The 70,240-nt window shown below is 45.5% G+C and overlaps 5 protein-coding genes across 5 annotated transcripts; all 5 read left to right on the forward strand.

Moving 5' to 3' along the window:
- Positions 1 to 22,544: 22,544 nt before the first annotated feature.
- On the forward strand, positions 22,545 to 27,527 carry LOC138358861 (adhesive plaque matrix protein-like). The gene is made up of 4 exons (XM_069317209.1): positions 22,545 to 22,880; positions 24,169 to 24,782; positions 25,076 to 25,582; positions 27,158 to 27,527. Exons 1-4 carry the CDS (start codon positions 22,545 to 22,547, stop codon positions 27,525 to 27,527), a joined length of 1,827 nt encoding a protein of 608 aa, XP_069173310.1.
- A 44-nt stretch (positions 27,528 to 27,571) lies between these two features.
- Positions 27,572 to 28,120, forward strand: LOC138358862 (110 kDa antigen-like). Its single transcript, XM_069317210.1, has one exon. It carries the CDS (start codon positions 27,572 to 27,574, stop codon positions 28,118 to 28,120), a length of 549 nt encoding a protein of 182 aa, XP_069173311.1.
- A 251-nt stretch (positions 28,121 to 28,371) lies between these two features.
- On the forward strand, positions 28,372 to 30,212 carry LOC138358863 (adhesive plaque matrix protein-like). The gene is made up of 2 exons (XM_069317211.1): positions 28,372 to 29,216; positions 29,510 to 30,212. Exons 1-2 carry the CDS (start codon positions 28,372 to 28,374, stop codon positions 30,210 to 30,212), a joined length of 1,548 nt encoding a protein of 515 aa, XP_069173312.1.
- A 543-nt stretch (positions 30,213 to 30,755) lies between these two features.
- Positions 30,756 to 32,817, forward strand: LOC138358864 (adhesive plaque matrix protein-like). The gene is made up of 2 exons (XM_069317213.1): positions 30,756 to 31,408; positions 31,743 to 32,817. Exons 1-2 carry the CDS (start codon positions 30,756 to 30,758, stop codon positions 32,815 to 32,817), a joined length of 1,728 nt encoding a protein of 575 aa, XP_069173314.1.
- Positions 32,818 to 33,360: 543 nt separating this feature from the next.
- On the forward strand, positions 33,361 to 38,414 carry LOC138358865 (adhesive plaque matrix protein-like). Its single transcript, XM_069317214.1, has 4 exons — positions 33,361 to 34,013; positions 34,356 to 34,884; positions 36,288 to 37,039; positions 37,916 to 38,414. The coding sequence occupies exons 1-4, from the start codon at positions 33,361 to 33,363 to the stop codon at positions 38,412 to 38,414; spliced, it is 2,433 nt and encodes an 810-aa protein (XP_069173315.1).
- The last annotated feature ends 31,826 nt before the right edge of the window (positions 38,415 to 70,240 follow it).

Here is a 70,240-nt window from a genome sequence, read left to right on the forward strand (position 1 = left end):
CCCGAGTGTCCCGCTTTCTCTTCCTGATCTGAAACACCTACTGGACTCCTTGCCGGAGCCTGAGCTCCTGCTGGGTGATTTCAATTGTCATCATTCCCTTTGGGGTGATGTTCTGACAAACACCCGAGGTCGCCATCTTGAGCCGTTTATCCTCTCTTCTTCCCTATCTCTCCTGAAGTCTGGTGAGCCCACGCATTTGGACTCTCTGTATTAAATGTGAGGGACTCAGAGGCTCTCTCTGTGAGAAATCATCTGATACGTAAGTTAATGGGCGATTGTTGACTCGTGCCTCAATTTTCACGACGAGTTTTGGAGATCAGAGTAACTAATTTTCTGTCGATGCAAGGTCTTCCTTAAAACATTTCTTGACAGTCCCTATCATACGTTCGTAGAGCCCACCTTGCCAGGGGGCTCTGGGAGCAATAAATTTCCAGTGGCATTGTCGTCTCTGCAGGACAGACTGCACTTCTGGATGATTCCATATCTCTCGTAGGCAGACTTCTCCTGCCACAAAATTTGAACCATTATCAGATATCATTAGTTTGGGACAGGATCTGCGAGCTGCAAATCTACGAAAAGCTTGGATGAAGGCTTCGGCACTCATGTCAGAAGTCACTTCTAGATGTACGCCTCGTGTGGTAGCACACGTGAAGAGGCAAATATAAGCTTTCACTGGTATCTTATCTGGATTGCCAGTGAGAAGCAAGGCTCCTGTGTAATCGACTCCAGTGGCCTCTAAGGGACGAAGATGAACTACTCTCTCCTTAGGGAGTGGTGGAGGTCCTGGGTAAGGACACACTCGAGCGTCGTATCTTTTGCAGATTACACAGAACTTAATGATTGATTTGACAGTTCGACGACCTTGAGGAAGCCAATATTTCTGTCTGAGGTCGGTGAGAGTGTCTAACACTACGCCATGCAAAGTACCGTATTGATGGTGATGTAAAACTAGAAGTTTTGTAATAATGTGGTGACGTGGTAGAAGGATCGGATTCTTTGTATCCAAATCAATTTTTGCATGAAGCAAACGTCCTCCACACCTTAATATATTATGAGTGTTGGTGTCATACTAGATACCTAGAAACTTGGTTAATTTATCTGGAAGATTTTCATATTCACTTCCATATGTCTCTTGTTGTGCACGTTTGATCCAGTAGAGGATAGGATTGGGAAACTTATGTCTGATTCCTATCTTAGCAAGAAAGTCAAACACATGTGCTGTCACTCTTAATAACTTACTCAAGTTAGAATAATTGTGAGGATTAATAGTTGAGATTCGAGGAGATTCTGGTTCTTTCATGGGAGTAGTGATACTGGTCACTATGACTTGTGGCTTCTGTTTGGGCCACTGACCACTAACAAGCCATGAAGGTCCATTGAACCACATCGAAGACTTGATTAGTTGTTTTAATGTTAACCCTTGTGATAAGTAATCTGCAGGATTGTCCTTAGTGGGGACATGTCTGAATTTATATCCAGCAGATAATTCATGAATTTCCCTAACGCGATTACTAACGTAGGGAGTTTTATTGTTGTTATTTCTTACCCATTGTAAGACTGCCTCATTGTCTGACCACACTACGATTTCACCAAAGTGGATATTATTGAGTGTCTTGGTCAGGCAATGAGCCAATCTCACTCCTACCAGTAATGCAGTTAACTCCATTTGAGGTAAAGATCTCTTCCTGATTGGAGCAACTCTTGCTTTAGATGTGAGTAAAATTGATTGTGCACTATTGACTAAGTAGGCTGCAGCGCCATACGCTTTGCCAGAGGCATCACAAAAAACGTGCAAATTTGTGGGTAAGTTTTGTCCTGAAGCATTACGAGGAAATTTCAAAACACCTAACTGATTGAAATCCGTTGTGAATATCTGCCATTTATCTTGCAACTCAATTGGCAACGGATCATCCCATCCCATATGTTTCTGCCAGCATTCCTGCATGAGGAGTTTGCCCCTTATTAATATAGGACTCGGTAAGCCTAAAGGGTCAAATGGTTGACTGACATACAAGAGTAATTTTCTCATGGAAAGGGATGAATTATTGGTTTGTACTGACTTGACATTCATCTCGTCAGTACTTGTGTTCCATTCCATGCCCAGAACCTTTAATTGATTAGGCACCTGATAACCCGGAAATTCTTTCTCGATTATCTGGTTTAATGATTTATTGTTTGAGGCCCATGATTGTAGTGGCATATTGGCTCCTAATAACTCACGGTTAGCCTCATGGTAAATTTCTACCAATTTGGATTTGTCATTTGTAGTTCCCTGGAAATTATCGACATACAAGTTGTCACTGATCTCGGTTTTATAAGGGCTATTTGACTTCCTCAAATGTGTATCTAATGTGGCTTGAAGTAGAATTGGGGAGGAAGTCGCTCCGAATATCACAGAGGCAAACTGGTAGGTTATGACGTCACTGTCAGGATCCAGTGGGTCCTTAATCCAGAGAAATTTGGTGTAGTTACGATCCTCTTCTTGCAAGCCTACTCTAAGGAAAGATTTACTGATATCAGCAGTATAAGCGAAAATACCAGTGCGGAATCGTAATAGTACATCATGTAGCCTTTGTGTTGGGCTAGGTCCCGTTTGGAGACATTCATTCAAGGACACGCTGTTTGCCTTCACTTTGGCACTACAGTTGAAGACAATACGTATTGGCGTCGTCAATGAATCTTTCAACACAGCGTGATGGGGTAAATAGTGACCTATTTTTCGGTCATCATTATCAACAACTTCGATAAATTTACATCCAGTTGTTGTTGAATTAATTGATGATACATGTTCAATTTGTCTGGCTGTTTCTTCAGTCGTATTAATTGAGACTGTTATCTTGAGATGATTTCGGGGCTTTTTAGTGTCCCCGCGGCCCGGTCCTCGACCAGGCCTCCACCCCCAGGAAGCAGCCCGTGACAGCTGACTAACTCCCAGGTACCTATTTACTGCTAGGTAACAGGGGCATTCAGGGTGAAAGAAACTTTGCCCATTTGTTTCTGCCTCGTGCGGGAATCGAACCCGCGCCACAGAATTACGAGTCCTGCGCGCTATCCACCAGGCTACGAGGCCCCTGTAATTGAGAGGCTGCCATGAAATAATTAACTGGAAGTTGTGGATGATTCAACTTCCATGGTAGTCTCACCCAGTATTGTTTGTCCTTATAGACAACTGTGTCCAGATATTGCTGGTAAGTCCACATATCCTCAGGGCTTGGTTGTTCAGGGACAATACCTAAAGTGTCTAAATTCCACAGACGATGTACAGGTGGATCAGACTCATTATCTTCAGATATTTCTCTGAAATGTAGGGGTGACTGTTCCAAGCCTAGTCACGCCACTATTGTATTGTTAGATTGTTGGTTGGTTGATGCTGGGTTTTGTTGGAAAAGCACCGGTCCAGTAAGCAACTTGCCTCCAGCAGATGACAACAAATTCATTCCGTGTTGTCTGGTGCATCCCGTTATAAATTTATAATAATGGTCAGCGCCTATAAGTATACCAACATCAGTGAAGCAGTCAGAATTTATTTTGTCTGCTAGCCTCATGCGGTTTCGTTTAAGATATCTCGCAGTGTGAGCTAGTCCTGTGACCTGCAGGTCTGAAGGAAGTTTATCTACTACTACCGCTTGTATTGGACTAGTGGAAGATCCAAGTCTCACTAACACCTTGACTACTTGGTATTCACGAGGTCCACTATTAGTCAAGAACCCAGAAATATTCAGTCGCACACTTTTGGCAGGTTTTAATTTTAACTGCTGGACTAATTGTTGTGTGATGAAGGTTTTCTGTGATCCTTGATCAAGGAGACCTCTAGTGTTAACTCTAGATTTCCTGTCAATTAGTTTGAGTTGAGCTGTAGGCAGAGTGGTATTACAGCCTGACTCAGTAGCAAGTACATTTATTTCTTGATGTACCTTGCAATATTGTACTGTGGTAGAATTCATAGAATTCTCCCCAGGTGTCATAGATTGTGTAGAAGTTTTTCTACATAAGGCATAATGATGTACACCTTTGTTGCATCTACTGCATAACCGCAGTTGCACTACACATTTACTGGGATCATGAGAGCCCATGCACTTGGTGCATCTGTGTAATTCTTGTAGCCGTTTAATCCTGGTATTAAAGTTAGGATAAACAGTGCATTTGTAGGTGACATGTTCTTGTTCACAGAACAGACACTTTCTCTCTCTGGCTGAGTTTGTCCTTTTAGTGGACATATCAGTTGTAACGTCAGAGGGAGATACAGAATAAATACCTACACTACCACTCCTTTTTCCAGTGGATGGAGTAGTCTTAGGTTTGAATTTATTGGACTTATTCAAAGTCGATTTGGGTTTGACTGACTTGTCAATGTTAGGTGGTTTAGACTCAGGTTTAATCTTATCATGAGTCTTCAACCTGTTAACCGTTATTCTCAGTCCCTCGAATATTTGCTTGAGAGTGAGAAACTCGGTTTTATAGTGTGAGCAGATTTCTGCTAAGATATTTCGAGGCAATTTCCTCTGCAAATGTAACTTGATTGACCATTCTGAGGCTGGTACATCAACTTTAGTACCTAAGGCCTTCACTAGAGACTCTACTTCGAGCCTGAAGCTTTGAAGTGAGTCTGGTCTGTTACTTGGTGCATTCAGATCCAGCAACTGGTAATAAAGGTTAGCTATACTCAACTCCTTGTTGCAATAGTTCAACTTTAGCAGTTTTATAGCTTCCTCATAATTACTCTCAGTGAGAGCTAGGTTATTTATGACCTTTTTAGCCTCCCCTTTGAGAAGATTAATCAGGTATGAGAATTTAGAAATTCTGTCAAGAGAAGATTTCTTATGTATATGAACTTCAAATGTAGTCCAAAATGTGTCCCAATTTTCTTCATCCAGCCCTGCAAATGTAGGTAAGTCTAAAGTAGGTAGACAAACCTAAAGTAATTAATTACTGAATTGAGACATAGTATTATTTACATTAGATTTAGATTGTGTTACTATATTGGATAGTATGTCAAGTTTATCTTGAGTCTCATCTTCATACTGAGAAATATCTGCTATAATTTGATCTATTTCCTCAGGATCAGTTAAAGTGACATTCAGTAGGTCGAGATAAGACTGGCTTGTAGATCTGACTTGATCAAATTTTAGATCAGCCACTCTCACTGATGTTTCTAGTTGATAGTAATCAATGGGAGTTGCTTTAGACAAGGTATCAGACTTATTAATTAGTCTAGTTAAATGACCTTTAAGGCCAATATAGGTTCTCCTTAATTGTTCAGGAGTAGCCATGGTGGCTTTAAGTCCAAATTTCATAGGACTTGAATAAGTATTACTAATGAAGCTTGGGTACTTGCTCATTAGTTGACAAGTTGTATTGAGTATAGCCTAAATTAATCTGGCTAAATTACACTCTACCTCACTCGAGGTTAAATGTACCTACCTAACAATAAGTAGCTAAGGATTTTGAGCAGTGCTTGAACTTCACCATTAAATTTCTTCCGGCTAGCTCATCTTTATCACCATTAGATTTAATGGCGATCATTCAGCAGCGCTCAAAATGCATACACACAAATAATGAGTACACAAATAACTAATATGGATATACTCCAATCAGAGTTACTATAAAGTTTGAATCCCACCCTTGATAGGGTCAGCACAAGAATGAATAATGTATATACTACTGACTAGTCCAAGACTAATTGTAAGAATTTCTACCTAAGAAACTACAAATTTATTTAGTCTGCATTTGTGCCAAATTCAGCACAATCACAGCCTAAAGTCCTACCTAATAAAGGTTGGCATAGATTAATTTGTGGTGCAATAATGTGAATATACAGTTGTGCTGTGTTTTTGGGTTTTTTAGATTTTATAGTTTATATAAAGGTGCACTTGCACATACAGGTGAAAATACAATTATGTACAATTAATTTGGCTTGCCAGCCACAGCCTTTTATGGTGGTTGATCAATTTGTCAACTACATGTGACCTAGACTCACCTGACAGGTGTACACCATCTCTTGCCAGGTTTTGCCTGTATGGTCTGGCTGTAAATTGTATGTAAGTTATGAGCTGTTGCTCCTGGTGACCTGAAGATTCTTACCTCAGTATGAGGTATAGGTCTGAGTGTTGTAGGCAATTGACTGTGTCCTACTAGTGCTACTTTATACATGAGGTATAAGCATGTTACGAACCCGGATCCAGCGTCCGAGCCTGGAGCAGTGACAAACACGCCATCTGTGGGTCAGCTCCCGAAACCCCCGCCAAACGAACGACGACACCTAGTGAGGACAGCGTGTACTGGCCTCGAGGACCAGTTTCCAGTCTGGTTCAGCGCTCAACACCGCCGGTCCTGACCTCTGGTGAGGTGGTGCTCCGACGACAGCGCCATCTATGGACTGGATACGTCAGGTGTTTGCGCCCGCCACCGTAAGTGAGGAGTATTAGTGTCCCGGTTATTAATGACGTGTCTGCTTACAGAGCCGACCTGGGACCACTGTGTTGAAGGTGGAGTCAGTCTACCCGAGGCAGCCAGTCTCCATACTGTGAAGTTTGCTGCAGCTGTTGTGACGTCGCCCCCCCCGGAAGAACACTGTGGTGTGTTAAGCCTGCCAATGGAGTGGCAGTGAAAGGATTTACCCGGGACCGACGGTTGGAGACGATAATCCACTGGGGTATTGAGGACAGGAGGGTGATTGGTGATATCACACGAGACTCCTGTCTAGGGCGTACCCCTTTTATCGTTCGTGGAGTGGCCGTACCAGCCTTGGTGGCTCAGTACCTGCCAGCAGACCTGCTGGACGTGTGGTTGACGGCCTCCACGACGGTGCCCCCAGTGGACCTGTGTTGTGGCTGACCTGTGGCCAGGGTAGGCTCGGCGTTCTCAGAGGACACGTCTTGAGGCCACGAAGAAAGCACCGCGGACTCAGCACCTAGCTTCTTAATCAAGAGTCTTCAGCAGAAGACTAGATTGTGCACGATCCCCTTGTAAAGTGTTAAAACCCCTCCCCCTTGTGTACTCTTTTAAATTCTATATATAATCGGTGATGGTACTAATTATAATATTAAGTTCTTAACTTTCTTTCCCTACTCCCTTTTAAGTTACTTGCGTCACGGATCTCATCCCTTGATAGCCACTACTGGCTTGGGAACGGATACATATATTTTCCTCTAACAACATCAGAGTGAGAACCCCGTTGCGTCCCGAGAGGGCCGTAACATAATTGGCATCCCCAGCGGGATCCGTCCCCTTGTTAAGTATGTTTGACAGGGGTGGTGAAGTGGCGTAATCCCTGTAAATACAGTAATTCCCCCTGTGTGCGACGGTTGTGACGTTATACGTCCTGTGCGGTGCTCAAGAGTGACTTAAGTGCGATATTGTGCAGTGCGGTGCTCGCTGTGATTAAGCGATTAAGTGCAATATTGACTAGTGCGGTGCTCAGTGATTCAGTGCAATATTGTAGAGCGAAGTGTTCGCTTGGACTCAGTGCAATATTGGGTAGTGCGGTGCCCGGAGTGATTACGTGCAATATTGGCAAGTGCAGTGTTTGGTGCGATAAAGTGCAATATTGGCGTAGAACAGTGCTCGGTGTATTAAGTGCTAACGTGTAAGCAGTGTGTTAAGTGCTAAGTGTTCCATCTGTGACAATGGCAGACAAAGCTACCATCGATGATCTGGACGAGGTTCAGGCTTTTCTGAACAGAGAAGATTGTCTTGCCAGATTAAAATATCTGAGTAAACCAGAGCTTGTACTAGTGAGCGCCTACCTGGAGATAAAGATCCGTGCCAGTGATTCCCGTGTGGAGATCTTGTCCAAGGTACACCGGCACCTGAAGGCAGAAGAGAAACAGGAAGGCGAGACTCCTAGTACAAAGGAAAGTGCAGACATAGCTTCCACGGAAAAGGAAGATAAGGGCAGCGACGTTGACAGTGATGCCGGCAAGCTTAATATCAGCTTCCTAACAGTCAAGATGCGTGCCCTAGAGATCAATCGTGAAATTGAATGGAAGAAGTTAGAAATGGAACGAGAATTAAAAGATAAAGAAATGGAGATGAAAGAAAAAGAATTGGCGATGAGGCGTTTAGAATTAGAAAGAGAAGAGAAACGAGAGAGACAAGATAAAGAATTAGAGATGAGACGTTTAGAATTAGAAGAAAGGAAAGCAGAGAGAGAAAGAGAAGAGAAACGAGAAAGAGAAGAGCGAGAAAGAGAAGAGAGACGAGAGAGGGAAGAACGAGAAAGAGAGAGAGAAGAACGAGACAGGCAAGAACGACAAGACAAAGAGGAAAGAGAGAGACAACATGAACTAGAAGTTTTGCGATTAGGCGGTGGTCGGAGGCAAACAACGGACACCAGTAGCTTCGATCCGGTACGCAACATCAAAATGGTCCCCAAATTCCATGAGAAGGAAGTGTCAAAATTCTTTGCAGCCTTCGAGAAAGTCGCTGCCTCTTTGGAGTGGCCAAGGGAGAATTGGGCCATCATGATACAGTCAGTCTTGACTGGTGTTGGGGTTTTTCACCTCTCTATTATTCTCTACCCTTACTCTGGGGTAAGCAATAGTTATGCTCAAGGTAACTCACCGTAGCCCTGCGGGTCTTCCCTCGATCCTCACGGCGCCACTGCACGCCAGGAGAGTCTCCCAGTCAATCTTAACGGCCTCCTATTAAGAAAGAGTGAGAACACGACTCGATCACATCGACTGTCGTGTGCCCTCCCCAACAATAGGGCTCTACGGTTAATCACAAGGTCGCCAACTGGTGTTTAAGGTGGCCAGTAACACCCTCAGTGGACTGGTGTATTCAGTGGTAGCCTTGGCAAGGTCACACTCAAAGATCAGGAATCAGGCAGGTACTTATTGTTATCACTCTATGCTTACAGGTATAGTATAGCCACAAGATCAATGGAGGGGATGATAAAAACCAAAGAGAGTTTTGTATTTTACTTAAAATGTATGAAAGATGTCACAAAGCCAAACAATAATCAATAAATCAACTGATCCTGACTCGGCCGGTAATTCCCACGGATATTATGCGACCGCTAGAGGGCAACACTCTCCCCTCCTCATCAAGTGTCAAGAACAGCTGATCGCAATGGTCACTCCGCGCGAAATTTGCTTGTTTGCTAGATTCACTGTTTCGTTAAATTCTCCAATATTACTAGAAACTCGCACACTCGATATTGGCTAAATAAACCGGATTACTCAGTTACACTGTACTCAGGCTCAAACAGTCTTTTCTACAATCAATGCTATAATGATTCACTGTAATGGCTTCACATTGTTCTTCACTCAACAATATATTATGAACTATTAACACTGGAGTTTTCAGTACTTTCTCTCGTTGGCGATAACGCAATAATTCACTGTACTCACAAATGATTATTCACTGAATGAACATAGACATATATATGGTATATAAATCAATCATCAATACATGGAAAATAAATAGTTTCTGGGCACATAGCCTAACCTCCAAATACTGGCATAATCTTATATATAATTTACCACTATATGTTCATATCAAAATCTATAGAAAGATATACACAACACAGTAAATTTATCACTGGTTCCTGGTGCCTGTACACACCAATAATCAACATAAATAATACAAGTACTCTTGATAGTACTGTCTAGCACCCTGGTGCTTTACCGTGACATAGGTGAGACTTGCTCACGACATATAAAATCTTCAGGCGAGATAATATAGCCAAATAATATAGCTAACTAAAGGGGAATGGGGAGGGAACTAGAACCACCTACTTCACCCTATCCTCCGATGAGAGTCGAGATGTAGCTCCTGGTCCTCGTGTCGGGAACGCCCCCACACTACACGTCGTCGTGTCCTACCAGAGCCTCTCGTCGTCCCACCGTTTAGCGCGTCGTCTCCGTGCCTCCTCACTGCAGGTCCGTCCTCCTCCTTGACTTCTTGAAGGTTGGAGTCGGTCTCCTGGCCGTCGTCTTCTCCCAGCAACGGCTGTCGCCTACGTCTCAGCTTCAGTCGTTCGGTTTCCCCCAAATAGTCCTCTCTTCCTCAGCTACCCAGTGGCTCTGTCTGCCACTACGCTGTCACGAACTGGTGAATTGCCACAGACGTCAACATACGTCACTGCACGGCTTCACTGCTACTGGCACAGTACCTGACTGGAGCACTTGTTGCTCAAATAACCGTCAATTCCCTCTTCTGGTTCAACACATGAACTAGGGAAGACTTCTCAGAGTACTGGCGGACTTCAGGTGACGCGTAAATCCACGGTAGTGGGAAACAGCTGTCCGACAAACAGGACCACTCGTCGCACGTCCGACCTCTATGACGTGTCGTGTCTGACTGCTGGCGCCAGCCCGGCGCGCTGGCCGGACCCCCTTCCTTCGTGACGTCACTTTCGCCACGGGAGGTTTTCATTGGCTCCCGGTGCCACATTGCTGTCGGTGACCAATCCGGTGCCACTGACGTCACACGGTTTTGGCGGGAGATCAGAGAGGTAAGCGCCATCTTGGCTCCCTAAAGGGCCTAAACCACAGGCCAAAACATTACTATTTCACAAATTTCTCGGCTCTCCGAGAACACTTCACTCTCTCCCATATATCAAATTGTAGCCTGCAACGTAGAGAACGCATGGGAAAAGTAGACATGACTCTTACTGCAGGCGTGGGAGAATTATAAGGGGGGGAACTCCGTCACATACCCCTCCCCTTAAAATAAGAGTCATGTCTGGTTAGTGCATATGGGATAGGGCATCCGCCACTACGTCGTCCTTCCCCTTGATGTGCTTGACCTTGATCCTTGTCAGACTCTCAGTGCGGGTGAGACTGGTGCCGTCCGCCCTGGACCACTTACTTTCCTCCTCCGGGAGTTCTCGGTCCCTCGGTACACTCAGACCCGTCTTCCGCTGGGTTTCTCGGGTATACGTTCCGTCCTGCTTGGCGGCTCTTCCTTCTACAGTGAAGAAATGTCTCAGGCGGCCTGCGTGACACACCTGTTTCTTCCGGGGTCCAACCGGCTTCCCAATCTCGTACGACACTGGACCCAACCGTCGCAGCACTCGGTACGGTCCCTTGAACCGCGACCTGGTCACTCTACCTTTACCTGGCAGCACAACCAATACTTTGGATCCGGCCTGAACATTCCTCTGCGCAGCTCTCCTGTTGTACCACTCCGACATCTTACGTTGCGCCTTCTTCAGGAGTTTCCTAGCCAGTTTCTTCGCTCTAGTGAGACGTTCTTTGAACTTCTGGACATATTTATTCACCGTTCCCACGGTTGCTCCTGGCGTCCATCGTTCCTTCATCATGAATAGCATGGCATATATAATATAGATAAATGGAAAGTAAGCCTTCTCAGGACCCACACGTCCTCCTTCGGCCTTACTAACCAATTCGGGGAACTCCTCCTGCTGCAACTTTCCGAGACGAGTGCGGTTTACCCCTGGAGAACTTGTGAGGGTCACCTGCAACTCACCATTCGGGCTACTCTCGTCCTCCACTCGTTCTCCGGGTCCTACGCAGAGGTGATCTGTTCCCAGGCTGTCAATCGACTCCTCAGCCCCATCAGATCCACAACCTCCTGGTTCTTCGCGTTGTCTCGGTGTCTCAGTACAAACTGGGATCGCCACCGGTGCGATTCCCTTCTCGTCCCCACAGACGTTCAAATCTTCGCCTGTCTCCTCGTGTTGTTCTGGGCACTCTTCGCCTTTCACGAGATGCGGGAGGACATATCCTCCACACGCGTCATTCCCCAAGATGACCTGCGCCTCCATCTTGGGCATTGATGTACAGACTCCCACCACTAGGGTCTGGCAGCCATAATCGGAATTTAAAGTTACCTGGTGTAGGGGCATCCTCACTGGGCCTCCCACAGTGGTCACACTTGCCACCCCCACACTGGTGCTCTTGTAACCCTCGGGGAACAGGGTTTCACTTATCAGGGTAAAGTCAGCCCCGGTGTCTCTTAGCATCTTCACTGGGATGGGGTCTGCGACCCCCATCCTTACGGTTCCTCGACACATGAATGGGTGAACTTTCTTCTCCCCATTCAGCACGGGTTCATCCCGCACTCCCTCGGTCCTCTGGTCCTCGAACATCACTAAAGCAACGTGTCCCCGCTGCTTAGGGCGTCTGCACTCCCGCGCGACGTGTCCGGGTATTCCGCAGTTGTAGCAGCGGCCCCTCGGCGGAGACCATCCGCCACCGCTCGCCTTAGCACTGCCTCCAGAGACCGTCACACCCTGTGTCTTTCCCGCCTCACTTGTCGTTTCTTTCCCTGCAGTAACAGTTCCCGAGCTCTCAGCTTGGTTCTCCCCTATCGGCTCTACAACACCTTTTGTTCCTCGGGAGTTCCAACTTGAGAAATGGGACTTGGGAGAACTCGCTCCTGTCCTCCATCCATCCGTCCTTCTATAACTCCGATCGTTTCCGACGTATGCGGGTGGTCGGTTCTGTCCCTCTCGGCGTGGGCGTAGGGCTTCTTCTAGCATGTCGGCCCGGTCGGCTGCGGCCCTCAGGTCCTTTATGTCCGCCTCCTTTACCCTCATCCTGATCTCAGGAGAGAGCACGGACATAAACTTTTCCATGGCCATTAGTTCCTTGACCTCTTCGACCGACCTTGCTTCTTCAGAGTCCAGCCACTTAAGGAGCTTTCTTTCAATGTCCCTCGCCGTCTCCGCATACGATTTTCCTGGCAACCGGGTACATTCTCTAAACCTCTTTCTGTAACACTCTGGCGTGAGCTTAAAGGAACGGAGCACAGCTCGTTTTACCGCATCGTAGTTAGTGCATTCTTGGAAGTCGAGCATGGTGAAGGCTTGGCGAGCTTCCCCTGTGAGCCTTCCTTGGACCAACTCCGCCCACTCCGCCCTCGGCCACCTCTTCATAGCAGCAACTCTCTCAAAGTGATCGAAGAAACTTTCGGCTTCACTAGGCACAAAGACCGGCAGGTCTCGTTCCCTCACTCGTCGGTCTTCCTGTGGCGGGGCAGGGGCACCTAGTCCCAGTTCAGCTCGCTTCAGCTCCACCTCCTGGTTGGCTTCTATTTCCATTTGTCTCAGCCTAACTTCTTGCTCTCGTTCTTCCCGGCGTAGCTGTGCTTCTCGTTCTTGCTCTTCCCGGCGCAGCTGTGCTTCTCGCTCTTGCTCTTCCCGGCGCAGCTGTGCTTCTCGCTCCTGTTCTTCCCGGCGCAGCTGTGCTTCTCGCTCCTGTTCTTCTCGGCGCAGCTGTGCTTCTCGCTCCTGTTCTTCCCGGCGCAGCTGTGCTTCTCGCTCCTCTTTGCGCTGCTGTGCCTCTGCTTCTCGCTCTTCTTTGCGCTGCTGTGCCTCTTCTCTCCTCAGCTGCGCTTCTGCTTCTCGCTCTTCTTTGCGCTGCTGCGCTTCCCGCTCTTCTTTGCGCTGCTGTGCCTCTAGCTGCAGCTTCATTATTTCCAGCTTAATGCTGTGCCTGCTGCCGCTGGATCCCCTGCTGCTTCCACCAATACTCAGGTGTTCACCCTCACTGGCAGGTGTTTGGGGCCGTTCCTCCCCCAAAGCTTCGTCTCGAGCCTTTAGCTGAGCCATTATCTCTAGTCTTCTTTCACCAACTCGGGCAGATTTCAGCTTTATTCCAAAATGATCCGCTATAGCCTGTAACTGTGCCTTGGTGCACTCTTCCAGCACCTGTTCGTCTCTAGAGTCAATAAACCTCGCTACTTTATCATCCTCCATCTTGTGCTACGAGTGATAACCTTCACCTGATCTCTAACACCACTGCCAAGTACCACTGCAACCTTTACTCCGATCTATATCCTGGCAAGGTCGCCAATGTTGGGGTTTTTCACCTCTCTATTATTCTCTACCCTTACTCTGGGGTAAGCAATAGTTATGCTCAAGGTAACTCACCGTAGCCCTGCGGGTCTTCCCTCGATCCTCACGGCGCCACTGCACGCCAGGAGAGTCTCCCAGTCAATCTTAACGGCCTCCTATTAAGAAAGAGTGAGAACACGACTCGATCACATCGACTGTCGTGTGCCCTCCCCAACAATAGGGCTCTACGGTTAATCACAAGGTCGCCAACTGGTGTTTAAGGTGGCCAGTAACACCCTCAGTGGACTGGTGTATTCAGTGGTAGCCTTGGCAAGGTCACACTCAAAGATCAGGAATCAGGCAGGTACTTATTGTTATCACTCTATGCTTACAGGTATAGTATAGCCACAAGATCAATGGAGGGGATGATAAAAACCAAAGAGAGTTTTGTATTTTACTTAAAATGTATGAAAGATGTCACAAAGCCAAACAATAATCAATAAATCAACTGATCCTGACTCGGCCGGTAATTCCCACGGATATTATGCGACCGCTAGAGGGCAACACTCTCCCCTCCTCATCAAGTGTCAAGAACAGCTGATCGCAATGGTCACTCCGCGCGAAATTTGCTTGTTTGCTAGATTCACTGTTTCGTTAAATTCTCCAATATTACTAGAAACTCGCACACTCGATATTGGCTAAATAAACCGGATTACTCAGTTACACTGTACTCAGGCTCAAACAGTCTTTTCTACAATCAATGCTATAATGATTCACTGTAATGGCTTCACATTGTTCTTCACTCAACAATATATTATGAACTATTAACACTGGAGTTTTCAGTACTTTCTCTCGTTGGCGATAACGCAATAATTCACTGTACTCACAAATGATTATTCACTGAATGAACATAGACATATATATGGTATATAAATCAATCATCAATACATGGAAAATAAATAGTTTCTGGGCACATAGCCTAACCTCCAAATACTGGCATAATCTTATATATAATTTACCACTATATGTTCATATCAAAATCTATAGAAAGATATACACAACACAGTAAATTTATCACTGGTTCCTGGTGCCTGTACACACCAATAATCAACATAAATAATACAAGTACTCTTGATAGTACTGTCTAGCACCCTGGTGCTTTACCGTGACATAGGTGAGACTTGCTCACGACATATAAAATCTTCAGGCGAGATAATATAGCCAAATAATATAGCTAACTAAAGGGGAATGGGGAGGGAACTAGAACCACCTACTTCACCCTATCCTCCGATGAGAGTCGAGATGTAGCTCCTGGTCCTCGTGTCGGGAACGCCCCCACACTACACGTCGTCGTGTCCTACCAGAGCCTCTCGTCGTCCCACCGTTTAGCGCGTCGTCTCCGTGCCTCCTCACTGCAGGTCCGTCCTCCTCCTTGACTTCTTGAAGGTTGGAGTCGGTCTCCTGGCCGTCGTCTTCTCCCAGCAACGGCTGTCGCCTACGTCTCAGCTTCAGTCGTTCGGTTTCCCCCAAATAGTCCTCTCTTCCTCAGCTACCCAGTGGCTCTGTCTGCCACTACGCTGTCACGAACTGGTGAATTGCCACAGACGTCAACATACGTCACTGCACGGCTTCACTGCTACTGGCACAGTACCTGACTGGAGCACTTGTTGCTCAAATAACCGTCAATTCCCTCTTCTGGTTCAACACATGAACTAGGGAAGACTTCTCAGAGTACTGGCGGACTTCAGGTGACGCGTAAATCCACGGTAGTGGGAAACAGCTGTCCGACAAACAGGACCACTCGTCGCACGTCCGACCTCTATGACGTGTCGTGTCTGACTGCTGGCGCCAGCCCGGCGCGCTGGCCGGACCCCCTTCCTTCGTGACGTCACTTTCGCCACGGGAGGTTTTCATTGGCTCCCGGTGCCACATTGCTGTCGGTGACCAATCCGGTGCCACTGACGTCACACGGTTTTGGCGGGAGATCAGAGAGGTAAGCGCCATCTTGGCTCTCTAAAGGGCCTAAACCACAGGCCAAAACATTACTATTTCACAAATTTCTCGGCTCTCCGAGAACACTTCACTCTCTCCCATATATCAAATTGTAGCCTGCAACGTAGAGAACGCATGGGAAAAGTAGACATGACTCTTACTGCAGGCGTGGGAGAATTATAAGGGGGGGAACTCCGTCACACTGGGAAGGCCCAAATCGCCTACTCTACGTTATCCCTTGACGACTCCAGCGATTATGACAAGGTGAAGAAGGTTGTGCTCATGGCGTACCAATTGGTACCTGAGGCTTATAGGCAAAAGTTCAGAAACCTGAAGAAGACCTCAGAGCACACTTTCACCGAATTCGCTACAATCAAGGAGCGACTTTTCCAGGAATGGTGTGCCTCTCGGAAGGTGGAGACCAGGGAAGACCTCGAACAGCTGATTCTGCTCGAGGACTTCAAGGATTGTTTGTCTGGAGACCTCAAGACGTACTTAGAGGAACAGCAGGTGGAGACCTTGAGTGCAGCAGCCACCATGGCTGAAGAGTATATCCTGACTCATAGGCCGTCTGCTAAGTACGTCCCGAGGAATTACCAGCGCCGGTTTGACAGACCTCACGACGAAGAAGAAAGACCCGTCCCACAAAGTGCTAAGAAGACGCCCCCAGGTAGCCCTCGAAGAACAAGTCCTAGTAGTCCGAAACACCGTAGTCCGAGGAGGAACATGGTGTGCTGGACTTGTGGGCAGAAGGGACACATAGCTGCTAGGTGCCGAGGCAGAAGAGGTGGCAGTGCACGAAGGGAGGTGATGTTGATGAGCTGTGGAACATCACCAGCAGGAAGCCAGTCGACGACGACGCAGGAAGGACCAAGTTTGTTGACCCCTCACACTTCAACCGGGTATGTAACGAGTGATCATACTGGTAGATCAATAGTAGTGCTCAGAGATAGTGGAGCAGCCCAGTCCCTGATCGTGAAGAGCTCGTTACCCGAGGGAGTAAGTGTGGATGGGCGACAAAAGGTTGTTCTAGTTGGGTTTCCTAGGACGCAGTATATCGCCCCCTTAGTGCCAGTACATCTTGACTCGCCTTATTTCAGCGGCACATGTGAGTTGGCAGTAGTCGATACCCTCCCTGTGGCTGGGATTGACGTGGTACTAGCCAACGACTTGGTGACCGATTGGAGCACCAATCATCCCAAGGTTGTGGACGAGTCTACCGGAACAGCACGGTCTGAGGTAACAGGCAATAGTAATGTCCAGGTAAAGACAGACCCGGATTTGAACATATCTAATTTGTCCTCTCCCCCGCAGATCGACAGTTGTCTAGCAGTGTCTCCTGATTCTTCTCTCGACAAGGAACATGAGGTTAAGAAGGCAGAGGTACCTGAGCAAGAAGAGAGGCCTTGTGTGCGGGCACCCACGGATACCAACGAGTCTGGAGCAAAGGCGGATGTGTGCTTGCGGTATGGCAAGTTACAGCGTGTAGTGGACCAGCCAGAGATTCCCCAGACGTCAGAGGTATGTGAGGTGTGTTCTAAAGGTCTAGTGACCTCTTTGGTCCAAGCCAGGCTAGTGGATGGTGCCGGCTATGGACAGGACAAGCTCAGGAAACTTATCCCTCGACTTACCAAATGTTTCCTATCGGTATTTTGTTTTGTTCTCCTATGTGTTCTCTGTGTTCTCAGTAAGGACCGGTGGACGACCCGACAAATGATGGCTCCCATGAACATCGCGAAAAGGTCCCAGGGATTGGAGATTTGTACTGCAGGTGTTGCAGTTGAAGGAGGGACCTGGAAGGTGATGGTTGATACAGGAGGTACGACAAATGATAATATGAGTGACTGTTTCCGACAGGTTGACACCCCCGCGTGATTGCTGAGCCTCAATACAGCGTTATACGGAACGTTGGTCGACCTGACGGAGGCAGAGCGAATGCCATCTTCGGTGTGCAAGCAGCCCTGTTGGAACTAGGTGTGGGCCTAGTAGACGAGTATGTAGTAAGTACTGCCTTGCCCACTGTCGCTATCACTCTGAATTATCAGACCTCTGTATTCCAGGTTCCTGTCTCCCTGAAGGACCATCGGACCGGCACCAGAAGTGATGGCTGTCTGTGGACAGCCATCATCGGTGCCACGACATAGGGAAGTGTCGAGTTACCCCAGATCGTGTCGAAACCAATCCGTACTCGAGAGAGGTGAGATGAAGCCCCTGCTTGACATCGCAGTGGAGACGTGGAAGACGTGGAAGGTTACGCCAGGCAGGACATCGCCTTCAATCTGCAAGTTCCCATTGAGCCGGAATTGCCCAGTAGGACAATTCTGTAGACGAGACAGCCTCGAAATTCCAGATCATAAAGCATGCGTGTCCATTTGGAGTTGTGTCGTCGTACTAATTTGGTTTGTGTTTCTTTTTATAGAACCCCAAACCAAATTCTTTTTGGTGGGGAGGTGTTACGAACCCGGATCCAGCGTCCGAGCCTGGAGCAGTGACAAACACGCCATCTGTGGGTCAGCTCCCGAAACCCCCGCCAAACGAACGACGACACCTAGTGAGGACAGCGTGTACTGGCCTCGAGGACCAGTTTCCATTCTGGTTCAGCGCTCAACACCGCCGCTCCTGACCTCTGGTGAGGTGGTGCTCCGACGACAGCGCCATCTATGGACTGGATACGTCAGGTGTTTGCGCCCGCCACCGTAAGTGAGGAGTATTAGTGTCCCGGTTATTAATGACGTGTCTGCTTACAGAGCCGACCTGGGACCACTGTGTTGAAGGTGGAGTCAGTCTACCCGAGGCAGCCAGTCTCCATACTGTGAAGTTTGCTGCAGCTGTTGTGACGTCGCCCCCCCCCCCGGAAGAACACTGTGGTGTGTTAAGCCTGCCAATGGAGTGGCAGTGAAAGGATTTACCCGGGACCGACGGTTGGAGACGATAATCCACTGGGGTATTGAGGACAGGAGGGTGATTGGTGATATCACACGAGACTCCTGTCTAGGGCGTACCCCTTTTATCGTTCGTGGAGTGGCCGTACCAGCCTTGGTGGCTCAGTACCTGCCAGCAGACCTGCTGGACGTGTGGTTGACGGCCTCCACGACGGTGCCCCCAGTGGACCTGTGTTGTGGCTGACCTGTGGCCAGGGTAGGCTCGGCGTTCTCAGAGGACACGTCTTGAGGCCACGAAGAAAGCACCGCGGACTCAGCACCTAGCTTCTTAATCAAGAGTCTTCAGCAGAAGACTAGATTGTGCACGATCCCCTTGTAAAGTGTTAAAACCCCTCCCCCTTGTGTACTCTTTTAAATTCTATATATAATCGGTGATGGTACTAATTATAATATTAAGTTCTTAACTTTCTTTCCCTACTCCCTTTTAAGTTACTTGCGTCACGGATCTCATCCCTTGATAGCCACTACTGGCTTGGGAACGGATACATATATTTTCCTCTAACAACATCAGAGTGAGAACCCCGTTGCGTCCCGAGAGGGCCGTAACAAAGCAGCAAATAAATTGGTGTGAATTAGGCTAACCTATGTGGTAAACTGCCGGTAGCCACAATTAATAAAATGTGGTTAGTCTAGACTACTTCACACTGTGATTAGTTATGACTAATTAGTAATGATAATTGGTATGTATCCGGTTCGAAGGACCATAACGTTGGATTTCTGGGGCTTGATTCATATATTCAATTATTTGATTATTGTATTTAAATAAGTCGAAGGACCACCCACTTTTGAAAAAAGAGGGAAAACGAATAATAGTGATCATTAGAATGACACTAGAGAACCAGTGTCTATGGATAATAATTAAATGAATAATCACTTGAAAATAATGAATAGACTGTATTATTAATTAAAGTCAAAACCTCAAAGATCAACATTGGGGGGGTATTTCTAAAAGTTCATATATATCTAGGAACCAGTGTGGTTCATCACTAGTTCATTGTTGAGTTAGTAACATAGTAATTCTAAACTACAATAGATTCAGAGATATGATAACTCAAATTATGAATATTAATGATTATGAATTATTGAGCAACAGTAAGAGCAAACACATTAATTACTAAATCATCATTTTTGGTAATAAATTATTCACTGTAAAGATCCTATATGAATTATATGGAAATCAGTAATAATCTTAGATAAATTTGTATGAAATAAATGTCTTATCTGTAAGACGATTTCTGTAACGCCATTTCATCATTCGTCCTCGTGGTCACAGGATCCCAATAAAGAAAGAACCCGAGGTGAATATCACGAATGAAGAGAAACAACTTGTCGACTCCTCGTATACACGCTGAAATCAGAGAAATTTAAGTAGCATTTGATTAAGCTACGAGTTATTTCATATATTCATGAAAACTGAGAAAATGTGGAAAATCAACTAACGTTGTGTATTAGGTATCCATGCTGTATAACGACAGACTACCCACATATATACAATCTAGAATGATGCATCAAACAAGAATGGTATACTTAACATGAGCGTATCAAATACTAAGGTCTGCCGAAACCGCGTCAGCCAGTCCCAGACGTCCACTGCTGTGTATGCGTAATTACGGGCCGTGGCTTCAATTGTTGACGCATTATTAACTGGCAGGGCACTATAGAACACGTGAATAGGTAATCGTTGACTATTAAATGGGTATCAACGTAATTCTTGTCGTTAAAAACACCCCAGTCACTACCACGTGTCTCGCCACTCTTCTCGCCAGGGATGCCTCGTGTACAATGGCGTCTCCGCCCTCCCTCAACCCGTCTCTCGCATTCACCACAGAAATTATTAATCACGGATAATTCTTTTCTGCATAATTATTGATGTAATACATTAATGAGAACTGGGTTGCAATTATAGGGACTTAAATATTATCATATTCTCGTTTAATGGTGTTAAACGAGAAATGTCGAATATTTTTATTCTCTCTATAGCATTCGTACGTAACAGATAAAACTGCTACTTATAATAATTTCAGTTAATAACTCTTGGTTTTAGATTGTCGGGAGTCATATTATCCGTAGGTAATTATTACACTGAATATTGATAATTTTAGTGAACCACATTCAATTCTCTAACACATTGGTAATAAACATGTCTATCTAGACATTATCTGATGCAATTTTGCTACTCAATTTCATGGGAATTCTTGCACTAATACGCAGATGAAATGGTTAATTTATGTTGACACTACCGTTAGTGAAATTAATAACTACTGTAGATAGTATATAATGATGATGATTTATTATAATACAATAGTAGTTTGTTAGTGTTGGAAATTTCCGACACAAGGACACCAGACGGTACAAGTCCACCAGACGGTACAAGGCCACCAGACGGTACAAGGCCACCAGACGGTACAAGGCCACCAGACGGTACAAGACCACCAGACGGTACAAGGCCACCAGACAGTACAAGGCCACCAGACGGTACAAGACCATCAGAAGGTACAAGACCACCTGACTGTACAAGACCACCAGACGGTACAAGGCCACCAGACGGTAAAAGTACACCAGATTGTACAAAGCCACCAGACAGTACAAGGCCACCAGACGGTACAAGGCCACCAAACGGTACAAGGCCACCAGACGGTACAAGGCCACCAGACAGTACTAGGCCACCAGACGGTACAAGACCACCAGACGGTAAAAGTCCACCAGACGGTACAAGGCCACCAGACGGTACAAGGCCACCAGATGGTACAAGGCCACCAGACGGTACAAGGCCACCAGACGGTACAAGGCCACCAGACGGTACAAGGCCACCAGAAAGTACAAGCCCACAAGACGGTAAAAGCCCACCAGACCGTACAAGACCACCAGATGGCACAAGGCCACAAGAGGGTACAGGCAAACCAGACAGTACATGGCCACCAGACAGTACAAGACCACCAGATGGTACAAGGCCAAAAGACGGTACAAGGCCACCAAAAAGTACAAGCCCACCAGACGGTAAAAGTCCACCAGACCATACAAGACCACCAGATGGTACAAGGCCACAAGATGGTACAGGCCCACCAGACGGTACAAAGCCACTAGACGGTAAAAGCCCACCGGACCATAAATGACCAGAAGACGGTACTAGGCATCAGACTGTACAAGAAGCCTACCAGATGGTACAATACATTCAGACGGTACAAGGCCACCATACAGTACAAGGCCATCAGACGGTACAAGGCCACCAGACGGTACAAGGCCACCAGGCGGTACAAGACCACCAGACGGTACAATGCCACCAGACGGAACATGGCCTCCAGACAGTACAAGGCCACTAGACAGTACAAGGCCACCAGATGGTACAAGACAACCGGACAGTACAAGGCCACCAGACGGTACAAGGCCACCAGACGGTACAAGAGCACCAGACGGTACAAGCCCACCAGATGGTACAAGGCCCCCAGACGGTAAAAGCCCACCATACGGTACAAGACCACCTGATGGTACAAGGCCACCAGACGGTACAAGAAGCCCACCAGATGGTACAAGCCCACCAGACGGTACAAGGTCACAAGACGGTACAAGACCACCAGACCGTACAAAACCACCAGACGGCCTGAGGCAACTACACCATACAAGACCACCAGACCGTTCAAGACCTCCAGACAGTACAAGGCCATCAGACCATTCAAGACCACCAGGCTGTACAAGGCCACCGGACCGTACAAGACCACCAGACGGTACAAGGCCACCAGACAGTACAAGACCACCAGACGGTACAAGGCCACAAGACAGTACAAGGCCACCAGACGGTACAAGACCACCGGATGGTACAAGGCCACCAAACGGTAAAAGGCCACCAGACGGTACATGACCACAAGATGGTACTAGCCCACCTGACGGTACAAGACCACCAGACGGTACAAGGCCACCAGATGGTACAAGCCCATCATACGGTACAAGAAGCCCACCAGACGGAACAAGCCCACCAGACGGTACAAGCCCACCAGACGGTACAAGGTCACCAGAAGGTACATGACTACCAGATTCTACAAGCCTACCATACAGTACAAGGCAACCATACCATACAAGACAACCAGACCGTTCAAGACCACCAGACAGTACAAGGCCATAGGACCGTACAAGACCACCAGTCCGTACAAGACCACCAGACAGTACAAGAAGCCAACCAGACGGTACAACAAGCCCACTATATGGTAAAGGCCTTGCAGACGGTACAAGGCCACCAGACTGTAACACGGGTTAGGGTTTCTCTCTCTACTTATCTACCTTCTACTCCCCCTTTTCCCGTATTCTTACTTTTTATTCTCTACCAAGGGACTCCAAAACTTTTACCAAAGCCAACTCCACGCCACGTGGTCCTAAGAAGATTGACCGACTTAGGATTCTACACCCAGTATGACGTGACCTAGGCTTTGAGCAAAACCCTAGAGTCGCCTCTACGCTGCCACCACCAGACCAGTAACACAAGAGCAATGATCGAGGTCTGGATCGATCACGCTAATTAATCAACCTAGGGGCTTGATCCCCACTATAAACGATGACCTTGAGTGTGGAATAAATTACACGGTAATGATAATTCCGATTCGATGTTAGAATCGGCGCCCAATCCAACTTTACCTCGTGTGGACCACGTGACCAGGACAAGTTTACACATAAAACACATGGAAATAATAATATGCAAAATATTAACAAATTTAATTTATTAAAAGAAAAACTAAAACAAAATCTAAATATGTTCACTCCCTGTCACTTTAACACTCCCTACTTGACCTGAATGGCAATGAAGACTATTCTATAAATAACCATAGCAACTATACCTCAATGTTTTACCAGCTAAAGATGTTGGGCTGGTCTCGGGGAGAGGTAAGATGTTTGACCTCTTATCCCAGTTGCTCTTGTCTCCACACTGCTCTCTTCCTTGTCTGGTCTACCCCAGACAGAGTATTGTATCCTTCCGCCTAGTCAAAGTTCTACCCAGTTACTAGCAAGGTTTAAGTTATAACAATTAACCTCTGTTTGTACTGAATTGATCCAGACTGGATGAATTATTTTACTGAAATTAAATTACACAAACATCTAACGGCAGAACTGTTCCCGATCCCCCAAAAATGGTTAATTGAACTTTGAGAAATAGTAGACCTGTCAACCCTGATGACCTATGACCGCCGGTCACTCCGCCTTACAAGTTAGATCTGATTCGTGACGTCACTGATGGTGACTTAAACTCAATAATTAGAATACTCTTGATATTGTATCCAGTACTATTATACAATACAATTTTAATGCAAAATGAATAAAGGCTAATTTTCTCTAAATTACTGAATACTATAGGATGGTTCATTATACGCAGCTATGAACAAAGCGTCGGTTATTTCCACCGCGAATTCCCCTGGGGTCAGGTTCCCAGGTCACCATGCGGGCTCAGCTTCCCATTCTCTTTTGTCGATAAACCACTCTGGATAATTCTTACAACCAGCCTAGTTTGTTACAAGACGGTACAAGAAGACCACCAGACGGTACAAGACAAGCAGACGGTACAAGAAGCCAACCAGACGGTACAAGACCACCAGACGGTACAAGGCCACCATACGGTACAAGTCCGCCAGACAGTACAAGGCCACCAGACAGTACAAGGCCACCAGACAGTACAAGGCCACCAGACAGTACAAGACCACCAGACTGAAGAAGGCCACCAGACGGCACAAGTTCAACAGACGGTACAAGGCTACCAGACGGTACAAGGCCACCAGACGGTACAAGGCCACCAGACGGTACAAGACCTCCAGACGGTACAAGGCCACCATACGGTACAAGTCCACCAGACGGTACAAGACCATCAGACGGTACAAGGCCACCAGACAGTACAAGGCCACCAGACGGTACAAGACCATCAGACGGTACAAGACCACCATACAGTACAAGGCCACCAGACGGTACAAGACCATCAGACGGTACAAGACCACCATACAGTACAAGGCCACCAGACGGTACAAGATCATCAGACGGTACAAGGCCACTATACGGTTCAAGGCCCCAAGACGGTACAAGGCCACTAGACGGTACAAGACCACCAGACGGTACAAGCCCACCAGACGGTACGGTACAAGAAGCCCACCAAACGGTACAAGCCCACCAGACGGTACAAGACCACCAGACCGTACAAGACCAACAAACCGTTCAAGACCACCAGACTTTACAAGGTCACTGAACCGTACAAGACCACCAGACGGTACAAGGTCACCAGGCAGTACAAGGCCACTAGACAGTGTAAGGTCACCAGACGGTACAAGTCCACCGGACGGTACAAGGCCACCAGACGGTACAAGGCCACCAGACGGCACAAGACCACTTGATGGTACAAGCCCACCTGACGGTACAAGGCCATCAGACGCTACAAGCCCACCATACGGTACAAGACCACCAGATGGTACAAGCCCACCAGACGGTACAATTCCTTCAGACGGTACAAGCCCACCAGACGGTACAAGACCACCAGATGGTACAAGGCCACCAGACGGTACAAGGCCACCAGACGGTACAAGGCCACCAGACGGTACAAGGCCACCAGATGGTACAACTACACCAGACGGTACAAGACCACCAGACGGTACCAGGCCACCAGACAGTACAAGGCCACCAGACAGTACAAGGCCACCAGACAGTACAAGACCACCAGACGGTACAAGGCCACCAGACTGTACAAGACCACCAGACGGTACAAGGCCACCAGACGGTACAACTACACCAGATGGTACAAGACCACCAGACGGTACCAGGCCACCAGACAGTACAAGGCCACCAGACGGTACAAGGCCACCAGACGGTACAACTACACCAGACGGTACAAGGCCAGCAGACGGCACAAGGCCAACAGACGGTACAAGGCCACTAGACGGTACTAGGCCACCAAACGTTACAAGACCTCCAGACAGTACAAGGCCACCAGACGGTACAAGACCAACAGACGGTACAAAGCCACCAGACGGTACAAGGCTACCAGACGGTACAAAGTCACCAGACAGTACAAGGCCACCAGACAGTACAAAGCCACCAGACGGTACAAGACCTCCAGACGGTACAAGGCCACCAGACGGTACAAGTCCACCAGATGGTACAAGACCACCAGACGGTACAAGGCTACCAGACAGTACAAGGCCACCAGACGGTACAAGACCATCAGACGGTACAAGACCACCATACAGTACAAGGCCACCAGACGGTACAAGACCATCAGACGGTACAAGACCACCATACAGTACAAGGCCACCAGACGGTACAAGACCATCAGACGGTACAAGGCCACTATACGGTTCAAAGCCACAAGACAGTACAAGGCCACAAGACGGTACAAGACCACCAGACGGTACGGTACAAGAAGCCCACCAAACGGTACAAGCCCACCAGACGGTACAAGACCACCAGACCGTACAAGACCACTAGACGGTACAAGGCCACCAGACCATACAAGACCAACAAACCGTTCAAGACCACCTGACAGTACAAGGTCACTGAACCGTACAAGACCACCAGACGGTACAAGGTCAACAGACAGTACAAGGCCACTAGACAGTGCAAGGCCACCAGACGGTACAAGACCACTGGATTGTACAAGGCTACCAGACGGTACAAGGCCACCAGATGCTACAAGACCACCAGACGGTACAAGCCCATCTGACGGTACAAGGCCACCAGACGCTACAAGCCCACCATACGGTACAAGACCACCAGATGGTGCAAGCCCACCAGACGGTACAAGACCTCCCGACGGTACAAGGCCACCAGACGGTACAAGATCGCCACCAGACGGTACAAGGCCACCAGACGGTACATGACAAGCAGACGGTACAAGCCCACCAGACGGTACAAGAAGCCAACCAGACGGTACAAGTCCGCCACACAGTACAAAGCAACCAGACAGTACAAGGCCACCAGACAGTACAAGACCACCAGATTGAACAAGGCCACCAGACGGCACAAAGCCACCAGACGGTACAAGACCACCACACGGTACAAGGCCACTAGACGGTACTAGGCCACCAGACGTTACAAGACCACCAGACGGTACAAGGCCACCAGACAGTACAAGACCACCAGACGGTACGGTACAAGAAGCCCACCAAACGGTTCAAGCCCACCAGACGGTACGGTACAAGAAGCCCACCAAACGGTACAAGCCCACCAGACGGTACAAGACCACCAGACCGTACAAGACCAACAAACCGTTCAAGACCACCAGACTGTACAAGGTCACTGAACCGTACAAGACCACCAGACGGTACAAGGTCACCAGGCAGTACAAGGCCACTAGACAGTTTAAGGTCACCAGACGGTACAAGTCCACCGGACGGTACAAGGCCACCAGACGGTACAAGGCCACCAGACGGCACAAGACCACTAGATGGTACAAGCCCACCTGACGGTACAAGGCCACCAGACGCTACAAGCCCACCATACGGTACAAAACCACCAGATGGTACAAGCCCACCAGACGGTACAAGACCTCCCGACGGTACAAGGCCACCAGACGGTACAAGCCCACCAGACGGTACAAGACCACCAGATGGTACAAGGCCACCAGACGGTACAAGGCCACCAGACAGTACAAGACCACCAGACGGTACAAGGCTACCAGACTGTACAAGACCACCAGACGGTACAAGGCCACCAGACGGTACAACTACACCAGACGGTACAAGACCACCAGACGGTACCAGGCCACCAGACAGTACAAGGCCACCAGACTGTACAAGGCCACCAGACAGTACAAGACCACCAGACTGAACAAGGCCAGCAGACGGCACAAGCCCACCAGACGGTACAAGGCCACTAGACGGTACTAGGCCACCAGACGTTACGAGACCTCCAGACAGTACAAGGCCTCCAGATGGTACAAGACCACCAGATGGTACAAAGCCACCAGACGGTACAAGGCTACCAGACGGTACAAAGCCACCAGACGGTACAAGGCCACCAGACGGTACAAGACCTCCAGACGGTACAAGGCCACCAGACGGTACAAGTCCACCAGACGGTACAAGACCACCAGACGGTACAAGGCTACCAGACAGTACAAGGCCACCAGACGGTACAAGACCATCAGACGGTACAAGACCACCATACAGTACAAGGCCACCAGACGGTACAAGACCATCAGATGGTACAAGACCACCATACAGTACAAGGCCACCAGACGGTACAAGACCATCAGACGGTACAAGGCCACTATACGGTTCAAAGCCACAAGACAGTACAAGGCCACAAGACGGTACAAGACCACCAGACGATACAAGCCCACCAGACGGTACGGTACAAGAAGCCCACCAAATGGTACAAGCCCACCAGACGGTACAAGACCACCAGACCGTACAAGACCACTAGACGGTACAAGGCCACCAGACCATACAAGACCAACAAACCGTTCAAGACCACCTGACAGTACAAGGTCACTGAACCGTACAAGACCACCGGACGGTACAAGGTCAACAGACAGTACAAGGCCACTAGACAGTGCAAGGCCACCAGAGGGTACAAGACCACCGGATTGTACAAGGCTACCAGACGGTACAAGGCCACCAGACGGTACAAGACCACCAGACGGTACAAGCCCATCTGACGGTACAAGGCCACCAGACGCTACAAGGCCACCAGACGCTACAAGCCCACCATACGGTACAAGACCACCAGATGGTGCAAGCCCACCAGACGGTACAAGACCTCCCGACGGTACAAGGCCACCAGACGGTACAAGATCGCCACCAGACGGTACATGACAAGCAGACGGTACAAGCCCACCAGACGGTACAAGAAGCCAACCAGACGGTACAAGTCCGCCAGACAGTACAAGGCCACCAGACAGTACAAGGCCACCAGACAGTACAAGGCCACCAGACAGTACAAGACCACCAGATTGAACAAGGCCACCAGACGGCACAAAGCCACCAGACGGTACAAGGCCACAAGACGGTACAAGACCACCAGACGTTACAAGACCACCAGACGGTACAAGGCCACCAGACAGTACAAGACCACCAGACGGTACGGTACAAGAAGCCCACCAGACGGTACAAGACCACCAGACCGTACAAGACCAACAAACCGTTCAAGACCACCAGACTGTACAAGGTCACTGAACCGTACAAGACCACCAGACGGTACAAGGTCACCAGGCAGTACAAGGCCACTAGACAGTGTAAGGTCACCAGACGGTACAAGTCCACCGGACGGTACAAGGCCACCAGACGGTACAAGGCTACCAGACGGTACAAGGCCACCAGACGGTACAAAGCCACCAGACGGTACAAGGCCACCAGACAGTACAAGGCCACCAGACGGTACAAGACCTCCAGACGGCACAAGGCCACCAGACGGTACAAGACCATCAGACGGTACAAGACCACCATACAGTACAAGGCCACCAGACGGTACAAGACCATCAGACGGTACAAGGCCACTATACGGTTCAAGGCCCCAAGACGGTTCAAGGCCACTAGACGGTACAAGACCACCAGACGGTACAAGCCCACCAGACGGTACGGTACAAGAATCCCACCAAACGGTACAAGCCCACCAGACGGTACAAGACCACCAGACCGTACAAGACCAACAAACCGTTCAAGACCACCAGACTGTACAAGGTCACTGAACCGTACAAGACCACCAGACGGTACAAGGTCACCAGGCAGTACAAGGCCACTAGACAGTGTAAGGTCACCAGACGGTACAAGTCCACCGGACGGTACAAGGCCACCAGACGGTACAAGGCCACCAGATGGCACAAGACCACTAGATGGTACAAGCCCACCTGACGGTACAAGGCCATCAGACGCTACAAGCCCACCATACGGTACAAGACCACCAGATGGTACAAGCCCACCAGACGGTACAAGACCTCCCGACGGTACAAGGCCACCAGACGGTTCAAGCCCACCAGACGGTACAAGCCCACCAGACGGTACAAGACCACCAGATGGTACAAGGCCACCAGACGGTACAAGGCCACCAGACTGTACAAGACCTCCAGACGGTACAAGGCCACCAGATGGTACAACTACACCAGACGGTACAAGACCACCAGACGGTACCAGGGCACCAGACGGTACAAGGCCACCAGAATGTACAAGGCCACCAGACGGTACAAGGCCACCAGACGGTACAAGACTACCAGACAGTACAAGGCCACCAGACAGTACAAGGCCACCAGATGGTACAAGACCACCAGACAGTACAAGCCCACCAGACAGTACAAGGCCACCAGACGGTACAATCCCACCATACGGTACAAGACCACAAGATGGTACAAGCCCACCAGACAGTACAAGGCAACCAGACGGTACAAGACCACCAGACCGTTCAGGACCACCAGACAGTACAAGGCCACGAGACCGTACAAGACCACCAGACCGTACAAGACCCCCAGACCGTACAAGACCACCAGACGGTACAAGGCCACCAGACGGTACAAGACCACCAGACGGTACAAGTCCACCAGACAGTACAAAGCCACCAGACCGTACAAGGCTAATTGACAGTACAAGACCACCAGACAGAACAAGGCCACCAGACAGTACAAGTCCACCAGACGGTACAAGACCACCAGACAGTACAAGGCCAGCAGATGGTACAAGGCCACCAGACGGTACAAGGCCACCAGACGGTACAAAATGCCCACCACACGGTACAAGAATGCTAGACGGTACAAGGCCACCAGACGGTACAAGGAGCCCACCAGACAGTACAAGAATCCCACTAGACGGTACAAGGACACCAGGCGGTACAAGGCCACTAGACGGTATAAGACGCCCACAAGAAGGTACAAGGCTACCAGACTTTACACGACCACCAGACGGTACAAGGCCGCCAGAAGATACACGAAGCCCATCAGACGGTATAAGGAGCCCACCAGACGGTACAAGAAGCCCACTGGAAGGTACATGGCCCAGGAGATGGTACAAGGCCACTAGCCGGTTCAAGGCTACCACACGGTACAAGGCCACGAGACGGTACAAGGCCACCAGACGGTTCAAGGCTTCCACACAGTACAAGGCCACCAGACGGTACAAGAAGCCCACATGACGGTACAAGGCCACCAGACGGTACAAGACCACCAGACGGTACAAGAAGGCCACCAGACGGTACGAGGCCACCAGACGGTACAAGAAGCCTACGAAACGGTACAAGGCCACCAGGAGATTCAGGAAACCCACCAGACGGTACAAGGCCACAAGATGGTACAGGCCCACCAGACGGTACAAGAAGCCCACCAGACGGTACAAGGCCACCAGATGGTACAAGGCCACCAGGCGGTACAAGACCATCAGACAGTACAAGGCCACCAGACGGTACAAGGCCACCAGACGGTACAAGACCCCCCAGAGGGTACAAGACCCCCCAGACGGTACAAGGTCACCAGACGGTACAAGGCCACCAGACGGTACAAGCCCACCAGACGGTACAAGAAGCCCACCAGACGGTACAAGCCCACCAAACGGTACAAGACCACCGAACCATACAAGACCACCAGACAGTATAAGGCCAACAGACAGTTCAAGGCCACCAGACCGTACAAGACCACCAGACAGTACAAGGCCACCAGACAGTACAAGGCCACCAGACCGTACAAGACCACCAGACAGTACAAGGCCACCAGACCGTACAAGACCACCAGACCGTACAAGGCCACCAGACGGTACAAGACCACTAGACGGAACAAAGCCACCAGACGGTAAAAGAAGTCCACCAGACGGTACAAGACAACTAGACGGTACAAGTCCACCAGACGGTACAAGACCTCCAGACGGTACAAGGCCACCCGACGGTACAAGTCCACCAGACAGTACTAGGCCACCAGACAGTACAAGACCACAAGACAGTACAAGACCACCAGACTGAACAAGGCCACCAACCGGTACAAGGCCATCAGACGGTAAAAGTCCACTATACGGTTCAAGGCCACCAGACGGTATAAGGCCACCAGATGGTACAAGACCACCAGACGGTACAAGGCCGCCAACCGGTACTAGGCCACCAGACGGTAAAAGGCCACTATACGGTTCAAGGCCACCAGACGGTACAAGGCCACCAGACGGTACAAGGCCACCAGACGGTACAAGCACACCATATGGCACAAGACCACCAGACGGTACAAGCACACCATATGGCACAAGACCACCAGACGGTACAAGCCCACCAGACGGTACAAGGCCACCAGACGGTACAAGGCCACCAGACGGTACAAGCACACCATATGGCACAAGACCACCAGACGGTACAAGAAGCAAACCAGACTTATACAAGCCCACCAGACTGTACAAGGTCACCAGACGGTACAAGACCACCAGACCGTACAAGACCACCAGACGGTACAAGGCCACCGGACCATACAAGACCACCAAACCGTTCAAGACCACCAGACAGTACAAGGCCACCAGACCGTACAAGACCACCAGATGGTACAAGCCCACCAGACGGTACAAGACCTCCCGACGGTACAAGGCCACCAGACGGTTCAAGCCCACCAGACGGTACAAGCCCACCAGACGGTACAAGACCACCAGATGGTACAAGGCCACCAGACGGTACAAGGCCACCAGACTGTACAAGACCTCCAGACGGTACAAGGCCACCAGATGGTACAACTACACCAGACGGTACAAGACCACCAGACGGTACCAGGGCACCAGACGGTACAAGGCCACCAGAATGTACAAGGCCACCAGACGGTACAAGGCCACCAGACGGTACAAGACTACCAGACAGTACAAGGCCACCAGACAGTACAAGGCCACCAGATGGTACAAGACCACCAGACAGTACAAGCCCACCAGACAGTACAAGGCCACCAGACGGTACAATCCCACCATACGGTACAAGACCACAAGATGGTACAAGCCCACCAGACAGTACAAGGCAACCAGACGGTACAAGACCACCAGACCGTTCAGGACCACCAGACAGTACAAGGCCACGAGACCGTACAAGACCACCAGACCGTACAAGACCACCAGACCGTACAAGACCACCAGACCGTACAAGACCACCAGACGGTACAAGGCCACCAGACGGTACAAGACCACCAGACGGTACAAGTCCACCAGACAGTACAAAGCCACCAGACCGTACAAGGCTAATTGACAGTACAAGACCACCAGACAGAACAAGGCCACCAGACAGTACAAGTCCACCAGACGGTACAAGACCACCAGACAGTACAAGGCCAGCAGATGGTACAAGGCCACCAGACGGTACAAGGCCACCAGACGGTACAAAATGCCCACCACACGGTACAAGAATGCTAGACGGTACAAGGCCACCAGACGGTACAAGGAGCCCACCAGACAGTACAAGAATCCCACTAGACGGTACAAGGACACCAGGCGGTACAAGGCCACTAGACGGTATAAGACGCCCACAAGAAGGTACAAGGCTACCAGACTTTACACGACCACCAGACGGTACAAGGCCGCCAGAAGATACACGAAGCCCATCAGACGGTATAAGGAGCCCACCAGACGGTACAAGAAGCCCACTGGAAGGTACATGGCCCAGGAGATGGTACAAGGCCACTAGCCGGTTCAAGGCTACCACACGGTACAAGGCCACGAGACGGTACAAGGCCACCAGACGGTTCAAGGCTTCCACACAGTACAAGGCCACCAGACGGTACAAGAAGCCCACATGACGGTACAAGGCCACCAGACGGTACAAGACCACCAGACGGTACAAGAAGGCCACCAGACGGTACGAGGCCACCAGACGGTACAAGAAGCCTACGAAACGGTACAAGGCCACCAGGAGATTCAGGAAACCCACCAGACGGTACAAGGCCACAAGATGGTACAGGCCCACCAGACGGTACAAGAAGCCCACCAGACGGTACAAGGCCACCAGATGGTACAAGGCCACCAGGCGGTACAAGACCATCAGACAGTACAAGGCCACCAGACGGTACAAGGCCACCAGACGGTACAAGACCCCCCAGAGGGTACAAGACCCCCCAGACGGTACAAGGTCACCAGACGGTACAAGGCCACCAGACGGTACAAGCCCACCAGACGGTACAAGAAGCCCACCAGACGGTACAAGCCCACCAAACGGTACAAGACCACCGAACCATACAAGACCACCAGACAGTATAAGGCCAACAGACAGTTCAAGGCCACCAGACCGTACAAGACCACCAGACAGTACAAGGCCACCAGACAGTACAAGGCCACCAGACCGTACAAGACCACCAGACAGTACAAGGCCACCAGACCGTACAAGACCACCAGACCGTACAAGGCCACCAGACGGTACAAGACCACTAGACGGAACAAAGCCACCAGACGGTAAAAGAAGTCCACCAGACGGTACAAGACAACTAGACGGTACAAGTCCACCAGACGGTACAAGACCTCCAGACGGTACAAGGCCACCCGACGGTACAAGTCCACCAGACAGTACTAGGCCACCAGACAGTACAAGACCACAAGACAGTACAAGACCACCAGACTGAACAAGGCCACCAACCGGTACAAGGCCATCAGACGGTAAAAGTCCACTATACGGTTCAAGGCCACCAGACGGTATAAGGCCACCAGATGGTACAAGACCACCAGACGGTACAAGGCCGCCAACCGGTACTAGGCCACCAGACGGTAAAAGGCCACTATACGGTTCAAGGCCACCAGACGGTACAAGGCCACCAGACGGTACAAGGCCACCAGACGGTACAAGCACACCATATGGCACAAGACCACCAGACGGTACAAGCACACCATATGGCACAAGACCACCAGACGGTACAAGCCCACCAGACGGTACAAGGCCACCAGACGGTACAAGGCCACCAGACGGTACAAGCACACCATATGGCACAAGACCACCAGACGGTACAAGAAGCAAACCAGACTTATACAAGCCCACCAGACTGTACAAGGTCACCAGACGGTACAAGACCACCAGACCGTACAAGACCACCAGACGGTACAAGGCCACCGGACCATACAAGACCACCAAACCGTTCAAGACCACCAGACAGTACAAGGCCACCAGACCGTACAAGACCATCAGACCGTACAAGACCACCAGACGGTACAAGGCCACCAGACGGTACAAGGCCACCAGATGGTACAAGACCATCAGACCGTTCAAGACCACCAGACGGTACAAGGCAACCAGATGGTACAAGACAACCAGACGGAACAAGGCAACCAGACAGTACAAGGCCCCCAGACAGTACAAGGCCACTAGACGGTACAAGACCTCCTGAAGGTACAAGGCCACCTGACGGTACAAGTCCACCTGACGGTACAAGACCACCAGACGGTACAAGGCCACCAGACAATACAAGACCTCCAGACGGTACAAGGCCATCAGACGGTACAAGGCCACCAGACGGTACAAGAAGCCCACCAGCCGGTACAAGAAGATCACCAGACGGTTCAACAAGCCCCCAGACGGTACAAGGCAACCAGACGGTACAATAAGCCTACCAGATGGTACAGGCATACCAGACGGTACAAGGCCACAGGACGGTACAAGGCCACCAGACGGTACAAGAAGCCCACCAGACGGTACAAGACCCCAGACGGTACAAGGCCAAAAGACAGTACAAGCCCACCAGACGGTACAAGGCCAACAGACGGTACAAAATGCGCATTACACGGTACACGACCAATAGACAGTACAAGATCACCAGATGGTACAAGACCACCGGACAGTACAAGGCCACCAGATAGTACAAGGCCACCAGACCGTAGAAGACCACCAGACAGTACAAGGCCACCAGACCGTACAAGACCACCAGACCGTACAAGACCACCAGACGGTACAAGACCACCAGACCGTACAAGACCACCAGACGGTACAAGACCTGCAGACGGTACAAGACAACTAGACGGTACAAGACCACCAGACCGTACAAGACCACCAGACGGTACAAGGCCACCAGACGGTACAAGACAACTAGACGGTACAAGACAACTAGACGGTACAAGAAGTCCACCAGACGGTACAAGACAACTAGACGGTACAAGACCACCAGACCGTACAAGACCACCAGACGGTACAAGGCCACCAGACGGTACAAGACAACCAGACGGTACAAGACAACTAGACGGTACAAGCCCACCAGACGGTACAAGAAGTCCACCAGACGGTACAAGACCTGCAGACGGTACAAGTCCACCAGACAGTACTAGGCCACCAGACGGTACAAGACAACCACACGGTACAAGACAACTAGACGGTACAAGAAGTCCACCAGACGGTACAAGACAACTAGACGGTACAAGACCACCAGACCGTACAAGACCACCAGACGGTACAAGGCCACCAGACGGTACAAGACAACCAGACGGTACAAGACAACTAGACGGTACAAGCCCACCAGACGGTACAAGAAGTCCACCAGACGGTACAAGACCTGCAGACGGTACAAGTCCACCAGACAGTACTAGGCCACCAGACAGTACAAGACCACCAGACAGTACAAGACCACCAGACTGAACAAGGCCACCAGACGGTACAAGTCCACCAGACGGTACAAGACCACCAGACGGTACAAGGCCACCAGACGGTACAAGGCCACCAGACGGTAAAAGGCCACTATACGGTTCAAGGCCAAAAGACGGTACAAGACCACCAGACGGTACAAGCCCACCAGACGGTACAAGGCCACCAGACGGTACAAGCCCACCATATGGTACAAGACCACCAGACGGTACAAGAAGCCAACCAGACGGTACAAGCCCACCAGACGGTACAAGGTCACCAGACGGTACAAGACCACCAGACCGTACAAGACCACCAGACGGTACGAGGCCACCGGACCATACAAGACCACCAGACCGTACAAGGCCACCAGACCGTACGAGGCCACCAGACCGTACAAGGCCACCAGACCATTCACGACCACCAGACCGTACAAGGCCACCAGACCGTACAAGGCCACCAGACCGTTCAACACCACCAGACGGTACAAGAAGCCCCCCAGAGGGTACAAGGCAACCAGACGGTACAAGACAACCAGACAGTACAAGAATCCCACTAGACGGTACAAGGCCACCAGGCGGTACAAGGCCACTAGACGGTATAAGACGCCCACAAGACGGTACAAGGCTACCAGACGGTACAAGGCTACCAGACGGTACACGACCACCAGACGGTACAAGGCCACCAGACGATACACGAAGCCCATCAGACGATATAAGGAGCCCACCAGACGGTACAAGAAGCCCACCGGAAGGTACATGGCCAGGAGACGGTACAAGGCAACTAGCCGGTTCAAGGCTACCACACGGTACAAGGCCACGAGACGGTACAAGGCCACCAGACGGTTCAAGGCTTCCACACGGTACAAGGCCACCAGACGGTAAAAGAAGCCCACCAGACGGTACAAGACCACCACACGGTACAAGACAACTAGACGGTACAAGCCCACCAGACGGTACAAGAAGTCCACCAGACGGTACAAGACCTCCAGACGGTACAAGGCCACCAGACAGTACAAGACCACCAGACAGTACAAGGCCACCAGACGGTACAAGGCCACCAGACGGTACAATCCCACCAAACGGTACAAGACCACAAGATGGTACAAGCCCACCAGACAGTATAAGGCAACCAGATGGTACAAGACCACCAGACCGTTCAGGACCACCAGACAGTACAAGGCCACCAGACCGTACAAGACCACCAGACTGAACAAGGCCACCAGACAGTACAAGACCACCAGACTGAACAAGGCCACCAGACTGTACAAGGCCACCAGACAGTAAAAGGCCACAATACGGTTCAAGGCCACCAGACGGTACAAGGCCACCAGACGGTACAAGGCCACCAGACGGTACAAGGCCACCAGATGGTACAAGACCACCAGACTGAACAAGGCCACCAGACGGTATAAGGCCACCAGACAGTAAAAGGCCACTATACGGTTCAAGGCCACTATACGGTTCAAGGCCACCAGACGGTACAAGGCCACCAGATGGTACAAGACCACCAGACAGTACAAGACCACCAGACTGAACAAGGCCACCAGACGGTACAAGGCCACCAGACAGTAAAAGGCCACTATACGGTTCAAGGCCACTATACGGTTCAAGGCCACCAGACGGTACAAGGCCACCAGATGGTACAAGACCACCAGACGGTACAAGCCCACCAGACGGTACAAGGCCACCAGACGGTAAAAGAAGCCCACCAGCCGGTACAAGAAGATCACCAGACGGTTCAACAAGCCCCCCAGACGGTACAAGGCAACCAGACGGTACAAGGCTACAGGACGGTACAAGGCCACTAGACGGTACAAGACCACCAGACGGTACAAGAAGCCCACCAGACTGTACAAGACCACCAGACGGTACAAGGCCAAAGGACAGTACAAGCCCACCAGACGGTACAAGACCACCAGACGGTACAAGGCCAAAGAACAGTACAAGCCCACCAGACGGTACAAGGCCAGCAGACTGTACAAAATGCGCATTACTCGGTACACGACCACTAGACAGTACAAGGTCACCAGATGGTACAAGACCACCGGACGGTACAAGGTCACCAGACGGTACAAGTCCACCAGACATTACAAGGCCACCAGACTGAACAAGGCCACCAGACTGAACAAGGCCACCAGACGGTACAATGCCACCAGACGGTACAAGGCCACCAGACGGTACAAGACCACCAGACAGTACAAGGCCACCAGACAGTACAAGGCCACCAGACAGTACAAGGCCATCAGACCGTAGAAGACCACCAGACAGTACAAGGCCACCAGACAGTACAAGACCACCAGACCGTACAAGACCACCAGATGGTACAAGGCCACCAGACGGTACAAGACCACTAAACGGTACAAGGCTACCAGATGGTAAAAGAAGTCCACCAGACGGTACTCCATGCTGGGGCCGCATACTCCAGGATTGGTCTTACATATGTGGTGTACAAGATTCTAAATATGTGTACTCACCTAATTGTGCTTGCGAGGGTTGAGCTTTGGCTCTTTGGTCCCGCCTCTCAACTGTCAATCAACTGGTGTACAGATTCCTGAGCCTACTGGGCTCTATCATATCTATATTTGAAACTGTGTATGGAGTCAGCCTCCACTACATCACTTCCTAGTGCATTCCATTTATTAACTACTCTGACACTGAAAAAATTCTTTCTAACGTCTCTGTGGCTCATCTGGGTACTAAGTTTCCACCTGTGTCCCATTGTTCGTGTCCCACCCGTGCTGAAGAGTTTGTCTTTGTCCACCCTGTCAATTCTCCTGAGAATTTTGTAGGTGGTTATCATGTCTCCCCTTACTCTTCTGGTGTGTGTGTGTGTGTGTGTGTGTGTGTGTGTGTGTGTGTGTGTGTGTGTTTGTGTGTGTGTGTGTGTGTGTGTGTGTGTGTGTGTGTGTGTGTGTTTGTGTGTGTGTGTGGTGTGTGTGTGTGTGTGTGTGTGTGTGTGTGTGTGTGTGTGTGTGTGTGTGTGTGTGTGTGTGTGTGTGTGTGTGTGTGTGTGTGTGTGTGTGTTTGTGTGTGTGTGTGTGTACCTATTTACTGCTAGGTAACAGGGGCATAGGGTGAAAAAAAACTATGCCCATCGTTTCTCGCCGACGCCCGGGATCAAACCCGGGACCACAGGGTCACATGTCCACCATGTGCTGCATTGTGTGTGTGAAAAAATTCTGAGCGATTGACAGTTGAGTGGCAGGCGGAATGAGACAATACAATACAATACAATTTTATTTAGGTAAGGTACATACATACAATAAATATTTACAAGGATTGTTTAACTTATAGGTATAGCTAGTACATACAATGCCTAAAGCCACTATTACGCAGAGCGTTTCGGGCATGATAAACTTAAATGACAAGCTTAATACTAATTGAACATAATGAGTAGAATGAAAACAAGAAATGAAAACATAGATGAAAAAGCAGCACAAATACAATTATGTCGACAAACAGCGCTCTTTAAAGAAAAAAACAGACATTGGTTGACAATAGAAAGGTAAAGTAGGTTACAGGGAATTTATTAGGTATAGCTTCGCTTTTAACTTAAACTGGTTGAGAGAGGTACAGTCTTTAACATGGTTGGGAAGGTCATTCCACATTCTGGGCCCCTTGATTTGTAGAGCATTTCTAGTTTGATTAAGTCGTACTCTAGGAATATCAAAACTGTATTTATTTCTGGTGTGATGCTCATGGGTTCTGATACAACCTTCTATGAAGCTTTTGAGATCAGGATTGGCATTATAGTTTAGCGTTTTATATATGTATAATACACATGAGAGAATGTGCAGTGACTTAATGTCTAACATATTCAGAGATTTAAGTAGGGGTACCGAGTGATGTCTGGGGCCAGAATTGGATATTGTCCTAATAGCAGCTTTGTGTTGAGTAATTAGAGGACGTAAGTGATTTTGGGTAGTAGAGCCCCAAGCACAAATACCATAGTTGAGATATGGATAGATAAGGGAGTAATAGAGAGTCACCAGGGCAGGGCGTGGTACATAATATCTGATCTTAGAAAGAATGCCCACAGTTTTTGAAACTTTTTTTGATATGTTTAGAATGTGTCCCTGGAAATTAAGCTTGTGGTCAATGAGAATGCCAAGGAATTTGCCATCTAATTTGTTACAAATTTGGGTATTGTTTATTTTGAGATTTATTTGATTAGAGGATTTATTGCCAAACAGAATATAAAAGGTTTTGTCAATGTTAAGGGTGAGTTTGTTGGCAGTTAGCCAAAGATGGACTTTATTTAGCTCAGTATTTACTGTGGCATTTAGAGCAAGGGGATCAGGACTTGAGTAAATGAAGGTTGTGTCGTCAGCAAATAGAATTGGTTTGAGGTGTTGGGAGGCATTTGGAAGGTCATTAATGTAGATGAGAAAGAGGAGAGGGCCAAGTATGCTGCCCTGGGGAACACCAATGTTGATGGGTAGGGTGGGAGAAATTGTGTTATTCACAGAAACATATTGGAGCCTGTCAGTAAGGTAGGATTTGAGGTATTGTAGGGAGTGTCCTCTGACTCCATAATGATGTAATTTAAGAAGAAGGTTTTGGTGGTTGACAGTGTCAAAAGCTTTACGCAGGTCCACAAACAACCCAACAGAGAACTCATTTTTATCAAGAGCTGTATGAATCGAGTTAAGCATACTAATAAGTGCATCGTTAGTGCTTTTTTTGGGTCTGAAGCCATATTGGCAAGGGCTAAGTATATTGAGTTTGGCTAGATATGAGTAAAGCTGCTTATAGATTAGTTTTTCAAAAATTTTTGACAAGTTTGGCAGGATAGATATAGGTCTGTAGTTGTTAACATCTGTGAGATTACCACATTTGTGGACAGGCGTTACTCTCGCTTTTTTTAGAATATCTGGGAAGGTTTGGAGTTCAAGTGACTTGTTGAAGAGCAAAGCAATAGCAGGGGCTAAAGATCTGGAGGCTATTTTGTAAATTAAAGTTGGTATCTCCTCAAGGGCACCAGACTTGGTTTTAAGGGAAAGGATTATCTCATTGACGTCAGTGGAATTAATAGGCTTTAGGTACAGAGACTGTGGATAGTTACCTGAAAGATAGTCATTAATGTCTGTACTGGAAGATGGAATATCATTTGCAAGGGATGAACCAATGGAAGAGAAGAACCTATTGAACTCAGTAGCAGAATCAGAGGCTGAAAGCTGACCATCGTTATTAGACAGGAGAGTCGGTTTGTTATTTAAAGACTTCTTTGATCCCAATATTTGAGAAATTGTTCTCCAAGTTTGTTTAATGTTGCTCTTTATTTGGGTAAATTTATCTTCGTAGTATTTAGTTTTGGCTCGTCTAATTATCTTAGACAGCAATAATGAGTAATTCTTTGAGAATTCTTTGGACATGAGACAGAGAATGAGACAGAGCTCAACCTCTCCGAGCACAACAAGGTGAATTCATATCAAGTGATCCTGGTGTATCTTATACAGCTCCAGTGTTCCTGGTGTATCTTATACAGCTCCAGTGTTACTGGTGTATCTTATACAGCTCCAGTGTTCCTGGTGTATCTTGTACAGCTCCAGTGTTGCTGGTGTATCTTATACAGCTCCAGTGTTCCTGGTGTATCTTATACAACGCCAGTGTTGCTGGTGTATCTTGTACAGCTCCAGTGTTACTGGTGTATCTTATACAACGCCAGTGTTCCTGGTGTATCTTATACAGCTACAGTGTTGCTGGTGTATCTTATACAACGCCAGTGTTGCTGGTGTATCTTGTACAGCTCCAGTGTTGCTGGTGTATCTTGTACAGCTCCAGTGTTGCTGGTGTATCTTGTACAGCTCCAGTGTTGCTGGTGTATCTTGTACAGCTCCAGTGTTACTGGTGTATCTTATACAACGCCAGTGTTCCTGGTGTATCTTATACAGCTACAGTGTTGCTGGTGTATCTTATACAACGCCAGTGTTGCTGGTGTATCTTATACAACGCCAGTGTTGCTGGTGTATCTTATACAACGCCAGTGTTGCTGGTGTATCTTATACTCCTCCTGTATTCCTGGTATATTCTATACAACTCCAGTGTTCCTGGTGTATCATACACACCCTTTAGTGATTCTGGTGTATCCTATCCAGCCCTATTATTTCTGGTGTATCCTTTACTGCTCTAGTGTTCCTGGTGTTACATATACACCTGCAGTGTTCTTCTTGAATCCTATACAGCTCAAGTGTTCCTGGTCTATCATATACAGCTCCATTGGTTCTGTTGTATTTTATACACTTGCAACATTCCTTGTGTATCCTATACAGCTCCAGTGTTCCTGGTGTATCATATATTGCTCGAGTGTTGCTCTTGTATCCTGTACATTTTCCAGTGTTTGTTGTGTGTCTTACAGCTAAAGTTTTTCCTGATGTATTCTATACAGCACCAGTGTTGCTGGTGTATACTGTAGAGTACACTGCTCTTGGTGTATTCTATATAGCACCAATGTTTCTGGTGTATACTGTAGAGTACAGGGCTCTTGGTGTATCCTATACATTTCCAGTGTTTTGGAGTATCCTATACAGCTCCTGTGTTCCAGGTGTAGACGATGAGTCACAATAACCTGGCTGAAGTTATGTAGAATAAACCACACACTATAAGATGAGGAGACGACGACGCTTCGGTCCGTCCTGGACCATTATCAAGTTGATTGTGATGGGAGCGAGATTGAGCGATTGATGAAGATTAAGGCACCCAAGAGGTGGCACGGGTATGAATAGCCCGTAGGTGGTAGATATTTTTAGAGTGAATGTAAACTGAGCTGAGGTCGCATTTAATTGTCAGGGTGCTACCGCGGGGGAGGATACTGCTTGACAGTGTTTATAAGGGTGATCAGCTGCTGGACACCTTTTTTGACCAGAAGGGTGGCAGTGTTGATGGCTGCAGGGTGGTTACTGCAAGATTCAGGGACTCTTGAAGCTCTTCAATCAAATAAATCAAATAAATCAAATAAATCTCAAAATCAAAAATCAGAATCAAATAAATCTCAAAATAAACAATACCCAAATTTGTAACAAATTAGATGGCAAATTCCTTGGCATTCTCATTGACCACAAGCTGAATTTCCAGGGACACATTCTAAACATATCAAAAAAAGTTTCAAAAACTGTGGGCATTCTTTCTAAGATCAGATATTATGTACCACGCCCTGCCCTGGTGACTCTCTATTACTCCCTTATCTATCCATATCTCAACTATGGTATTTGTGCTTGGGGCTCTACTACCCAAAATCATTTACGTCCTCTAATTACTCAACACAAAGCTGCTATTAGGACAATATCCAATTCTGGCCCCAGACATCACTCGGTACCCCTACTCAAATCCCTGAATATGTTAGACATTAAGTCACTGCACATTCTCTCATGTGTATTATACATATATAAAACGCTAAACTGTAATGCCAATCCTGATCTCAAAAGCTTCATAGAAGGTTGTAACAGAACCCATGAGCACCACACCAGAAATAAATACAGTTTTGATATTCCTAGAGTACGACTTAATCAAACCAGAAATGCTCTACAAATCAAGGGGCCCAGAATGTGGAATGACCTTCCCAACCATGTTAAAGACAGTACCTCTCTCAACCAGTTTAAGTTAAAAACGAAGCTATACCTAATAAATTCCCTGTAACCTACCTTACCCCTCTATTGTCAACCCATGTATGTTTTTTTTTTTTTTTTTTTTTTTCAAATCAACGCTGTTTTAATGTAATTTTCTGTAATAATTTGTAATTGTATTTGTGCTGTTTTTTCAACAATGTTCCCCCCTCTTTTACCCCTATTTTTATTTGTACTCAACGCATTTTTTTCTTTTTACCCATTAGTTTTAAGCTTTAGTCAGTAGTGTTTTTTCCTGCCCGAAACGCTTTGCGTAATAGTGGCTTTAGGCATTGTATGTACTAGCTCTATCTATAAAGCCAACAAACTTTGTAAAATCTCTTTATGTATGTACCTTTGCCTAAATAAAAATTATTATTATTATTATTATTATTATTATTATCTTCTTAGGTCGTTGGTGGCTCACATTCCAGGAGATTGTGAAGTTTTGGCTTTCCTGTGATTGTTGGGCAGAAGATGCATTCCCAATTTCTGGGTTAATCAGTTTTCCAGTTGCATCTGTCTTCTAGACGTTGAATATATTACCAAACTGATATTTCCCTGTGGATTCCTTTTGGGATATTTAATCTCCCTAACTTGGTGGCTTGAAGATACCATATTGCAGAGGGTGAACCTTCTGCTAGTGTCTGTTGTAGATGGGCTTTGTTCAGGTCTGAAAGTTTTTTGCTTAAGGTGTCTTTTATGTTCTCTCGGCTGTGCTGCATTGTTTTGTGGATCACTGGATGACGAGTTGCCAATTTAGCAGTTTCTTCGTTTTTCTCATTCAATGGGATTCCAAGAGGGATGGATTCCAGTTTAGAGTGATGTTATGTCTTTTGCCTTTAACTACTGATCATAGATACAAAATGGTGGTAATTATTTCCATGTTGTGTTTCTTACTGTTTTTTTCACTCCTAATATTTGAAGTGCAGCTGTTGAGTCTTTTGCATTTTGAATATTATGTGCATCACACATGCGAATGCCTGTTGCATGGCAAACAACTCAGTTTCGGTTGATGATACTGGTCCTCCCAGTCTCCAATATGCCTGTTCGCTGTCAGTGTAAACAGCAGCACCGCAAACTCTCAGTGCTCTGAGAAACATACTAGAAAAAACTGCCCGCTTGACCTGAACATGATGATTTGAATAGAAATGTACATACGAGCACACATTGGTAGGTTTCCTATACACATTGAATTTGAAACTCCTACCAATTCTATGAATCATGATGTCTAAAAAAGGCAGAACACCATTCACTTCGTTCTCTATTGTGAATTTAATTGACGGAACCAGCGAATTAATTTGATTGAGAAAATCAGTTTCGTCATGATTAACCGGCCACAGGCACAAAATATCGTCAACGTACCTGTACCAAAGCAAATTTGAGGGTAAAATCCTGGGAAGGATATTTGTTTCGAAACATTCCATGTACAGATTGCTCAAAACAGGGGAGAGGGGATTACCCATCGCCATGCCAAATGTTTGTTTATAAAATGAATCATTAAAGCTGAAATAATTATCTTTAATGCACAATTTTATAAGTTCAATAATGGTGTTAGTAGGCAAAGTTAAATTATACCTTGGGAGTAGATCCCGTAAGAATAACAACAGATCATCAACAGGAACCCTAGTGAACAGAGCCGTCACATCAAAACTCACAAGTTTAAAATCATAATTTAATTTCAAACTAGACAACTTGTTAACCAAGTCCAAGTTGTTTGTTATGTGTGAGTTGGAAATGGAACCTACTACTGGAGACAAAACTTGGACAAGCCATTTGGAAAGTCTATATGCCACAGATCCAACAGAACTAATAATAGGTCTTGCAGGATTATTCGGTTTGTGTGTTTTATTAAGCCCATATAGATATGGGAGAGAAGGGGAACGACTTAAAAACTTAGGAATCAACTCCTTATCGTTCTTGAGCACGGTTTTAAGAGTTTTGTTGAAATGAGCAATAACTCTTTCAATAGGGTCACTATTAACAGGTAAGTGTCTCTGTCCTCCAATAACTGATTCATTTTTTGGACGTAGTCTTCTTTGTCCATGATAACAACAGCATTGGATTTATCAGCTTTAGTGATATGTAGAGAGTTATCTTTTTTGAGGGTTTTGAACGCTCGCATAAACTTCTCTGGACAATTAGGCACAGTACCCTTAAGTAAAGAACCGTACACCTTTCCCTTGCAAATATTGCTATCATCAGCTGAAATCTCACTAGATTTCTCCAAATTGCAAAAACTTTTGGCAATATTTGCATAATTCACATCTCTATTTGATATGGAGAAACTCAGACCGTAACCAAGAGCAGTCATCGTATCATTATCAAGTTGTTTACTAGAGAGATTAATAACAAAGTCAGTGTTGGCGTGTTTATTCCAATCACTTTGTTGAATGAGCCTATTTAATTTTGAATCAAGCTTCGTACTTACATTCGTGCAGGCAGATCTCATAGCGGTGTAACAATAATCCATCATCGGGCTTGATTCAAAATTAAATAGGCTCATTCAACAAAGTGATTGGAATAAACACGCCAACACTGACTTTGTTATTAATCTCTCTAGTAAACAACTTGATAATGATACGATGACTGCTCTTGGTTACGGTCTGAGTTTCTCCATATCAAATAGAGATGTGAATTATGCAAATATTGCCAAAAGTTTTTGCAATTTGGAGAAATCTAGTGAGATTTCAGCTGATGATAGCAATATTTGCAAGGGAATGGTGTACGGTTCTTTACTTAAGGGTACTGTGCCTAATTGTCCAGAGAAGTTTATGCGAGCGTTCAAAACCCTCAAAAAAGATAACTCTCTACATATCACTAAAGCTGATAAATCCAATGCTGTTGTTATCATGGACAAAGAAGACTACGTCCAAAAAATGAATCAGTTATTGGAGGACAGAGACACTTACCTGTTAATAGTGACCCTATTGAAAGAGTTATTGCTCATTTCAACAAAACTCTTAAAACCGTGCTCAAGAACGATAAGGAGTTGATTCCTAAGTTTTTAAGTCGTTCCCCTTCTCTCCCATATCTATATGGGCTTAATAAAACACACAAACCGAATAATCCTGCAAGACCTATTATTAGTTCTGTTGGATCTGTGGCATATAGACTTTCCAAATGGCTTGTCCAAGTCTTGTCTCCAGTAGTAGGTTCCATTTCCAACTCACACATAACAAACAACTTGGACTTGGTTAACAAGTTGTCTAGTTTGAAATTAAATTATGATTTTAAACTTGTGAGTTTTGATGTGACGGCTCTGTTCACTAGGGTTCCTGTTGATGATCTGTTGTTATTCTTACGGGATCTACTCCCAAGGTATAATTTAACTTTGCCTACTAACACCATTATTGAACTTATAAAATTGTGCATTAAAGATAATTATTTCAGCTTTAATGATTCATTTTATAAACAAACATTTGGCATGGCGATGGGTAATCCCCTCTCCCCTGTTTTGAGCAATCTGTACATGGAATGTTTCGAAACAAATATCCTTCCCAGGATTTTACCCTCAAATTTGCTTTGGTACAGGTACGTTGACGATATTTTGTGCCTGTGGCCGGTTAATCATGACGAAACTGATTTTCTCAATCAAATTAATTCGCTGGTTCCGTCAATTAAATTCACAATTGAGAACGAAGTGAATGGTGTTCTGCCTTTTTTAGACATCATGATTCATAGAATTGGTAGGAGTTTCAAATTCAATGTGTATAGGAAACCTACCAATGTGTGCTCGTATGTACATTTCTATTCAAATCATCATGTTCAGGTCAAGCGGGCAGTTTTTTCTAGTATGTTTCTCAGAGCACTGAGAGTTTGCAGTCCGGAATTTTTCGACGAAGAAATAGCAAATATATTTGAAATTGGGAAGAAGTTAAAATACCCAAAATCGATCTTGGATCTTGCGTTTGGTCAAGCAAAAAGGACTTTCTACAAACAGACTACTAAGTCTAAACCAGAACTGAAAAATTCGTTGGTATTACCATATTCTGAGGGTCTAGTAAATCTTGCCCCAGCCCTGAAGAACCATAATATTAATCTAGTGTTCAAAAATGATAATACAGTTAAGTCCATGTTAATTAAGAACTCGCCCAATTAAGAAAATTAAGAACTCAACCTGTAGCAGGTTGTGTGTATTCCATCCCTTGTAATGAGTGTGCATGTGTTTACATCGGCCAGACAGGTAAATCTCTTTCCTCGCGTTTAAAACAGCATTCATATGCTAGTCGTACAGCCCAGCAATCCAGTGCATTGTATTTACATTCCAGTTTATGTAATCATTCTATCGACTTCACAGGGGCAAAATGTATTGTTAAAAGTAAGGATTTTGTTGAACGAAACGTGATCGAGTCTGCTCTGATCAAACATTGTAACAACAGCCTTAATGTGAGCCCCGGTATGTACAAGTTGGATCCCTATTTAAGCCTCAATATAGCACGTCAAAACAATATAGCAATCATTTAACACGTATGGCACTTGGAGATATTAATAGGAGCTGCCTCGTATGGGCCAATAGGCCTTCTGCAGTTACCTTCTTTCTTATAATTCCTTTCCTCCACTTATTTTTGGTGGTCAGGTGATCAGCCCAGCGGATATAAAGGTCTGATCAGCAATCTTATCTTCATTCTACTTTGCTCTGATGAAGGCGAATTAGCCGAAAACGCGTTAAGCATTTTCTATTTTTCACATGTGGTTATTCTGCATACTTGGATCAGTGTTTTTGTGATCATTGTTGCATATATATATATATTATATATATATATATATATATATATATATATATATATATATATATATATATATATATATATATATATATATATATATATATATATATATATATATATATATATATATATATATATATATTAGTATATTTTGGTAGCAGTCTTTCCTGTATACATATATTATTAAATATGACCGAAAAAGTAAGATTAATCATTCTAACACGAATTTTCTCAATCTTTCGTACATTTCGCTTCACTGTTGGAGGTAAATCAAAAATCAATTCTCCAAAATTCATTTTTATTTCTAGTCTGACGCGACAGGAGCGCGTTTCGTAAAACTTATTACATTTTCAAAGACTTTAGTTCACAAATACACAACTGAATAGAACTTACGCATCTCCGATTTTATATCTACATTTGAGTGAGGTGGAAGGGGTGATGTGGCATTAACACAAGACAGAACAAAACGTGGTATTAATAGGGTATTAATTTCATCAACACAAGACAGAACAAGAGTATTAATAGGGTATTAATTTCATCAACACAAGACAGAACACGAAACAATGGATATTGAATAGAAGTGTTTGTAGAAAGCCTATTGGTCCATATTTCTTGATGCTTCTATATTGGAGCGGAGTCTTGAGGTGGGTAGAATATAGTTGTGCAATAATTGGCTGTTGATTGCTGGTGTTGACTTCTTGATGTGTAGTGCCTCGCAAACGTCAAGCCGCCTGCTATCGCTGTATCTATCGATGATTTCTGTGTTGTTTACTAGGATTTCTCTGGCGATGGTTTGGTTGTGGGAAGAGATTATATGTTCCTTAATGGAGCCCTGTTGCTTATGCATCGTTAAACGCCTAGAAAGAGATGTTGTTGTCTTGCCTATATACTGGGTTTTTTGGAGCTTACAGTCCCCAAGAGGGCATTTGAAGGCATAGACGACGTTAGTGTCTTTTAAAGCGTTCTGTTTTGTGTCTGGAGAGTTTCTCATGAGTAGGCTGGCCGTTTTTCTGGTTTTATAGTAAATCGTCAGTTGTATCCTCTGATTTTTGTCTGTAGGGATAACGTTTCTATTAACAATATCTTTCAGGACCCTTTCCTCCGTTTTATGAGCTGTGGAAAAGAAGTTCCTGTAAAATAGTCTAATAGGGGGTATAGGTGTTGTGTTAGTTGTCTCTTCAGAGGTTGCATGGCTTTTCACTTTCCTTCTTATGATGTCTTCGACGAAACCATTGGAGAAGCCGTTATTGACTAGGACCTGCCTTACCCTACAGAGTTCTTCGTCGACTTGCTTCCATTCTGAGCTGTGGCTGAGAGCACGGTCGACATATGTGTTAACAACACTCCTCTTGTACCTGTCTGGGCAGTTGCTGTTGGCATTTAGGCACATTCCTATGTTTGTTTCCTTAGTGTAGACTGCAGTGTGGAAACCTCCGCCCTTTTCCATGACTGTTACATCTAGAAAGGGCAGCTTCCCATCCTTTTCCATCTCATAAGTGAAACGCAGCACGGAACTCTGCTCAAATGCCTCCTTCAGCTCCTGCAGATGTCTGACATCAGGTACCTGTGTAAAAATGTCGTCAACATACCTGCAGTATATGGCCGGTTTCAAGTTCATGTCGACTAAGACTTTTTGCTCGATGGTACCCATGTAGAAGTTTGCAAACAGGACACCTAGGGGAGAACCCATGGCGACCCCATCTACTTGCTTATACATGTGCCCATCCGGGCTCAAGAAGGGTGCCTCTTTAGTACAAGCTTGGAGTAGTTTCCTCAGAATATTTTCTGGTATGTCAAGAGGAGTACAGGCTGGATCACGATACACTCTGTCGGCTATCATTCCGATTGTCTCGTCCACAGGTACGTTGGTAAACAGCGATTCTACGTCCAACGAGGCTCTTATCCCTGTGGCCCGTGTGCCCCGCAGTAAGTCAACAAATTCCTTTGGAGACTTCAGGCTGAAGGCGCAAGGAACATAAGGAGTCAGCAGGCCGTTGAGTCGCTTCGCCAGTCTGTACGTGGGTGTGGGTATCTGGCTAATGATTGGCCGAAGTGGGTTTCCAGGCTTGTGCGTCTTGACATTTCCAAGGAATTTGTTGACTTACTGCGGGGCACACGGGCCACAGGGATAAGAGCCTCGTTGGACGTAGAATCGCTGTTTACCAACGTACCTGTGGACGAGACAATCGGAATGATAGCCGACAGAGTGTATCGTGATCCAGCCTGTACTCCTCTTGACATACCAGAAAATATTCTGAGGAAACTACTCCAAGCTTGTACTAAAGAGGCACCCTTCTTGAGCCCGGATGGGCACATGTATAAGCAAGTAGATGGGGTCGCCATGGGTTCTCCCCTAGGTGTCCTGTTTGCAAACTTCTACATGGGTACCATCGAGCAAAAAGTCTTAGTCGACATGAACTTGAAACCGGCCATATACTGCAGGTATGTTGACGACATTTTTACACAGGTACCTGATGTCAGACATCTGCAGGAGCTGAAGGAGGCATTTGAGCAGAGTTCCGTGCTGCGTTTCACTTATGAGATGGAAAAGGATGGGAAGCTGCCCTTTCTAGATGTAACAGTCATGGAAAAGGGCGGAGGTTTCCACACTGCAGTCTACACTAAGGAAACAAACATAGGAATGTGCCTAAATGCCAACAGCAACTGCCCAGACAGGTACAAGAGGAGTGTTGTTAACGCATATGTCGACCGTGCTCTCAGCCACAGCTCAGAATGGAAGCAAGTCGACGAAGAACTCTGTAGGGTAAGGCAGGTCCTAGTCAATAACGGCTTCTCCAATGGTTTCGTCGAAGACATCATAAGAAGGAAAGTGAAAAGCCATGCAACCTCTGAAGAGACAACTAACACAACACCTATACCCCCTATTAGACTATTTTACAGGAACTTCTTTTCCACAGCTCATAAAACGGAGGAAAGGGTCCTGAAAGATATTGTTAATAGAAACGTTATCCCTACAGACAAAAATCAGAGGATACAACTGACGATTTACTATAAATCCAGAAAAACGGCCAGCCTACTCATGAGAAACTCTCCAGACACAAAACAGAACGCTTTAAAAGACACTAACGTCGTCTATGCCTTCAAATGCCCTCTTGGGGACTGTAAGCTCCAAAAAACCCAGTATATAGGCAAGACAACAACATCTCTTTCTAGGCGTTTAACGATGCATAAGCAACAGGGCTCCATTAAGGAACATATAATCTCTTCCCACAACCAAACCATCGCCAGAGAAATCCTAGTAAACAACACAGAAATCATCGATAGATACAGCGATAGCAGGCGGCTTGACGTTTGCGAGGCACTACACATCAAGAAGTCAACACCAGCAATCAACAGCCAATTATTGCACAACTATATTCTACCCACCTCAAGACTCCGCTCCAATATAGAAGCATCAAGAAATATGGACCAATAGGCTTTCTACAAACACTTCTATTCAATATCCATTGTTTCGTGTTCTGTCTTGTGTTGATGAAATTAATACCCTATTAATACTCTTGTTCTGTCTTGTGTTGATGAAATTAATACCCTATTAATACCACATTTTGTTCTGTCTTGTGTTAATGCCACATCACCCCTTCCACCTCACTCAAATGTAGATATAAAATCGGAGATGCGTAAGTTCTATTCAGTTGTGTATTTGTGAACTAAAGTCTTTGAAAATGTAATAAGTTTTACGAAACGCGCTCCTGTCGCGTCAGACTAGAAATAAAAATGAATTTTGGAGAATTGATTTTTGATTTACCTCCAACAGTGAAGCGAAATGTACGAAAGATTGAGAAAATTCGTGTTAGAATGATTAATCTTACTTTTTCGGTCATATTTAATAATATATGTATACAGGAAAGACTGCTACCAAAATATACTAATATATATATATATATATATATATATATATATATATATATATATATATATATATATATATATATATATATATATATATATATATATATATATATATAATATATATATATATGCAACAATGATCACAAAAACACTGATCCAAGTATGCAGAATAACCACATGTGAAAAATAGAAAATGCTTAACGCGTTTTCGGCTAATTCGCCTTCATCAGAGCAAAGTAGAATGAAGATAAGATTGCTGATCAGACCTTTATATCCGCTGGGCTGATCACCTGACCACCAAAAATAAGTGGAGGAAAGGAATTATAAGAAAGAAGGTAACTGCAGAAGGCCTATTGGCCCATACGAGGCAGCTCCTATTAATATCTCCAAGTGCCATACGTGTTAAATGATTGCTATATTGTTTTGACGTGCTATATTGAGGCTTAAATAGGGATCCAACTTGTACATACCGGGGCTCACATTAAGGCTGTTGTTACAATGTTTGATCAGAGCAGACTCGATCACGTTTCGTTCAACAAAATCCTTACTTTTAACAATACATTTTGCCCCTGTGAAGTCGATAGAATGATTACATAAACTGGAATGTAAATACAATGCACTGGATTGCTGGGCTGTACGACTAGCATATGAATGCTGTTTTAAACGCGAGGAAAGAGATTTACCTGTCTGGCCGATGTAAACACATGCACACTCATTACAAGGGATGGAATACACACAACCTGCTACAGACAAGGGCGAGTTCTTAATTAACATGGACTTAACTGTATTATCATTTTTGAACACTAGATTAATATTATGGTTCTTCAGGGCTGGGGCAAGATTTACTAGACCCTCAGAATATGGTAATACCAACGAATTTTTCAGTTCTGGTTTAGACTTAGTAGTCTGTTTGTAGAAAGTCCTTTTTGCTTGACCAAACGCAAGATCCAAGATCGATTTTGGGTATTTTAACTTCTTCCCAATTTCAAATATATTTGCTATTTCTTCGTCGAAAAATTCCGGACTGCAAACTCTCAGTGCTCTGAGAAACATACTAGAAAAAACTGCCCGCTTGACCTGAACATGATGATTTGAATAGAAATGTACATACGAGCACACATTGGTAGGTTTCCTATACACATTGAATTTGAAACTCCTACCAATTCTATGAATCATGATGTCTAAAAAAGGCAGAACACCATTCACTTCGTTCTCAATTGTGAATTTAATTGACGGAACCAGCGAATTAATTTGATTGAGAAAATCAGTTTCGTCATGATTAACCGGCCACAGGCACAAAATATCGTCAACGTACCTGTACCAAAGCAAATTTGAGGGTAAAATCCTGGGAAGGATATTTGTTTCGAAACATTCCATGTACAGATTGCTCAAAACAGGGGAGAGGGGATTACCCATCGCCATGCCAAATGTTTGTTTATAAAATGAATCATTAAAGCTGAAATAATTATCTTTAATGCACAATTTTATAAGTTCAATAATGGTGTTAGTAGGCAAAGTTAAATTATACCTTGGGAGTAGATCCCGTAAGAATAACAACAGATCATCAACAGGAACCCTAGTGAACAGAGCCGTCACATCAAAACTCACAAGTTTAAAATCATAATTTAATTTCAAACTAGACAACTTGTTAACCAAGTCCAAGTTGTTTGTTATGTGTGAGTTGGAAATGGAACCTACTACTGGAGACAAGACTTGGACAAGCCATTTGGAAAGTCTATATGCCACAGATCCAACAGAACTAATAATAGGTCTTGCAGGATTATTCGGTTTGTGTGTTTTATTAAGCCCATATAGATATGGGAGAGAAGGGGAACGACTTAAAAACTTAGGAATCAACTCCTTATCGTTCTTGAGCACGGTTTTAAGAGTTTTGTTGAAATGAGCAATAACTCTTTCAATAGGGTCACTATTAACAGGTAAGTGTCTCTGTCCTCCAATAACTGATTCATTTTTTGGACGTAGTCTTCTTTGTCCATGATAACAACAGCATTGGATTTATCAGCTTTAGTGATATGTAGAGAGTTATCTTTTTTGAGGGTTTTGAACGCTCGCATAAACTTCTCTGGACAATTAGGCACAGTACCCTTAAGTAAAGAACCGTACACCATTCCCTTGCAAATATTGCTATCATCAGCTGAAATCTCACTAGATTTCTCCAAATTGCAAAAACTTTTGGCAATATTTGCATAATTCACATCTCTATTTGATATGGAGAAACTCAGACCGTAACCAAGAGCAGTCATCGTATCATTATCAAGTTGTTTACTAGAGAGATTAATAACAAAGTCAGTGTTGGCGTGTTTATTCCAATCACTTTGTTGAATGAGCCTATTTAATTTTGAATCAAGCCCGATGATGGATTATTGTTACACCGCTATGAGATCTGCCTGCACGAATGTAAGTACGAAGCTTGATTCAAAATTAAATAGGCTCATTCAACAAAGTGATTGGAATAAACACGCCAACACTGACTTTGTTATTAATCTCTCTAGTAAACAACTTGATAATGATACGATGACTGCTCTTGGTTACGGTCTGAGTTTCTCCATATCAAATAGAGATGTGAATTATGCAAATATTGCCAAAAGTTTTTGCAATTTGGAGAAATCTAGTGAGATTTCAGCTGATGATAGCAATATTTGCAAGGGAATGGTGTACGGTTCTTTACTTAAGGGTACTGTGCCTAATTGTCCAGAGAAGTTTATGCGAGCGTTCAAAACCCTCAAAAAAGATAACTCTCTACATATCACTAAAGCTGATAAATCCAATGCTGTTGTTATCATGGACAAAGAAGACTACGTCCAAAAAATGAATCAGTTATTGGAGGACAGAGACACTTACCTGTTAATAGTGACCCTATTGAAAGAGTTATTGCTCATTTCAACAAAACTCTTAAAACCGTGCTCAAGAACGATAAGGAGTTGATTCCTAAGTTTTTAAGTCGTTCCCCTTCTCTCCCATATCTATATGGGCTTAATAAAACACACAAACCGAATAATCCTGCAAGACCTATTATTAGTTCTGTTGGATCTGTGGCATATAGACTTTCCAAATGGCTTGTCCAAGTCTTGTCTCCAGTAGTAGGTTCCATTTCCAACTCACACATAACAAACAACTTGGACTTGGTTAACAAGTTGTCTAGTTTGAAATTAAATTATGATTTTAAACTTGTGAGTTTTGATGTGACGGCTCTGTTCACTAGGGTTCCTGTTGATGATCTGTTGTTATTCTTACGGGATCTACTCCCAAGGTATAATTTAACTTTGCCTACTAACACCATTATTGAACTTATAAAATTGTGCATTAAAGATAATTATTTCAGCTTTAATGATTCATTTTATAAACAAACATTTGGCATGGCGATGGGTAATCCCCTCTCCCCTGTTTTGAGCAATCTGTACATGGAATGTTTCGAAACAAATATCCTTCCCAGGATTTTACCCTCAAATTTGCTTTGGTACAGGTACGTTGACGATATTTTGTGCCTGTGGCCGGTTAATCATGACGAAACTGATTTTCTCAATCAAATTAATTCGCTGGTTCCGTCAATTAAATTCACAATAGAGAACGAAGTGAATGGTGTTCTGCCTTTTTTAGACATCATGATTCATAGAATTGGTAGGAGTTTCAAATTCAATGTGTATAGGAAACCTACCAATGTGTGCTCGTATGTACATTTCTATTCAAATCATCATGTTCAGGTCAAGCGGGCAGTTTTTTCTAGTATGTTTCTCAGAGCACTGAGAGTTTGCAGTCCGGAATTTTTCGACGAAGAAATAGAAAATATATTTGAAATTGGGAAGAAGTTAAAATACCCAAAATCGATCTTGGATCTTGCGTTTGGTCAAGCAAAAAGGACTTTCTACAAACAGACTACTAAGTCTAAACCAGAACTGAAAAATTCGTTGGTATTACCATATTCTGAGGGTCTAGTAAATCTTGCCCCAGCCCTGAAGAACCATAATATTAATCTAGTGTTCAAAAATGATAATACAGTTAAGTCCATGTTAATTAAGAACTCGCCCTTGTCTGTAGCAGGTTGTGTGTATTCCATCCCTTGTAATGAGTGTGCATGTGTTTACATCGGCCAGACAGGTAAATCTCTTTCCTCGCGTTTAAAACAGCATTCATATGCTAGTCGTACAGCCCAGCAATCCAGTGCATTGTATTTACATTCCAGTTTATGTAATCATTCTATCGACTTCACAGGGGCAAAATGTATTGTTAAAAGTAAGGATTTTGTTGAACGAAACGTGATCGAGTCTGCTCTGATCAAACATTGTAACAACAGCCTTAATGTGAGCCCCGGTATGTACAAGTTGGATCCCTATTTAAGCCTCAATATAGCACGTCAAAACAATATAGCAATCATTTAACACGTATGGCACTTGGAGATATTAATAGGAGCTGCCTCGTATGGGCCAATAGGCCTTCTGCAGTTACCTTCTTTCTTATAATTCCTTTCCTCCACTTATTTTTGGTGGTCAGGTGATTTGCCCAGCGGATATAAAGGTCTGATCAGCAATGTTATCTTCATTCTACTTTGCTCTGATGAAGGGGAATTAGCCGAAAACGAGTTAAGCATATTCTATTTTTCACATGTGGTTATTCTGCATATATATATATATATATATATATATATATATATATATATATATATATATATATATATATATATATATATATATATATATATATATATATATGTATATATATATATATATATATATATATATATATATATATATATATATATATATATATATATATATATATATATATATATATATTATTAAATATGACCGAAAAAGTAAGATTAATAATTCTAACACGAATTTTCTCAATCTTTCGTACTTTACGCTTCACTGTTGGAGGTAAATCAAAAATCACTTCTCCAAAATTCATTTTTATTTCTAGTCTGACGCGACACGGGCGCGTTTCGTAAAACTTATTACATTTTCAAAGACTTTACAAATACACAACTGATTAGAACTTGCGTTTCTCTGATTTTATGCTTATGCATAAAATGGTTGCATTATGGTTGCTTATGCAACAGGGCTCCATTAAGGAACATATAATCTCTTCCCATAACCAAACCATCGCCAGAGAAATCCTAGTAAACAACACAGAAATCATCGATAGATACAGCGATAGCAGGCGGCTTGACGTTTGCGAGGCACTACACATCAAGAAGTCAACACCAGCAATCAACAGCCAATTATTGCACAACTATATTCTACCCACCTCAAGACTCCGCTCCAATATAGAAGCATCAAGAAATATGGACCAATAGGCTTTCTACAAACACTTCTATTCAATACCCATTGTTTCTGTTCTGTCTTGTGTTGATACTTTTAATACCCTATTAATATCCCCTATTGTTCTGTCTTGTGTTAATGCCACATCACCCTTCCCACCTCACTCAAATGTAGATATAAAATCAGAGAAACGCAAGTTCTAATCAGTTGTGTATTTGTGAAGTCTTTGAAAATGTAATAAGTTTTACGAAACGCGCCCGTGTCGCGTCAGACTAGAAATAAAAATGAATTTTGGAGAAGTGATTTTTGATTTACCTCCAACAGTGAAGCGTAAAGTACGAAAGATTGAGAAAATTCGTGTTAGAATTATTAATCTTACTTTTTCGGTCATATTTAATAATATATGTCTACAGGAAAGACTGCTACCAAAATATACTAATATATATATATATATATAATTACTGCTGACACATGTAGCCTACAGCTATCAAACGTTATTGGGAACACTAAGGAGATCTCGCACTCCTAAATCACATGGGTGAGTGATTTATCGATCACTCATGCCGATAAACACTCTCGAGAGTTACGTTACTCGACAGAGCAATGGCGGTCTCTCCAGACAGCCTCGTCACTCACCAAATTCTACCAAAATTACGTTAATATTGCAACCACAATACATATATATATATATATATATATATATATATATATATATATATATATATATATATATATATATATATATATATATATATATATATATATCACACTTGTCACGGCCCTGGGAACAATACAAGAAATTTAGACCACACTGTGGTACACTCCACAATAATCATTGCCAGGAATCACTGGCGTTACACATACCTGAGCGCTCAGTGTTGGAATTCCACACCTGCAAGACCGCACATAGAAATGATATCACTCCGTCCCACGGACGATCAAAAATGATTTAATTACCACAATGGAATAATATAATTATTTCATGGACATCCTCTCAGTCCTTGGCTAATCTATGTATACCCTGTTCCCGTGTGTACCCACACACACACACACACACACACACTGTACGTCTGTGTACACAAGACGGAAGTCCCTCTGGACTAACAAGATGACAATAAAGGGTGATTATCTCCTCGTCCACACTTCACTTCCACCTCACAGGTGCTACGTGACAATGTGACGGAACACTTGACCTCGAATTCAAGCTTTTAGAGACTAACTGATCACCAGAAATACACACATAGGTACTTACTCATTCATACTGCCGGCTTACACACCATTCCCATACACCAGGCACCCCGCTACGGGTGGCTGGCTCGCTCACGGCAGTAGTAGGTGGCGTAGGCGGTGGTAGTAACTCGCGTGGTATTTTACGTACAATTGGCTCGCACTCGAACCTCTCCCACTCACACCACAGCTCGGCTCGCACCCTCGACCCACCGGTGAAGTGAATCGTTCGTACCCAGGTAACGCACACAACGATAGCGTCTTACACAAACATGGGAAATCTGCCTTAAACACAGACACGAATTTCCCCATTCCCATCGACTGCTACAGAGCACTAGCAAGTCTAATCATCACTGGTATGCGATCTACGAGTCTGTTACTACTCGTATGCACATTACCCCACAATCCCAGATCACTGTACCTCTACCCACTGTACACAATGTCTTTCTCCCCTCCAAGCGACGACTTCGGCCGGATTCTGGGACGACCGCTGTCGTTGGTGAAGCAGGAAGTGAAGCAGTTGAGTAATCCAGCCACCACCACGCCCTATACTTCAATTTGGCCAAATTGAGTACAGGAAGCGTCTTGACAGAGTGGCAGCTGGGTTCAGAATGATGCTTACACCGACGATTCCCGCGTCCTCCTCGAAATAACCAATGAGAGGCATACAGCGGCCTACCCCTCTCATCCAATCAGCGACGGTGTAGCAAGGGTCCTAGGGCAACTCCAAGATGGCGGCGGTTTCCATGACGACGACTCAAGTGGCCAGCGAGCGTGGGAGGCCCGCAGCTCACCCCACACCTGCGGCCTAGCTGTTCCCGCCCAAAGTCGAGTCTCGCTTCATGCCATACAATGAGATGATGCTATCGGCTCTAGCACTGTCCACAGACGTGCTACCCCGGCCAGGGTAACATTACTGGACTGCTGATGACTGGGGCTCTCACATGAGCCCAAACACTAGATGTTTCAGTTGCTGGTAACCAAACTTAAGTCCGCCCACTTAACAAGTGTACTGGCTCCCACAGGCATAAGAGCAGTATTGTAAGTGAGCTGGTGAACCATCCCCTCACACCCAGTCTAGCTTAATATTATTCAGAAGCAACATACTCCATTGATATTTTGGAGGAGAGTACGGGTTGTTATTTCAATGATCGATGTCTGATGAGAAGATGGACACCATCAGGAACTCCCTCATCAGATGATTGTGAGTCTAAGACCCAGCTCGTTGTGTCAACAGAGTATAGGGAGCAGGTATTGCAAGCTGCCAATGATGACCTGATGGGAGGTCACCAAGGCATTACCTATAAGATATGGAAATTTTTCTATTGGCCAAAACTCAAAAAAAATATGGTCAGATATTGCCACAATTGTGTTGTGTGTCAAACTGTTGGTAAGCCTAATCAGACTGTGCCACGAGCACCATTATACCCTATTGTAGAGCCAGAGGAGCCTTTTACACGTGTGGTGCTGAACTGCGTCGGACCTTTACCCCGTACCAAATCCGGAAATATGTATATGTTTACAATTTTATGTATGACCACCTGAAGTATATGCCTTACGTAACATTAGAGCTTCTACAATTATAAGGCAGTTCGAACGATTTTTCTCACTATTTGGTATGCCCCAAATAATTCAAACTAATAATGGGAGCAATTTTTGTTCCACCAAATTAAAAACCTTTTGTAATTCATTTGGTATTCAGCATAATTTGTCCAGTCCTTACCATCCTCAGAGTCAAGGGGAAATCGAGCGGTTCCACCAAACTCTCGAGAAAATGTAGAAGTAATTATATGTAAATGTAAATAAATAATGTAAATGTAATATAAATAAATAAATAAAATAAATATATGTAAATAAATAAATGTATATGTAAAAAATAAATGTAGAAGTCGAGAGGTAATTATCAAAAAAAGGCACCAAACTGGGAAGGCTATGTAGCACCATCCAAGTGCGAAATAATCAGAGGGCGCGAAATATCACCAAGAATGCCAATACGAGAACAAAAACGCATAAGGCGAACGATATCAAAAGTATCCGATTCACCTAGAATTCTATCGAGGGAGAAGTGACCGCGAGGGACGGTCGGAAAGCAAGACACACGCTCGTTCTGGAAGTCAGGACATTCAACAAGGATATGCACAACTGTAAGAGGGACAACGCAATTCGGACAATAAGGAGCAGGGCGGCGCTCCATTAAGTGACCGTGGGTTAAGTGAGTATGGCCAACCCGCAGCCGTGCCAATGCAGTTTCCCACCGCCGGTTACGGTGACAGGAGGAAGGCCACTGAGACACACTATGTTTGAGAGTACGCAGCTTGTTACTAACCACAGAGGACCAACAACCCTGCCAACAGGCAAGAATGGAGGAATGAATAACAGGATAAAAGTCGGAATAAGGAATACCTTTACGGGAGATGGGACAAGAATGGATAGCTTCCTTAGCGGCAGCATCCACATGCTCATTGAAAGAAACACCAATATGGCTGGGAACCCAGCAAAACTCTACTGATTTAAATTTACTAGAAATAAGAAACAGCCAATGTTGAATCTCGATGACCACCGGATGGACAGGATTAAAGGACCCTAGAGCCATGAGGGCACTACGAGAGTCAACTACAACCACAAAGGAGGAATGAGAATGAGAAAGCAAGAGACGAAGAGCATAGACAATAGCATAAAGTTCTGCCGTAAAGACGCTAGCCTCTGAAGGGAGGCGACACATATAAGTACGGTCAGGAAAAACAACAGAGTAGCCCACACCGTCCGCAGACTTAGACCCATCGGTGAAGATGGAAATAGAGTGGGAGTGCGAAGAAAAGTGCTCAAGGAAGAGGCTTTTCAGAATTGTAGGAGGGGTAAAGGCTTTAGTAATACTAGTCAAGGACGTACAAGACTTGGGAAGGGGGACTCTCCACGGAGGTAAGGAAGGAACAATATGAGGAGAAACATTAGAAATATGAACAGAAAGAGAATCCTGTAAGCGAGATAACCGGACAGAAAGTGGAAGACGATGAAGAGGAACAGGAACTACAGGAGGAGGAAAAGTCAATGCACGACAGAGGCGAGAGGAAGGATGTTGGAAGGACCGCGCAAGATAGTGAAGACAGTAGCGATCACGGCGGTCCTGAAGAGAGAGAAAGCCAGTGTCAACATACAAACTGAGGGCGGGAGTCGAACGAAAGGCACCAGAGCTGCGATGCAACCCAGTATGGTGCAAAGCATCAAGACGGCGAAGAGTAGGAGGAGAAGCAGAAGAGTATGCAGGGCAACCATAATCGAGTTTAGACAGGACGAGAGAGGAGTGCAAATAGAGGAGCATGCGCCTATCCGCTCCCCAAGAAGTATGGGACAAAACCTTAAGGAGGTTAAGGGCCTTAGAGCACTCAACTCGGAGGTAAGAGATATGGGCTGACCAAGACAAACGAGTGTCAAAGATTAACCCCAAAAGCGTTGCGGAATCCCTGTACACAATGGGATGACCATAAAGCGACGAAGAACGACATGCTTCCGAGTAAAAGTCATAGCACAAGTCTTAGACGCAGAGAACTTGAAGCCATGATAGAACATGAAGCCCAAGACGACACGGCATCAATCGCAAGATGAAGCCGCCGTTGAAGGAAAGGTGAATCATCACCCCGACAGCAAAGGGTAAGATCATCAACATAGAGAGCAGAGAAGGCGCCAGAAGGAAGAGAGGAAAGAAGAACGTTGAGGGCAACTAGAAAAAGAGTAGTGCTCAGAACACTACCCTGGGGTACACCCTCATACTGTTGAAAAGGGGCAGAGAGAGCAGTACCAAGCCGCACACGAAAGGAACGACAAGAGAGGAAGCTCTGGAGGAAGAGAGGGAGATTCCCACGATGGCCTAAAGAATGAAGTTGAGACAGAATATGATACCGCCTGGTAGTGTTGTAAGCCTTTTCCAGGTCAAAAAGGACGGCAACAACGGAGGTCTTCGCAGCAAAAGCAGTACGAATATAGACCTCTAAGTTCACCAGGACATCCGTTGTGCTGTGGCACTTGCGAAAACCAAATTGAGAAGGAGAGAGGTGGTGATAGTGTTCTAAGAACCACATCAAACGAACGTTAACCATACGTTTAAAGAGCTTGCAGACACAACTCGTGAAGGCAATAGGGCGGAAGTCCTTGGGGGATGACCCGAGAGACCCTGGTTTCCGAACAGGGAGGACAACAGCATCGAGCCAGTCTTCAGGGACTGACGACCAGACCCGATTGTACAGACTCAGTAAATACTGAGACGTGCACGGAGGGAGATGGCGAAGCATTTTATAATGAATGCCATCGGAGCCCGCTGCCGTAGAACCACATAGGGCTAGGGCAGATTGAAGCTCAGAGAGAGAGAAGGGATCATTATAGGGAAGGTGAAGATAATTACAGAAATTTAAAGGACGAGATTCAAGGAGAGGCTTACGAAGAAGGAAGGATTGGGGGATGTTACGACCCTGAGTTCTCCAGTGGAAACCAGAGGTCAAAATTGAGCTATTAAACTTTCTGGTAGTACAGTTGGGTGCATCACTAGCGGCAATTGTTTGTATCTTCCCTGCCAGACGTAAGACTATTGTTGTTTCTCAAAGAGCATTTAAAGACTGAGCTGGGGGTTGATTATTAAATAATAACATAGGCACCAACTTGGCTTACTAATACTTTCTAATCATTTGTAAAGTAACAATACATTGCATAGGGGAAGATCTTTAATGTGCTTAGCTGCACGATCAATTAGGCTCCTTCCGGCACCACAACATGGGAGGCCTAGCTGGTCGCTAGAAGGGCCTTCTCTGGCTGGCGTTCGTGCGGACGAGACCTACTCTGTGGCTGCACCCCCTCATCTCCTCCCTTCTCCTCTTACTTATTTCCCTTACTTTAAGTTCCTGTACCCTAAAGTTAAGTATTGTATGATTTCTAAATGTACCTACTCTGGTAGTAATATCGGTGAGTCCTGGGGATAGTATTTGCCAGTGTTTTGGGTACCCCTAAGTGTTGTGTTTTGTATTAGGGTCCCACGTGGTTTCACTACCCTAAGCTGCATCCAGCTTCAGTGCTTATCCAGTAGTACTTTACCCTAGCTTGTTATTAGTGTAAACCTTGTATCCTGCCTACGTGGACCAAGGCTTTTAACGTAAGATAGTGTGGTAAAGTTATTATTATTATTGTTATTGGTGTGAGTGTATATGAGGGGTTGTTAAGGTGGTTAATAAATAAGTACATGAATTACAGAGTATCCCTTCTTCCCGTGTGGGAGCGCATTGATCAACCCTTAGACTAACATATATGGTCTTGTAGCAAGTTATTACTACTGTGGATAGTTTATTTTGGGGGCCGGGCCTTTTAGCTCTCCCATATTTGATACTCTGTCTTCTAACTACCCTTACCCCTTAATAGTACCAGTCCCCCATAGAAGCCCCACACCATTATTTATAACAAGTGGTTGGCCAGTCCGGGAGGAACATTATAAGTGTAAAAAAATTAGATTCTTGAGTGCCAAAATTAAAATTTTTTGTTTTCCGCAGAACGGTTGTGTGCTAGCCTAGGGTCCAGCTCTTCTAGCAAAGGACATTCTTGCACTGACTGGACACCCAGCTGGATCCCTTCACGATTAAGGTTAGTGTGGCCTTGTGTTAGGGGCCGTGCAAATTTTTGTTTTTTTTCCAATTTTTATTTTTTAATTTTTTCTTTGGCTGGGAGCTAAAATTATTAGTGATGTCATCTGAAATGCAGAGACTGGCAGGTGAGCCTTCAGCAGTAGAGATAAAGAAACTTACCAAGTCTAATTTAGTATTGTTAGGCAAGGAATTTGGCCTAGAATTAAATGACGCGGATAAAAAGTGGACTTTGGTGAATGAAATATTACAACATTGTATTGATGAAGAACTATTGGCAAGTGATACACCTTTATGCCAGCCTAGCCAAGCAGAAAGTGCAGCTCATAAGGATAGAGAATTAGCTTTAGAGTTAGCAAAAATAAAATTAGAGGAGCAAAGACTCAAAACCGAGGAGGCTAGAATTAAAGCGAATGCCACTGGACCTCCACCTGCAGGGGATTCAAACCCCAGGCATTATGAGAAAAAGCATAATTTGCCTGAATTTTCCGAGTCAGACCCTGAAAGGTTTTTCAACCATTTTCAGAGATTGGCCATATCCATGAACTGGCCAAAGGAAGAGTGGGTGAAAATCCTACAGGGAAGACTTAGGGGTAAAGCACAAGATATTTTTATAAACATGCCTGACGACGAGTGTTTCGAATATGATAAAGTCAGGGAATGTATTTTGCGGGCATATGAAATTACTCCTGAAGCTCACCGCCAAGTTTATCGCAACCTTAGGCCTACTCACAACCAACCGCTCACTGAATTTGTTAGTGATCAAATTAGATTGTTTGATAGATGGATTCGCTCGGCGAAAGCCAAAACATACGAGGCTCTCAGGAACTTAATTTAAATGGAGCATTTTATAGATATTATGCCAGAGAATGGTTCAAATTACATTAGAGGAAGGGTAGAGGTAAATTCTAAAATAGGGGATTTGGCCAAGTTGGCAGAAAACTACCAATTGGCGGGCAAAAGGCCCAATAAAAATAATTATACCCCACAGAGTAGCAAAACTTATACCCACAGCCAGTCCAGACCAGCTCATTGTAACCCTTTACCTAATGCACCTTCTGTTTCAGACATAACTAACCCTGTTAAAGTGTCTAGCCCCACGGCACCTAAGGGTGAACCGAAGGGTAATTCTATTAGTAATGTCTCTTCTCCCCGACGTTTTTGTGGTCACTGTAATCGTCCAAACCACACTATTAGCCGTTGTTGGCAACTGTACCCGGAAAAAAGACCCAATGCTCTAGTTGTGACACAGGGCTTGAGGCCTTCAGAAGGGTTAGGGAGTAAGACCTCCAACCCACAGTGGTTGGACTTGCTTACCCCATTCTTATCGAAAGGGAGACTACTTTTGTCTGAGGGTTCTTCCTGGAAGGACGTGGTGATCTTCCGAGACACCGGTGCCATCCAGACTTTAATTTTAGAGAGTGCATTGCAAGGTGCCAACACTCTCGACACTGGAGAGGTGGTACTGGTCGAGGGTGTCACTAGTGATACTCGAGCAGTACCCCTCCATAAGGTTACCCTGGAATCTGATTTCCACAAGGGTGTTTGTACAGTCGGAGTCACTTCATACCTACCTTTCCCTAATGTTGATGTAATAGTTGGTAATGATTTAGCAGGGGATAAGGTAGGGAACTCCAGACTGCCTATTATGTTGCCTACCCCTAAGGTTTGCCTGGATCCACCCGCCGCAGAGGATAATGTTGTGTACCCTGCGTGCGCGGTGACCAGGTCTATGGGACTTAAATGTAAGGGCAGCCCTGTGCTTGCCAAGGTGGTAAATCCTGAGGTCACGAGGAGCTTTCCGAGTGGTGAAAACCAAGTGGACCTCGTGGACACATTCATGGCCCGACTCGATGACGTGGCCGAGGACATTGTGGAGAGCCTGCCACCGCCATCTACCGAGAGTTGTGGGGAGGTGGAGGAGAACACTGTTGAGCCTCGGCCAATGGCATCTGACCAAGGCCTAGATGCCTCCTTGAGTGAGTTACAGAAAGCTGACCCCACTCTTGCAGATTGTCATGAGACAGCCGTCTCTATGGAGGAAATTGTAGACGCAGCAACTGGGTACTACTACAATGATCGGATTTTGATGAGAAAATGGAGACCACAGAGTGCTCCCTTGTCAAATGAGTGGGAGGTAGTCCACCAGGTTATGTTGCCGACCTGCTATAGAGAAAGAGTTTTGGCAGCTGCTCATGATGATCCTATGGGGGGACATCAAGGTATAAATATTACGTATCACAAAATTTTAAAGTATTTTTTCTGGCCCAAGCTGAAAAGCGATGTGGCAAAATTTTGTAATGCGTGTATTGTTTGTCAACTGGTTGGGAAACCAAACCAGACTCCACCTAAAGCTCCTCTAAGGCCTATTGTCGTGCCAGAGGAACCATTTTCTCATGTGGTAATGGACTGTGTTGGACCATTACCTAGAACTAAGTCTGGTAATATTTACCTAATCACAATGATGTGTATCACTACTCGTTACCCAGAGGCTTTTGCTGTAAGGAACATCCGAGCAAAAACTGTTGTTGCTCGTATGTTGCAATTTTTTTCCACTTTTTGACTGCCTCGGGTCGTGCAAACTGACAATGGTACTAATTTTAAGTCTGATGTTTTTGAGCAATTTTGTAAGGAACATGGAATAACTCATAAGGTTTCCAGCCCATACCATCCACAGAGTCAGGGGGTAATTGAACGTTTCCATCTAACTCTGAAGCAGATGTTGAAGACATCGTGCGAGAGTTCCCACACCTTCTGGGATGAGAATTTACCGTATGTTTTGTTTGCGGCTAGAGAGGGATTACAAAGTTCACTGGGTTGTTCTCCTTTTGAGTTAGTCTTTGGCCATAAAGTTCGTGGACCCTTGCAAATGTTACAGGAGAATCTGTTAGGGAACGTAACGTTAACCGAAGGTTCGGCTTTCTTTGCGCAACACCATCAGAGACTCAAGGACTGCAAGGCGGCTGCATTAAAGTATCTTGGCAAGGCCCAAGAAAAGATGAAAGAACGTAACGATGCTAAATCTAAGTTACGGGTATTTCAGCCTGGCGACCCTGTCCTGGTATTAAAGCCTCGACTAGGGAACACTATGTCCCACAAGTACGAAGGCCCCTACATTGTGACAGAAAAGACTGGGGACCTCACGTACAAAGTGAGGCACTCTGACAAACGTAACCAGGTAATGCTCATACATGTAAATCGGATGAAGAAGTTCCAGGGCCACAGGCCCATTGCACTAACCAATGTTTCCATTTCCAGTGAGAGAGGGGATGATTGTTCTGGGGACCCAACTAATCTCATTTTCAATAATTCTAGTTCTGTGAATGCTGTGGAGGAAGGACTGTCCCATTTGCAGATGGCCCAACGTGAAGAGGTGCAGTCGTTGGTTGATGAATTCTCCAGTCTGTTCGGGGAGGTCCCGACCCAGACTGATGCTATTTGCCATGATGTCGAGTTGACGGACTACACTCCCATTCGCCTTCAACCCTATCGGATGAGTCCAGAAAAGAAGGCCATCGTACGGAAGGAGGTCGACTTCTTGCTCCAGCACGGCCTCATCCGGCCGAGCCAGGGCTCTTAAGTGGTCATCAGACTGTGCAGAGGCATTTAAAAATTTGAAATTGATCTTAGCTTCCGCCCCAGTGCTTGCTAGTCCAAGGTTCGACCGACCGTTTAAAATTCATGTTGACGCGTCTGACTCGGGTGCTGGTGCAGTGTTGTTGCAAACTGGGGATGATCAGGTGGAACACCCAGTATATTATTACTCTGTGAAATTCGACAAGGCGCAACACAATTATTCAGTGGTAGAAAAAGAGGCGTTGGCGCTAGTGTTAACGTGTAAAAAGTTCGAAGTTTACCTCACAGGTAATATAGTGGAAGTGTACACGGACCATAACCCACTAGTTTTCCTGACTCAGATGAAGGGTAAGAATAAACGCATCCTCAGGTGGGCATTGTACCTACAGGACTTCAATCTTTCCATTACCCACCTACCGGGCAGACTCAACGTGATAGCCGACGCTCTGTCCCGGTTGCCTGAATAACATTCATCTGAGCCACAGAAAGCCATTTACCAACTGTCATGCTTTAGTTAATTTTTTTTTAGGTTCTCCTGTGACATTAAATATTCCGTGTCCAATTTATTTACTTCCCTGTTCTTTTATTTTTTTGTGTATGTTTTTTTTTTCTTTCAGAGAACTCCTTTGTATTTTTTTTTGCAGAGAAATTGTTTTTGATTGATTTTTTGTTTTTGTCATATGTTTTTTCTTTTTATTCTCTGTATACTCTTACAAAAAATATGGCTACTATTCTAGTAGTCACATTTTTTTTTTCTCTGAAGGGGGGAGGAGTGTTACGACCCTGGGTTCTCCAGTGGAAACCAGAGGTCAAAATTGAGCTATTAAACTTTCTGGTAGTACAGTTGGGTGCATCACTAGCGGCAATTGTTTGTATCTTCCCTGCCAGACGTAAGACTATTGTTGTTTCTCAAAGAGCATTTAATGACTGAGCTGGGGGTTGATTATTAAATAATAACATAGGCACCAACTTTGCTTACTAATACTTTCTAATCATTTGTAAAGTAACAATACATTGCATAGGGGAAGATCTTTAATGTGCTTAGCTGCACGATCAATTAGGCTCCTTCCGGCACCACGACATGGGAGGCCTAGCTGGTCGCTAGAAGGGCCTTCTCTGGCTGGCGTTCGTGCGGACGAGACCTACTCTGTGGCTGCACCCCCTCATCTCCTCCCTTCTCCTCTTACTTATTTCCCTTACTTTAAGTTCCTGTACCCTAAAGTTAAGTATTGTATGATTTCTAAATGTACCTACTCTGGTAGTAATATCGGTGAGTCCTGGGGATAGTATTTGCCAGTGTTTTGGGTACCCCTAAGTGTTGTGTTTTGTATTAGGGTCCCACGTGGTTTCACTACCTAAGCTGCATCCAGCTTCAGTGCTTATCCAGTAGTACTTTACCCTAGCTTGTTATTAGTGTAAACCTTGTATCCTGCCTACGTGGACCAAGGCTTTTAACGTAAGATAGTGTGGTAAAGTTATTATTATTATTGTTATTGGTGTGAGTGTATATGGGGGGTTGTTAAGGGGGTTAATAAATAAGTACATGAATTACAGAGTATCCCTTCTTCCCGTGTGGGAGCGCATTGATTGTGAATCAATTCACAAGTGAATTGTCTTACATTTCTTCGGCATCTTTGTTTAGTTCGTTTAAATCTATAACCTCTTGTTCTTGAAATTCCAGGTCTCGGGAAATCTTCCCTATCAAGTTTATCAATTCCTGTTACTGTTTTGTACGTAGTGATCATATCTCCTCTTTTCCTTCTGTCTTCTAGTTTGGAATATTTAATGCCTCTAATGTCTCCTCATAAATCCTGCCCTTCAGTTTTGGTATGAATGTTTGTGTGCCTTCATCGTATATTTTGCAAAATATGGAATACATCTCATTTACTTTACTTTAAGAATATGGTTCGATCAATTAAAAACCCTCTTGTTCAAATTGCAAAGAGACTGAAAGAGATGCAGCATGCTCAATGGATTATATATTAGTGATTATTATTAGGATTATATATTAGTGAATCATATTAGTGATTCAATTATTATGGTCATAAAACAATAAACAAATAGTTTTGGTGTTATTACACTCTATTCACAGGTTATATATAAGTATCTGCATGTTTTGTTCACCATTACAAACCACTAAGTTGGTTTGATTTTTGTTGAGATTGTTATTTATGATAA

Source organism: Procambarus clarkii, chromosome 87 (assembly GCF_040958095.1).
Source record: "Procambarus clarkii isolate CNS0578487 chromosome 87, FALCON_Pclarkii_2.0, whole genome shotgun sequence".
Classification (NCBI taxonomy): Eukaryota; Metazoa; Arthropoda; class Malacostraca; order Decapoda; family Cambaridae; genus Procambarus; species Procambarus clarkii.

What these genes read in the sequence shown, in the direction of transcription:
- LOC138358861 (XM_069317209.1), top strand. Translation starts at nt 22,545, where the DNA reads ATGGTACTAGCCCACCTGACGGTACAAGACCACCAGACGGTACAAGGC. An exon ending in TACAACAAGCCCACTATATG is followed by an intron (nt 22,881 to 24,168) that starts GTAAAGGCCTTG and finishes CAACCAGCCTAG; the next exon opens with TTTGTTACAAGACGGTACAA. An exon ending in CGGTACAAGGCCACTAGACG is followed by an intron (nt 25,583 to 27,157) that starts GTACTAGGCCAC and finishes CAAAACCACCAG; the next exon opens with ATGGTACAAGCCCACCAGAC.
- LOC138358862 (XM_069317210.1), top strand. Translation starts at nt 27,572, where the DNA reads ATGGTACAAGACCACCAGATGGTACAAAGCCACCAGACGGTACAAGGC.
- LOC138358863 (XM_069317211.1), top strand. Translation starts at nt 28,372, where the DNA reads ATGGTGCAAGCCCACCAGACGGTACAAGACCTCCCGACGGTACAAGGC. An exon ending in CGGTACAAGCCCACCAGACG is followed by an intron (nt 29,217 to 29,509) that starts GTACGGTACAAG and finishes CAAGGCCATCAG; the next exon opens with ACGCTACAAGCCCACCATAC.
- LOC138358864 (XM_069317213.1), top strand. Translation starts at nt 30,756, where the DNA reads ATGACGGTACAAGGCCACCAGACGGTACAAGACCACCAGACGGTACAA. An exon ending in CGGAACAAAGCCACCAGACG is followed by an intron (nt 31,409 to 31,742) that starts GTAAAAGAAGTC and finishes ATACGGTTCAAG; the next exon opens with GCCACCAGACGGTACAAGGC.
- LOC138358865 (XM_069317214.1), top strand. Translation starts at nt 33,361, where the DNA reads ATGACGGTACAAGGCCACCAGACGGTACAAGACCACCAGACGGTACAA. An exon ending in CGGAACAAGGCAACCAGACA is followed by an intron (nt 34,885 to 36,287) that starts GTACAAGGCCCC and finishes ATACGGTTCAAG; the next exon opens with GCCAAAAGACGGTACAAGAC. An exon ending in CGGTACAAGGCCACCAGACG is followed by an intron (nt 37,040 to 37,915) that starts GTAAAAGAAGCC and finishes CAAGCCCCCCAG; the next exon opens with ACGGTACAAGGCAACCAGAC.